This window comes from Medicago sativa, chromosome 4 (assembly GCF_051527215.1).
Source record: "Medicago sativa cultivar Bolivia chromosome 4, Bolivia_mono, whole genome shotgun sequence".
Lineage (NCBI taxonomy): Eukaryota > Viridiplantae > Streptophyta > Magnoliopsida > Fabales > Fabaceae > Medicago > Medicago sativa.
The window spans coordinates 24,563,560-24,635,648 of record NC_140752.1 but is presented as its reverse complement, the minus strand read 5'-3'; the positions used below and the strand labels follow the sequence as shown (position 1 = coordinate 24,635,648).

General features: G+C 32.7%; 3 protein-coding genes across 3 annotated transcripts; 1 reads left to right on the top strand and 2 right to left on the bottom strand.

The window, feature by feature from the left end:
* Positions 1-26,221: 26,221 nt before the first annotated feature.
* On the bottom strand, positions 26,222-29,870 carry LOC146927195 (pectinesterase 2-like). Its single transcript, XM_085700544.1, has 2 exons — positions 28,943-29,870; positions 26,222-27,265 (listed from the first exon to the last, which is right to left on the bottom strand). Exons 1-2 carry the CDS (start codon positions 29,790-29,792, stop codon positions 26,583-26,585), a joined length of 1,533 nt encoding a protein of 510 aa, XP_085556670.1. The 5' UTR covers positions 29,793-29,870; the 3' UTR covers positions 26,222-26,582.
* A 22,820-nt stretch (positions 29,871-52,690) lies between these two features.
* On the top strand, positions 52,691-55,285 carry LOC146927194 (uncharacterized). The gene has a single exon (XM_085707030.1). It carries the CDS (start codon positions 52,691-52,693, stop codon positions 55,283-55,285), a length of 2,595 nt encoding a protein of 864 aa, XP_085563156.1.
* Positions 55,286-67,376: 12,091 nt separating this feature from the next.
* Positions 67,377-70,104, bottom strand: LOC146927193 (pectinesterase 2-like). Its single transcript, XM_085700534.1, has 2 exons — positions 69,110-70,104; positions 67,377-68,290 (listed from the first exon to the last, which is right to left on the bottom strand). The coding sequence occupies exons 1-2, from the start codon at positions 69,960-69,962 to the stop codon at positions 67,602-67,604; spliced, it is 1,542 nt and encodes a 513-aa protein (XP_085556660.1). The 5' UTR covers positions 69,963-70,104; the 3' UTR covers positions 67,377-67,601.
* Positions 70,105-72,089: the final 1,985 nt, after the last annotated feature.

Below are 72,089 nucleotides of genomic sequence, written 5' to 3'. Positions count from 1 at the left end.
GGACAAATAAAATAGACATTAACATCATAATCAATAATATGGACAAATAAAATAGACATTAACAAAAAGATGTGTACCATTTCTCTAAAAATAAAATAAAAGATGTGTACCATATTTCAAAATAAAATAAAAATTGTACAATAGTCCGTACATAGGAAAACTTTATATGACCAATATTTGTTTGACAGTAATATGGTCATATTTTTTTATAAATTAAGAAAACCACCATTTTAGTTTCGTGTAATTCGTTCGCAGTGGACAAAGGTTTTGGCCTAGTTTCCCTTTTCTTTCTTGTACTTTCTTTTTTATTTCAATGAACTTAATGATGCTCTTTGCATCATTCTCTTTTGCCTAAAAAAAAAAAAACAAAGCGCATGGTGTTAGCAGTGAACGTGGTCGTTCACGTGTTTGTCCAGGCAATATTGAATCACAAAAGTTGGAAAGATATGAGGGGGCTCATGACATGCTCCCATGAAAGTTTCTCTGCATTATTTTATCAGATTTTTATGTGTCCCGAAATATAAGTGCTTTAGGTCAAGTGTGTTTGGATTCGTGTGTTACTTTACCACATTAACTCAAAGGTGGTGCTTCCTAATAACGATCAACAATGTATTGGAGGTTGCGCCATACTTGAAGATGTGGATCACTTATTCGTCAGATGTGATTATTTCTGCAAAATTAGGTACTTGATTACTGATTGTCTCGACTTTCTTATGTTAAATTCGGGTAATATAGTGGATCATCAGGATCGGATATCGAATTTTAAAAAATAAAATATAGTGGATCATCATATGTTTTTTGAGTGTCTATGTGGTTTTTCAAAACACGTTTGTATCCTTTTGAACATTATCTGACACTCTTGTGTGTGGGTCATTTGAAAAGAAAGAAACATGCACATTTTTCAATACAAGGAGGAAAATTTGAAATCATTATGTGACAAAATTAAGATTCAATCTTACTGGTGGTTGAAAGCGAGAAACACAACTTTTATTTTCGGCTATCATTATTCGAGACTTAATCCTCTTTAGTGTTTGACTATAGTTACTTCGCTTGTTCTCTTTTCTTGTTTTCTTTTAGTTTGTTCATTTTAGCACTTTGGTCTTGTAGACTGTATTGAATGTATTTTGGAAAATCTTGTGTTGAATGGACTTTTTGGTTTGATTGATATATTCACTTTGACCTCTTAAAGAAATAAATTTTTGTAGTGATTCAGTTGTTGAAAACAGTTTTTGGAGTATTGATATAACGTTATAATTATTTCATTAGAACATTTTTTTTTTTTACAATAGCTAAGAAGAAAGGAAAAAAAAAAGGAGAAATTAAGCTCTAGGATGGAGCACCCTTAAAACATTAAACAAGAGATTGATTTCCAATTCTTCAAGAGGAGATTCTCAAAATGATAGTTCAACATCATTTGGGTGAGTCATGTTTAGCATGAAAATTTGCACTAAAGCTGTCTTCCCTTATGGAGTGGAAAAGGTAACATCCCAAATCCAACTTCAACATATTCTGGATACTTACTATGACAGCTATGAAAATATGGTATTGGTAGGAGTTGTAGCTCTTAGAAATGAGATCTAAAACAGTTTGAGAATCTGAGTAACACAAAATTTGTAACAAAATTTGTAACCAAACCCAAACATTCCACCCACACATGAATCCAATCGATATAATCTTTGTTTCATTATATCGATGAGTTACTTTTGCTCTTAATGTTTTTCGGACGTTAAACTTCGAAATTGAACTTTTAATTTAGAAAGTGCTAGACATAGGCTTTTTAGTTAAGGGATCTAGACGAATTTTATATGTAGATTCTAGTTGCTATATACATAGCTGGATTTTTACTCACAAACAACTTTCGGAACTTAATTCTATTGTATTGATTAATTGAGCGAGACATCTGAAGTTAATAGGCACGATATATCTCTCGTCATTTGTCGGACACATAAATGTTTGATGAACAACATGTGAAGGTATAATTGAAACACTGAAAGTATATAATCCATCAATATGATACATTATCGAAATAGCTAATTAAATCTAATTCCAGCACAACTTTTTAATCTGTTAAGTTTTGTTACACTCATTGCTTTCCATTTATATTACAAACACCCCCCTTTTAAAACACTACACCTAGAATAGTAAAAATAGTGCTGAACATGTTAAATATTAGCAAGTCTCTATGATACAATAATCTTAAATACTTTGATACCGTCCATTGTGGCTATCAAATGGCGTTGTTTCTAGAGACTTGCGTCAATATTTGAACATTCCAGTGAAATTTACTATTTTAAGTCAAACATTCTGTACATACAAATTTCAATTTTATTAACAAATCGCTTATTGAAACCTACCCCTCCTAGCAAAGTTGACAAACTTTATAGAAATTATATTTGTAAAGTTTACTCATTTATAGTGAATACTAACCTTTACTATATAATTTTAAGTTTATTTCGTGTAGATAGGAATCCATGAAGATATCAGTAATTCAACATGATGTACCAGCCCCAAACGATTGAAGCAAATTATAAGTCCTTCTAGGAATACCTATCAACCCAGATGATGTTGGGACTTCTTCAGATTTTATATGCTAACCCTTTTGCAGGATTAGATCATGAAGATCCTTATGCATATATGACCAAATTCTATGAGTTTGCTGGTACACTTGAAGCACCAAAGTTAAAGTAAGAAATTGTGTTAATGAGTTATAAAGCACATACACTCTTTGGATTAAGCGTGTTCCGGTGTCAAACACGCGTCAGTGTCAGACATCGACACCGACAAGACACACATGGCTCCATTGAATTGTGATTTTATTAAATTATTATTGGTGTCAGCGTGTCAGTGTCCATGTCCATATCCAAGTTTCATAGTTAACGAGGCCATTACCTCGTTAATTGATTGACAAGGCTAAGGAGTGGTATCTTAATCAACAAACACCAGTAAAGATAAATTGGCCCAAATTTGAAGAAAGGTTCCTCAATAGATTCTTCTCTCCAAACATATTCATGGAGGCAAATAGAACTATTGCTATGTTTTCCTAATGCATCCATTAAACACTATGTGGACCATGGGAGCGATACAAGTCAATGCTAAGAAAATTTCCAAATCACGACTTCGATGAAAAGACTCAGATTCAAATTTTTAGAAATGGTCCTCAACAACAATCCTAACTCATCCTTGATGCAACAACTTGTGGTTCCTTATGTCCAAGAGCACCATTGTAGCCATAACAAGAATTGAAAGAATGGCACTCAGTTACCATAGTCTGATTAATAGAGGGATCCAACACGGAGGAGAAAACAATGAAACTCATAGAGAATAACAAAGTGTTGACTCAAATTGTTGAAGAATTTACAAGGCAGATAACAAAAATTATACAAAAGTTAAAAGGAATACAAGTTTAGACAAATCAAAATATGTCATACTTTGTACTAAAGATCATCCTACATAACAATGATCTTTGACCAAGAAAAGTAAACACATATCTGATTTATGTCTATAGTATATATGTTGTTGATAAAGATTAGAGTTGATGGATACCGTGATTGGTGATTGGAAACATTTTTTAGGTATTTTTTACATATAGATTTTATTATTAATTTTAAAGTAGCATTAAGAAATTCTTGAAATAGTTTTGGTCTTAGCTATTTGAATATTTGTCGAAGATATGGTGTAATTAAATTGAATTATGAGTCAAATAAGCACACCATACATGATTTGCACATTTCACATATGAGATACTCACATTCACAAACTTACAATGCAAAATTAATTTTCAAGAAACATCATGAACACATAACACTTCTATCTCACTTGGTACTTTATAACTTTGAACACATGTCAAAGAACGTGATAACATTCACTCAAGTAACACGTCAAGTAGAAGTCCACTGGTATGTGTTCCCCACTATTAGACAAGGGAAAACTCTTACTTCTGTGTATCCCATTGGTGCAATAGAAAAGTTAAACCAAATGCATTTCTTGTAGAAAATGCTTGTGGGTTAGTAAGTTTTATTATTACCCAATTTTATTTGTTTATATTATTAGAGAATGAAGGAAAGAAAGAAGAGTCAACTTGTGAGATTACTTATATCCAAGTAACTGTGTTTAGCTTAGTATATAATTGAGATTAGCATGTTATTAGGAGTTGTGTATGCTTATAAATACTTCATGTACTTGTCAATTCATTTATGAAAAATGAGAGTTTGTTCATTCTACACATTCCATAACATGGTATCTAGAGTCTCTCTCTCTCTCTCTCTCTCTCTCTCTCTCTCTCTCTCTCTCATCTTCATGAATTTTTTTTGTTATAAAAGTTATTTACAACAACTTTTTTCATCTTCTTCATCTTTTCGCCATTGATTCTTCGTGAATCTTCTTGCTTCTTCGTTAATTTTCTGCATAATTCGTGGTTTATGCTCAAATCGTCTTTGATGTTCTTGCACTGAGTTGCATTTTCTCGTCTTGTTCATCTTCCACCTTCATCTTTTTGCTTTGTTTTTCGCTATGCCTCGTCAAACACAACCTGATACTGAATCAGTGTTCTACGTTCATCCAAGTGAAGGTCCAAACTCAGTTCTTGTTACTCCTCTCTTCGATGGATCAAATTATCTCGCATGGAGTGGTTCAATGATTCGTACTTTTGGCACGAAAAACAAATTGAAATTTGTTGATGGTTCAATGGAGATTCCTGATGAAGATGATATGAATCGTATGGGAACGATGCAATCATCTCATTCAGTCATGGATTATCAATTCAGTTTTGTTATACCCTAATTTTGGACCTAAAAATACTAGCTCAACTCTTCTTTTCTTGCATTTCAAGTCATTTGAATTTGTCTCTGATTAATTGCATTTTTCTCTGCATTTTATTTCAATGTTATTTGCAAAATTCATGAAAAAGGGCATTTTAGTCATTTCCTATGTTAAAATTTCTTTCAATCTTTGAAAAATTGTTTGAGTCTTTCCGACTGGTTTGAATAAGTCCTTATTTCAATTCTATGTCAAAATCTATTTCAAAAATTGCATTCGAAGTCATTTTGAGTCAGTTTAGCCCCTAGGGGCATTTTAGTCTTTTCATGTGTTAAAGCCCTGCTTAATCTCTTAAAAATTGTCTCTGAGTCTTTTAATTTGCTTGTATAAGCTTTTGCTTTAAGTCTCTGTTAAAAGTCATTTTAAAAATTGCATCTGAGTCATTTTGAGTCGTTTTAGTCCCTAGGGGTATTTTGGTCATTTCACACGAAATTTCGGCAGAGAGAGGTTACTTTAAAGTACCTCATTTAAGTAGCTTGTTCATTTTAGTCCGTTTTGTCATTTTTAATCGTTTCACTTTACGTTTATTTCAAATTACATTTTTTTAAATTCAATTTTATTAATTTTTGCATTTTTAGTCCTTTTGTGTCATTTTGCATTTTGGTCCTTATCTTTTACTATTTTGCAGATTAGTCCTTTTGGTCCAAATGTACAGTCCAGTCCACATGTCAATTTTTCATTTGTCCACAAGAGTTTGTTACAAGGTCCAGTGCCACGTGTCATTATTCCATTGGTCCAGTCATCATACACATCATCTATAAATTCCAGTCATCACAGTCAATGGTCAATTTTCATCAATCATTTTCACACTTCCCAAAAATTTCAAAAAAAAGAATCAGAAAAAAAAAAGAGAAAATTTCTTTCTCTCTCTTCTAACCAACTCCACCACCGTAACCAATTCACTCCACCACCACTCCACCACCGTAACCAACTCACTCCACCACCACTCCACCACCCTAACCAATCTAAACCACCACTCAAATCACTCAATCACCACCAATGACCTTCACCATCACCGTAAACAACCTAGCAGCAATTTGAATCGACTTCATCAATCACCCTAACACAACACTGCTCTTCGATCTCAAACAACAATCACCAAAAATCAGTAAACTAAGTGCATGAAACAAGAAGGAATCAGAACTGAAACACGCACGTAAAAAGAATAACGAAGCTGAAGCAGATCAGAAAGGAGCAAGAAGAAGAAGATTCGGAATCGAAATCAAGTCAAAGGAACAAACCAGAGCTGGATCAAGTGAGGACGTGAGGGAGAAGAGAGTGAAGCAAACCGAACAATAAGTTCGAATCCAGTACTCTCAAATCACAATTCGGTAACTTTTCTCCCTTCTTAGATCTAGGCCTGTGTTTAAGCTTGTTCGAATTTTTGGTATTGGATCTGTTAATAGCATGAGAAACGGCGTTTAAAGGTGTAAAAATTTCTGGAAACGGAGAAGTTTTACTCTCCGACACGGTGGCGCCGCCACCTTTGGCCGGCAGCGACCGCGCCGGAATCTGGAAATGTTTTTGTTTACTTGAAGAAGATGAAGGTTGTGTTTAGAGAAGGGAGAGACCGATTCGGTGGAAAGGGAAAAGATGCAAGAATGACAAAGTGTGAGAACATTCCCTTTTATACCATTACAACCGGTTCGGTTTTACCCTGAACCGATCCAGGTAAACCGAACCAGTTCACCCCCTGCAGCCCAAACGAATTGCTCTTAAGTCCAATTGCGTGTGTGCTCCATTCTTTCTGTGATTTGCTGCTATTTACACCCCTTTGTTCAGTGGTTTCTTGATGAAAGTTGCTAATTACACCTCCTGCGTGTCCCTGTTTTGTGATTAAATTTCAAGAAAATTACTATTGGTTTTTGATGTTTTTTTATGTTTCTTGATAATTTTTGCTTGTTGAAAATTGATTAGAGGCGTAGAAAAATATTTTGTGTCCTTGTTAATTCAATGTCTTGATTCATGTTAAAATTTCGTTATAAAAACTTTCAAGTTTTATGAATTCTTTTGTGGTGATTTCGGCATTTGAAAACTACCTTTGGGGATGTGGTTTCGTGCCAAAATTCGCTTCAAGGTTATGTGTACTTTTGTCTTGCCTTTAGTTCACTTTTTATAAAGAATTTCATGAAATTTTAATGTGATTTTGACCTTGAAATTTTGACATATGATTGTGGTATTGGCCATATTGATTTTGGTAGTGATTTTGCCTTATGGATCCTGCGTTTGTTTGCTGTGTTGGATTTGGTTTTCTTGTGAACCTCTTGCTTCGTGAATAATACAAAAAAAACTTACATGAAATAAAGTGTAAAAAGACTCGAAAGCTCTATAATTTTGGCATTTTTGTTTCCTTGGGATTCTCATATCGTGGTTGGAATAAACCACCTGAAAATTGTCTTTAATATGAGAATTTTGGATCCAAAATTTATCTTAGTGTTATATTGAACATTTCAAGTCTTTTTACCACCTTTTTTTGGTTAAGTTTTTTTTTGGTTTACTTCTTTGCCAAGTTTCATTACTTTCCTATGCTATTTTACTTGCATCTACTTCAATCCTTATTATACCTTGTGCTACTAACCCATTTTGTTTCATGTTTCATTCATCCATAAGCACAACTCATCTCACTTCATATTCTAGTTTTATTTCCTTGCCATTTAAATTTCACGCAAAGACTTAGAATGTAAAAACTTAGGATTCTTTTGTATTTTACTTCCATGCAATTTAATTCCTTGCAAGGCCATATAATGTAAACTAGGGCATGATGTAAAAGACAATGGACTCTAATGATGTACACCGACACAAGCACCGTCACATGCACACACATCACGTAGATATTTTAGATGTATGCTTAGGCTATGCATATTTAGATGTATGTTTAGGATTGAATGTTTAGATGAATGCTTAGGATTTACACTTAGAAAAATCAATTTTTCAAAAAATATGAACAATATCACTCAAATATTTTTTCTTAATAAACCTTGGGATCAAAATCCCATTGATTTTCCTTTTATTTTCTTAATCAAACTTTAATGAATTTTAATCATACTTTGACTTCCTTTTTGCAAAATGACTAATTCAACCTCACAATTTCACAATCTTATGCCCTTGAGGCCTCTCTCTCATTCTTCAAAATCCAATTTTCAAACTTAAAATCAACCAACAAAAACAAAAACATTTTTGGAAGAGAACTACGGTGGATTTGATCCCTTAAACGGGTACGTAGGCAAGGATCAAAATTCCTTCAATTCAAATAAAATAAAAATCCAAAAACATTCTTCTCCCTCCAATTCTTCACTTAGTATACTCTTAGGCTTAATATCATCTTTCAAAATAGCATTAAAAAATAAAGCGCGCGCGTAGAAAGTAAAGACGGTTCCTATAGGATACTATAGTCGTTATGGGTGCCTAACACCTTCCTGTAGCGAAAACAACTCCCGGACCTCGATTCTCAAGGGTTTTGCTTACTTTTTCCCTTCCCAAGAAAAAATAAGATATCACCGGTTAAAAGGTTCAAACGTAATCAATGTTTGACACCCGAAAAACCAAGATAAAACAAGTTTCACCACAAATTGCTCGAACATTGGTTATTGATGAATCTGCCATTGATGCTTGGTTAGATCTCAAAGAGCGTTTTTCGAAAGCTAATAGAATACGCATTGCTACAATTCGATCCACAATCAATAACTTGAAACAAGGTTCAAAATATGTTTTAGACTACTTCACTGAGATGCATACTCTATGGGAGGAGTTGAATTCTCATAGACTTATGCGTCACTGTACTTGTCCCCATCCTTGCCGTTGTGCCGCCATGAGAAAAGATCACAATTTTAGACTTGAGGATCAGGTCATTCCATTCCTTACTGGATTGAATGATTAATTTACAGTTATTAAAAGTCAAGTTCTGATGATGGATCCTCTTCCATCAATCAACAAAGTTTACTCCTTAGTGATTCAGGAAGAAAGCAATAATCACTATGTAGCTTCTTCCATTGATGAGCATGTCTCTTTGGTGAATTCTTCTGATTCACGCAATAAGCCTTAAAGGAGAGGAAGATGATATTCTACTGGACCAAAACCTCCCAGGCATTGCAGTTTTTGTAGAAGAAATAATCACACAGTTGATTATTGTTATGCTAAGCATGGCTACCTCAATTTTCAGAAGCAAGTTCCCTCAATTAATGCTTCAAGTAGTAATGAAACAAATGAAGCTACACTAGACAGTTGCACTGATGCATCTTCACCTAGTTCCAGTATTTCACAAGAAAAGTATGATCAACTTGTTAGTTTGCTTCAACAAATGAATTTTCTTCCTTCATCGTGAACACCTCCTACCAGTGCCAATCACATCATTTCACCATCTATGTCAGGTATATCATCTATTTTCTCTTGTTCTATTTCATCTAAATCTGATATTTGGCTTTTAGACTCGGGAGCTAATGAGCACATAGTTTCCTCCACACATTGGTTCACTTCTTATCATAAAATCATACCTAAGCATATGAATTTACCTAACGGTACTTCTGTTCTTGTTCAATATGCTGGTACCATTCGGTTTTCACCTCAATTTTACCTTGATAATGTCATGTTTTCTCCATTATTCAATTTGAACTTGATTTCAATTTCTAAACTTTGTCAGTCTTTACATCTTCACTCTTAGAAGATGATTGGTTTGGTTGATCAGATTGAAGATCTTCATAGATTAGCTTTAGATTCCTTTAATCTTCCTTTATACAATAATTTTTCTGCCAATCATGTTTCCACCAATACAAATTTAACCATTCCATCTTATGCATTATGACACTTCAGGTTAGGTCATGTATCTCATAGGAGATTATCTCATATGTTCCAACTTTATCCTAGACTTACTTTTGATCATAATGCTACTTGTGACATATGTCTTTTTGCAAAACAAAAGAAATTACCTTTTGCATCTATTTTGTTAGTTGCTTTTAGCAAATTTGAACTCTTACATTTTGATAGTTGGGGTCCTTTGTCCACTACTTTTGTACATAATCATAGACACTTTCTTACCATACTTGATGATTACAGTAGATTTGTTTGGATTGTCTCTTAAAATCTAAGTCTGAAGTCTCTCAACATGCCAAAAACTTCATTTCCCTCATTGAAACTCAGTTCCATATCACTCCCAAAGCCATTAGAACTGATAATGACCCTGAATTTTTACTTCACTCATTTTATCTCTCTAAGTGTATTTTACACCATAGATCATGTGTTGAGACCCCCCCAATAGAATGGTAGAGTAGAGAGAAAATATCAACACATTCTCAATGTAGGTAAAGCTCTTTTATATCAATCCAAACTTCCTGCTTGTTATTGGTCATATGATCTCCTGCATGCAACTTTCATTATCAATAGGGTCAGTTCTCCTAATCTCCACAACAAATCACCTTATCAGTTACTACATAACAAAATTCCTGACATTGATTCTTTCAATGTTTTTGGTTCTTTATGCTATTCTACTACCCTCCAAGCACACATGTCAAAACTTTCCCCTAGAGCCAGAAAATATGTGTTTTTAGGTTACTCTATTGGTATTAAATGATCATTTCTCTTAGACATTCACTCTAGAGAGATTCATATATCTAGACATGTCAATTTTCATGAACACATTTTACCCTATCCATCTAATTTTTCATCCATAACCACTACTTGGAACTATTTTTCTTCTGATTCTTTCACTGCAAGTAATCCTTTGCATGATAACTCAACTACTCCCTCCACACCTATTATAGATCCTGACCCACCATATATTGAACCTACATCACCTACACCACCTATTATCAGAAAATTATCAAGAACAATAAATCCCCCCATCACACTTACAAGACTATGTCTGTAATCATGCATCTTCATCATTTCCTGCTTTGTTTGTCAATTTTAAATATCCCATTTCAGATTCCCTGTCATATACTAACTTGTCTCCATCTTATTGTGGTTATTCTCTGTCCATTGATTCACATATTGATCCAACAACCTATGATGAAGCAAGCATGCACACTTGTTGGCAACAGACAATGCAAGCTGAGCTTACAGCTCTTGAAAATACTGGAACTTAGAAACCGATGGATTTACCACCTAATACCAAACCTATAGGTTGCAGGTGGATATACAAAATCAAACATCATGCAGATGGAACCATAGAGAGATATAAAGCAAGACTAGTTGCTAAGGGTTACAATCAAATTGAGGGATTGAACTATTTTGACACTTACTCACCAGTTGCTAAGCTTACCACAATGAGAACTATCATTGCCTTAACTTCCATAAACAACTGGCATATTCATCAACTAGATGTGAATAATTCATTTCTTCATGGTGACTTAGAAGAAGATGTGTACAAGATTGTCCCTCAAGGTGTCACTACTTCCAAACCTAATCAAGTTTGCATGTTCATGAAATCTCTTTATGGACTCAAGCAAGCTAGCAGAAAGTGGTATGAAAAACTCACTTCCCTCTTTCTTCACCATCAATATACACAATCCATATCATGTCATTCTTTGTTTATCAAGCACACTGCTATTTCTTTCGCTGTGCTCTTAGTATATGTTGATGATGTGATTATTACTGGCGATTCACTGCTTGAATTTCAACACATCAAAACCATCCTGCATTACTCATTCAAGAATAAATATCTTGGTCAGTTGAAACACTTCCTTGGTTAGAGGTTGCACATTCTTCTCAAGGTATTTCCTTATGCCCAAGAAAATACTGCATTGATCTTCTTACTGATTCAAGCACTTACCCTTTAAACCAGTCTCTACACCTTCTGAACCATCATGTAAAATTCACCAAGATTCTAGTGCACCTTACAATGATGTCCCTTCATACAGAAGATTGATTGGTAGGTTGATTTATCTCACTAACACTAGGCCAGATATCACTTTTGCCACTCAGCAACTTAGTCAGTTTTTATCTTCCCCCCACTGAGAAGCACTTCACTGCAGCTACTAGAATCTTAAGATACTTAAAAGAAATGTCTTGGTCAAGGTCTCTTCTTTTCCAGAGATTCATCTTTGCGTATTTCAGGCTTCTCAGATGCTGATTGGGCAAAGTGCCTAAATTCTAAAAGCTCCATCTCTGGCCAATGTATCTTTCTTGGGAAATCCTTAATCTCTTGGAGAACTAAGAAAAAATTGACTATTTCAAGATCATCATCAGAAGCTGAGAATAGAGCATTGGGTGCAGCTACTTGTGAACTTTAATGGCTTCTATATTTGCTTAAGGACCTACATGTTTCACCTATCAAGCTTCATGTGCTTTATTGTGACAATCAAAGTGCCTTACACATAGATGTTAATCCTGTTTTTCATAAAAGGACTAAGCATCTTGAGATTGACTGCCATTAGGTTAGGGAAAAATTGCAAGCAGGGATCATGAAGCTTCTTCCAGTCTTATCTAAAGATCAACTGGCAGATTTCCTTACTAAGCCTCTTATTCATCAACTATTTCATCTACTCTTATCCAAGCTCGAAATTCTTGATATCTACCATGTCCCAGCTTGTGGGGGACTATTAGAGAATGAAGGAAGGAAAGAAGAGTCAACTAGTGAGATTACTTGATATACAAGTAACTGTGTTTAGCTTAGTGTATAATTGAGATTAGCATGTTATTAGGAGTTGTGTATGCTTATAAACATTTTAATTTTATAAGAGAGTTTGTTCATTTTACACACTCCATGTACTTGTTCATCTATGAGAAATGAGAGTTTGTTCATTTTACACATTCCATAACATATATTTTAATTTTATTTTAGAAACATTTAAATAGTGGAGGATAAAAATTCAAAATTAAATGAGACGGATTCATTATTTTATATCATCCATGTGTTATACTTTATTTTTCACGGGCTGGAAACTTTGTTGGCGCCAATATCTGTTTTTCTTTGATTAAAAAAATGGGCTGATAAGTGACTGGGGGGTTGGTGGGGTTAGAGATATTATGGAAGACCTAAAAAGAAACATTCAATGAATTATCTTCTACCGGAATTGCGCCAAAAATAGAAAAGTGAACTAGTGTAACGTTGAAGGTAGGAACGGAAAATAAGTAATAAAAATAACTTAGGAATAAAGTCACATTATTATTTTTTTGCCCCCCTAGAAAACTTTATTATTTTTTACCTTAATGTTACTTTCCTTGAAGAAAAAAATATTATTACTTTTATTTTAAAAACATATTTGAATGTATGCTAAAATTTGAGGGACAAAATTAGGTGTTAAAAAATCGCCAATAAACTTAATTCAAAAAAAAAAAAACCAATATTCTTTTTACTCGAATAGAAAGTTGTTGAATGAATGTATCAAAAGAAGAAGAAAAAAGTAGTAGCTCATGTAGTAACACAAGTGCTAAAGCTTCTATTCCAGTCAATTCTTTGATGAATAAAGTTTGCATTTTTTACCAAATATTCGTTTTGATGAGTAGAGATTGAACTCAATATCCCAAGCTTTAGGAAATTGTTGTATACACTGCAAACAAGGCTGAAACACATCAGAAAAAAGATGTAAATGTCCATCGACAGTCGGCAGTTAACTATCGATGAGGTTATATTAATAAATTACTAGTGTTTTCTAGCATTGGGTGAAGTGTGAACAATATTCTTTCGAGCTTTATGCACATTGAACTCTAACTACTTGCGCATGGATGGTAAAGTGGGTCGTTCCGTCCCGTTTAGATCCGTCCCGTTTAAATCCGTTTAAAATGGGACCAGACCGAGTCAAATTAGGTGATTGAGTTGAAAATATCACCCCCTTCTGTTTAGTGGCAGACTAACGAGTTGACGAACCGGTCCGCCAAACAAAAAACTTATTTTATTAGAGAGAGAAAAAAACAACTTTTTTAATGCATTTTTTTCCAACTTAATTGATACAAAAATTTATGTTGCATTTATCATCATAAAATTATGAAAGAATAGGTAGCACATAATTTTTTGGTAAAAACAAGATAATTAACAAATTGTCGAATCCAACATCATACTTAATAGTAAAATAAGAAAAATCCGCCAACATAAATCAAATCCACAACATAAAACAAATCATAAAATAAATCGTGCAGCCAAAATAAATGTAAAAGGATAAAACAAGTGTCAAAATAAACTCATCAACCAAGATAAATTCAAAAACATAAAATAAGTCTCAAAATAAACCCAACAACAAAATAAATCCAAAATCATAAAAATAGTGGGTTAAACGGGTCGCTCCAACGGATTTGGCCCGTTTTGCCACCCCTATTTGCGTAGTTGCGCTAGACTTCAATGATATTGGCAGAATATCCTAACACCAATTCAAAAATATGAATTTTGCAAATTTGTTAATCCTTAAAATGAGCCTATTTGTTTCTTAAAAACATGTACAAGCAAAACCATTCCAATTAATAATTATTTAAACTACGTTTTCACAGCAAAATTCAACTATCATTTTCAGCACATAAATAAATAAATAAATGAAAATGAGAATGAAAAAGAGTACAAAAACATTTTAAAATAAACCAGGGATCATGAAAGTTTACTAAATCGAAAACTGAAAAGATTAAACCTATTGCAGCAAAAATACATACATTAATAAATACAAATTAAGATCCTTCCAAGAATAACAATGTGAAGAAACTCCATCGTTAGCTAGCTTAGCAGCAAAAGTGTCATCTTTCCCACTAGATATGAGTGATTTTTTTAAAATTTTTTTAGTTAATTTCATAGTCGTGGTTAAATGAGGCATTTTTTCTAACTTCGAGCCGCAAATATCAACAATGGATTGGAATGAAGAGAATGTAAGGACCATTAAATTCATTATCCAAATCATAATTCAACCATAAAGTAAACCAACCATTTGCATGAGCCAAAAGTTAGTGCCAAAAATTGCTCAAGTAGGTCAATCAAGATATGCCATAGTATGTAGCAAAACAATCAAGAGCTACAAAACTACTATCTCAAAAATGACAATCAGATTGTTTATTGAAGTAGCTTTGTGGATTTTTCAAATTATCTGCAAAACAACCTTTAATAGGGAATATAAGAGGTACTCCAACCAGTATCAATACTTTTTAGCAGCCTGAAAATTTGAATTTGAATTTTGCGTTGTGATTTCTAGCGGGTTTCGTTTTCCATTTTTTTATTATCATCTGTCAGGGTTCAGCGCCTAACTTTAAAACATTTAGCTGATTTTGTTTGCAAGTGAATCTCCATAATTTACTGGGTTTGCTTGGTCCCGAGAAAAAGCATTGCCATGTTAGTACTTCTTTGAAGTACAAAGAATTATAAAAATATTTTTGTTGTCGTATACGTGCAGAGGCTTTGTATCCAACCTCTATATAAACGAGGTTTGCATTGTTCAAGTTCTTCACCATTGCATTGCTGGTTTTGATATAGTTTGTTTGGCTGGTGTTGTACCTAGGAAGGATTCGTGGAGGATAACAATTTGTATTGTTAGAATTTGGCAAGTTCCAACCTTCTTGAAGCATGATTAGACCAATTCAACCGAGATGGTGCTTAATGATTTTTTTTTGAAGGAAAGATGGTGCTTGATGATGAAAAGGTTAGTTGTTTTTATTATATTGGGTTTTCTATGGTTGTTTGATACATTCCTTAAATATTATCGTTTGTATGATTTGATTGATTTTTCAATCAAGGGACTAAGATTCACGCTACATTTAGGAATCAACTTTTGTATCTCTTTTAAGATAAACTGATTGAAGGTAGTATATATAGAATATCTTATTTCTTCTAGCTCCTAGCTTTAGATTTTATCGCACAACTATGAATCCATATAAATTGGTTTTCCGGATGAAGAATAAAGTTCAAGGATGTGAAAGTCCACTCATTCCTTTCTATGGATTGTCATTGAGTAACATAGTTGATGTTTGTAGTCATATGATTGATTATGAGCATTTAGTTGGTGATAATTTTATTTATTTGCTTTTGTTTGTTCATATGCAATAATGAAAGTTTATCTCAATTTATTGTTAGGGATGTCTAAGGAGAAGGAATATGTTAGGGATGGCAAAATTGTTAAGATATTTGTTCTTGAATTGACATATCACACATATGTGTCATGGTCAAGGTATTTTTTTAAGGTTATGATATGTGTGTTCATGGTGAGTGTGATATTTTTTTTTAATTAACACCAGTGGGAAGGTTGAATGTGTTTTGTTAGAGAAAATGTTGATTTACTAAGGCAGTTGACGGGTAGAGCAATTGATGGAATGCATGTGATCATTGCTCGGTTTATAAAGATTAAGATATTTAGAGGTTTGTATATGTAACATCGAGGTTTATATCTTTAATAATTTATGATTTATATCTCAATCATTATGCATTATGATATGTGTTATACCTTGTAATTGCTTTGTAAAATTCCGTTATATTATCGCACATAAAGCTTTGATTCAAAATGTGATGAACACCAGTAGAATCTTGGTCAGTCCAAATATTCGTAAGGTTGTTGAGTTTAAGAATGGGTTTGTGGAGTAATCGTTGTGTAGTCTATCTTTATATGTTGTGTATGTTTTGTGTTTATAATTGTTTATGTAATGTAGAGAGAATTTGTTCCCCATGGTATTGAGCCAACTGCTTTTGTTCATGTCTTTGGACCATGTTTAAAGTCTTCCTTTGAAGAAGATTTTCTACATATATATCCCAAAAAAAACTTTTTCATAGTTGAATGACATGGTTGATGATGAAAAATTTATGGTGAATGTTGTTGTGAGCGGATTTGTTAAAGGTGAGGAGTGGTGGTACCTGCTTGCAAATGTCAAAGGAGTGTGACACATGATTCAGGTGCTTATTATTGAAAGGGGTGTGTTAAACATGTTTTTATCATGGTTCCAAGGTATGTTCATAGCCCCTTCAAGTTGATATGTATTTGGTTCCAAGGATCCTTGATTATATGTTGATATATAATGATGTTTAATTGTTATCTAAAGTTCTTTGTTGTATTTGAAATTTAGATATAAGATGAAATGCATGTTGTTAATGGTACTGATGATCTGGTTTTAGTCCTATTTGATAATGATGTATATCTTAAGTTCTTTTGGATTGCACATGTGATGAGTTCTTGTTTTGTTAGAATTGATTAGGACTGTTCTAACTCCAGTTAGGTTGTAGCGGTGACATGTCTAATGCACCTTAGGTACAGATAAATAGTTTAAAGAAAAATAACATTTTATATATTTCACATGATGCTACATATTACTCAATTTTTTGTCACTTTTATACTGATTTTTGTTCGAAGTTTTAACAATAAATAATTTATTTCTAATTTTTTAAAATTACGTGAAAGACAACAATTTTAATTCTATTAATTTTGTAATATCTTAAATATAAATTTAAGAATACCTATAAAATAATATTTAGTATATAAATAAAAGTTAATAAATTACACTTTTCTAAATTAAAATTATGATGATCTATTTACAATTCCATCATCTGTTGCCAAAGATTACATTATGCAATTTCTTTTGAACTTGTAATAATTTGCATGTAATTTTGACAAACTTAAGCTATCTAAATCATCATTCCTTTATATTATAGAAAAGTTTATCCATGTTTGAAATTGTAATTACCCAAACATTATTTTACATTGTAGCAAGAGTAATATGACATTTAAAGGTTCTCGTCTGAAAGAAAAAAAACTAACAATTAAAGGTTTAAAAAAATTATCAACAAAGTTTCAACAAAAATTATAGGAAAAAACTATCTTCAGAATTTACCTATACATTATAGTCCGAATAAAGACTCATAATTTTTTTTTTTATGTTTTATTCCTACTCCTTAACATAATATTGATATATTAACCACCAAATTTATTTACTACAAAAGAAATTTGAAACCATTTTTTGGTTGAAAAGATTGATGACCTATTAGATTATAAAATTAGTTAAATGTGTTTTTTTTTATTCCTCATAGTTTTATTTATTTCCAATAAAACAACAACATTTTGAGTTGAATCCCTGTTTTGAAATTATTTTACAAACAACAATACTTTCGGACTCTGTAAAGATTATATAAGTATAGACTAAAATTCAATAAATCGTAATTGGGGGAAAACATGAAATGTAGATCCTTAATTAATTTTTTTGGCAAAGTAGAAAATATATAAAATAAAAAAGAAAGAGATACAAAGATTGTGGGGAAGATTAGACCTGACCCAAGAATAACCCAAACGGGAGTACAACGTGATAAGTCAGTCCAAGTGGATTATAATCTATCCTAACCAAAATACACTAATCACAGGCGCAACCCAGCGAAACCATGTACGGGCGCGAAACCTGATTACAAAAAAATATGAAAAGTGAAGATTGCATATAACATTTAGAGTTTAATTATGGCGAATGGATCGACCATCAACACGTTGTCAAAATCCAAGTGCCAACAACTCCCTGAAAACAACAAGCATAGAAAGCTCATTCAAGAAATATCAGAGTGAAGGTAGACAAGATCCCTCGAAACCTGCAAATCTCAACAACTCTGAAAATTTCAGAGAATTGAATAAATCATATTTTTGAACACAACGATTTCACACAAAACATCATGATAAAATATATATATATATATATATATATATATATATATATATATATATAAGTTGCAATTTTTAATATTGTGACATTTATAACCAGCATAATAAAATAAATTTTCATTTAAGATTTAAGATTGAAAGAGTGTATGAAAGAGTTCTTTTAGAGGCATTTGATTCTGTTATTTCTTTAGTTGAAATAGGAGGGTTTATATATCAAGCAAAAAGGATGCAGTAGCGCAAACTTAATTTTGATCGACAGTACAACTTATTTGCAAAAACTTGGTAATGAGTTTGTGTACTTTTTTTAGGGATAATGGGTTGGTATACTTATACTCTATTAATTTTATTACTTTTTTTTACTAAACTATTATCTTTATTAATAAATTTTATGTTAACTTTAGGTATAAAGGGCATATACCATTCATTTACGTTACTTGTTATTTATTCTACTTTCATGCTTTGACTTTTAAGTATGTAACATTTTTGTTTAAAAAAATTGTAAAATTAGCACCTAGCTAGCACATCAATATGTAACATTGTTTTCAATTAAGCCCTATTATAGTTTTCATGAGAGGTGGAAGTGCTTCCTCATCAATAAAATGCACTAATATATAATGGTCATTTCATAACACTATATATTAAATTTGAGATCATTTAACATCCAAACTCTTGTAACCTATGGACCACTCAAAAGTAGGTTTTTGTGAATAATTAAGTTATGTATCAAAAAATAAATATTTAAATTATATTTATTGTTCAATATTTTGATATTTATAACACTATATATTTTTGTAATATATAATAAGTTAGTTCAATATTTATTGTTGTCAGGGCTGATCCTTTGAATTTAGATGCCTTGGTGTATTATGAGATGATGTCCCTATAAAGATTTTGATTCCTATGACCATATTTGGCGAGACAAAGAGAATGATATCTATTCCTTAGCTTAATTATACAAATCTTAACTTTAGCTCAAAAGCTTATATTTGTCTCTTGCATTGTTTATTGTTTTGATAAAGATGCCTTGTAATCTTTGTGAGGTCAGAATGTTCTTAGGAACGTTCTCAATGAAACAAACTCACAAAATTCATTAGTAGATAACAAGATAAATAATTATAAAGGTGTTTGTTATCTTTAAAACGTATGATGAGGTTTTTGCTTTCAACACATATATCATTCATATGAAACAAAATAAAATAAAAAATCAAATTGAATAAAAATTCATCGGAATGCCCTTTTCCTATGTACATCTTGATATTGAGTGGCAGACTTTGTTCATTGGTAATCTATTGTAGAGTACCATTTAGATTGTCATGTGTGGTACCATTTTTCATCCCATCAAAGCAAATTGTCTTAACCTTCCTTATCAACTGCAACTTATCCATAATATCCATTACATGCTCCTCCTCCATCAGAACCTCCACGTTTTCTAGCCTAGGTGGTTCTTTCTCGATTAGAGCCTCTAGTTTGGATTGATATACCATATAGAAGCAGGAAATGTAACCATGTACGCTCTTCTAGTGTGTCTCTAGAAATAGACCTTGCTCATCCTCAAGTATAATATGCAGCAAAAAAATCTTGGAATGTCTAGTCTATCTAAAAGACGATGATCAATGTTGTGGAGGAAGGATGCCTCAATATGGTCTAAATATGTCCATACTTCCCATCATCTGCTCTAGCAAGTGGTGATATATCATCACAGAGACTGAAGGTCACATCGTCTACCTCTAGGTGATCAAAGAAGGTCATGTAGTTGTCTGGTGATTTCTGGTCATTTTTAGAAATGGATCGCGATGCGCGTGGCATGTCTAGAATATAGTTGGGGTCAATATCATACATATATATCAATAAAATGCTTGATAGACTAAACCTAAAAACCAAAAACAAACATAAACATATATTACAAACATATACACCTATTAAATTGAAAATACATATTGAAGTACAATTTTCTTAAATATTACAAAACAAATAATTTCGTACAACAGGTGAAGTATCAAGCCATCAATGATCTATGGGGAATAGCCGCCTCAGCTAAGTAAAAGTAACGAAATGCTAGAGCCATAGCACCCCATGACCACTAATTAATTCTAGCGAGGTCCTGAAAGGGTAACAGAAACACTATATCAACAAACTTGTTGCTATTTTATGATAAAATGGTGCATGCTAACAAGTAAATAAGGTAAGAACAAATGTAATAAGTTTCGTGGTGATCTCTTAGACTCCCTCCTTGGAACACTTTTCAAATTTAAGGCTATGGTGTGATGATTCTCAAATATTTCTTACGAACATCCAAATGAGATGATTGCACTCTTCATATTCACGCACTCACAAGTAGCAGCATCAATGTCCACACCAAACAATTTTAATAGCAAAACAACACCATATTCTTGTTATATTTTTCTCTCGATGGTTCATCAACCTACCATGTATAGGAAAATGAAGAAGACATGACACATCATTAATTGTGATGGTCAAATTACCAACTGGTAAGTAAAAGATGCTAGTCCTTTTATGACATTCTTCTGTCAAAGTTGTACATTGGATTTGATTAATCTAACTAAATGGTGTAACAAGAATAATCCTATATATTCCAAAACCAATTTAGATGAGGCAATAAGTGTTGCATGTCAGCTATCTTCTTGCCACACATCAAAGTAATTTATCGCGTCCTTGAAGAACAAAAAAAACAATCAAATAAATATAATAACATTTGAATTTTAAAAAATATAAATCATCAATACAAGTAAAGACCATCATGGCTAAAACAATAAGATAATTCAAAAACAAATGACTTATTTGTCCATACCATAACCTACGAGCAACATTGTGCTCGTATTGCGTAATAAGAGACAAGTCATAGGGTCCTCTTATATATCTATCTACAGGCTCCTCGACCTCCTGATCTATTGGCTCCCCCTGCCTCTTGTTGTACGAGATACTCTACCTTCTGATCAATGGGCTACTCCACCGCCTGATGTGTTGGCTGTTCCACATCCTGAACCACCTCATGATATAGATATGGTGCTTACGTACATTCTTGCCATCTAGCCCTCTGCATCGTGCCATTGAAATAAAAAATAAAATTATCCTTGAATTGAAAACAAAATCACTACCAGAACAGTTTCAACAAGTGTTCCAAATGATCATAAAGGTCAGACCTGTTCTCATGAGTGTTCGAGTAACACGACCAACATCAACCTTCAATGAATCTATGTCTGAACACCCCCAAAAAACTATTCTAGAAGCAACGTTTGAATCAAAACAAGTTTGAAAACAATTCTCGAATCAAGTTTCAGATGAGAACACGAAGAAAGACAATTATGATTATGAAGAACCAAACCGGAACAACCAAAAAACTGTCCTGGAAGCAAATTTTGAACCGAATCACGTTTCAAAACATATCCAGAATCAAGTTTCAAATCAGACCACCCAAGAAAACAATTCCAGATAGAAGAAAAAAAAATCAATACCAGAACACTCATAAATAGTGCTTCGGTTAAGGATGACAAACTCACTATCTTTATTTTTCTTAACATTTACAGAATGGATAGTGAAACAAATGACATATAATGAAGTATTTTACTATATATATATGAGGGAAAAATAGGTAGTTTATCTAAAATTGTTTATGAGGTGATGATTGCTCGAACTAATTAACCCCACCCCAAACACAGTGGTGGAGACACAAAATTTTTTAGGGGTGGGCCATAAAAACAAACTCTTGATGATAAACACTAAGCACAACAATTATTTATAAAAAAAATTAAACTACGTAACTTAAAAATATTTTATATTTGTTGATTCAATTAACCTAATGTTTTATCAATATGCATACATCATGGTTCCAATGTTATATCATTTATTTATGCATCTAAACTAATCCTTTGAATTCCTTGCTCCTGAACAAATTTAGATTATGCAACGGAAATGGCATATGCAAGAATTGAGATATGCATCTTCTATGGTCATTCAAGCTTTTGTTACCAACAATTGAGGCATAAATTGAGGAACAAACAATAACAAAAAACAATCAATCCTAAGCCAATTTAATCAATAATATTGCAGTTGCAAAATTTAACAGTCAATTAAGCCAACCTCATTAATAGTAGTAGCAATCAACAATAACAACAAACACCTTTCAATTCTAAGATCAACAAAAGGCAAGAAACTACCTCTCAATTTGAATTGAAAAACAAAGACAGAGAGAGGGATATACATACATATATACAGAGAAAGACACACACATAGAGTGAGTGAGTGAGAAATAGGGAATGATGCAAGTGGAGTTAAGAACAAAACCATGTAGCAACTCAATATTTGCATCAACAAAGAGAGAGAGGGGGAGAGAGAGAGAGAGAGAGAGAGAGAGAGAGAGAGAGAGAGAGAGTGTGTTAAATGGTATATGGGTTGAGATAATAAGAGTGAAAAGAGAATTGTGTTTGGTTAACAGGGGAAGGAAGGTGAAGGGGCTGGATTGCTGGGTGGGCCACTTGGGAAAATTCTTTAAGATTTGGGTATTTTTGTAATTTTCTTAGTAGAAAAAAAATTATTTTTTCTTGGGGGTGGGCCATGGCCCACCTTAGCCTAAACCATGCTCCGCCACTGCTCACTCACACAAATCCAACACTCTTAGGCATGATGCATGGATACGAACGACGAGTGATTAGATAGCGGAAGTACGATAGTAGGTGACCCAATGTATAAATCTGGGAAAGGCATTAATACCATCTTAAAATTTGTGGTTAAGATTAAGACCACCTCCCGAAAGTTCCTTGTAAGGTGAGTACAGCCGCCACTTATAAGTACTTGTTCATGTTGTCTCTCAACCAATGTTAGACTTTTTAACACGCGGCAAGGTAAGTTACTTATAAATCATAAGACCCATATATACGAATTATATTTTGCACTTATATTTTGAATATGGGTTCCTATCTCCTACATCTCAATTGTCAGCTTATATACGAATTATTATGATAATGTGCAGCTAAGTGCAATGGATTTTACTTGGGTAACTTTGAAGTGATTTTACTTGGGTAGCTTTGGAGTTTGATGACATTTATGACATTAATGTATTTAGGAGGTGAATGAATGATTAAAATAATTATTTAGATGAGAGAGATACGAACCAAATCATCAAAATCACAAAACTCCAAAGTCATCCAAGTGAAACATAAGTACAACGGATGCAAAACATAAATACAATAAAATATATAATATTAATGTAAACTAATTCAGAGAACTAATCCCTTTGTTTATTAGTGGTTAACCCAACACAGAAATTGTTGGCACCTAAGAGATTTAAAGTTAAAATTTAGAAATGAGCACACTTCAATATCACAAGCCTTCACCACCAAGCAAACCCCTAATGGTTAGTTTGTATTGCATGGAAGGGTTAAATATGTTTTTGGTCCCTTCAAAATTGAAACATTCTATGTTTAGTCTTTATTTAATTTTAATAGCTCTTTTAGTTGTTCCATTCTTTTTTTTTTTTTTTTTTTCTGCATACAGTTTAGTCCCTGATAAAATCAAGTTTGTTTAATTATCCTTAAACTCGTGAATTTTTGAACAGTTTTTTACAGACAAATTTAAAACATTATAACAAATTTATGTACTGTTTTTTTTTTTAACATAAGTATAATTAAATATGAATTTTTAAACACCAAAAATATATGGTAAAATTAAAAACAATTTGGATCTAGAATACAAATTTTAAGTTTTTCTCTACAAAAGATTTTTTTTAATGTTTTAAACATGTGTTTAAAAAATCAGTTAAAGACCTAAGAGTTTAAAGATAATCAAATATATTTAATAGAAGTGACTAAAATCGTGTGCAGAAAAACTTTCTAGGGAGTAAAAAATACTATTAAAATTAAATAATAGTTAAATTTAGAAGATCACGATTTTATTAAGAGTGTTAAAAATATATCTAATCCTAAATAATATGTTGCCAGTATTTTCTCAAAAAGAAAAAAAAGTATGTTGCCAGTATTATCCATCATGTATATATATGTTTTTTTTTTAAAGGATCATGTGTATATATGTTGTTTTTTTTTTTGTTTGAAAGGATGTATATTTATATACCGTTGTTGGCCACCCATCATTGGATCATGCGTAGATATTTGTCCTGCAAATGTTTGAGAACTGGTAGGTAGTAGTTCATTCTCAACCTAAATAGTTTTTTTATATATATTTTTTTAATCTTTTTATCATTAATTTACTACTACTACAACTATTATTATTATTATTATTATTATTATTATTATTATTATTATTATTATTATAACACTCAAATTAATATTATAATTTACTTTATCTTTCTAATTAGGTAGCGGTTATAACTTAAATATCTAATATTTAAGTGTTATATTAGATAAAACTAGGACACTATGTTTCATCAATCCAATCGTAGAATTAAAATTCAATAGTATGACTGATTAGTTAATATTTACATGTAATTTTTTTTTAAACTACGACAAATATAATTTCCCTTTCTCATATAAAATAAAAAAAATATAATTAATAGTTTTTTTTAAGAAACCAAAATGAAATTAATAATCACCAAGAACGATTCATCTTGCACAAGGTGTGCTAAGAGAAACGCTCCTCAAAAGAAATATATATCCAGTATCTGTTGCCAAATAAAACACAGCTACATAGATGAATAGAAACTACTCCATAACACCCATACAAGTTAAAGGGTGCCGCCACCAGTCATTATAACTGAAAGCTGAAAGTTAAAGGGTGCTATTTTCCCTTTAGAAAATAGCAACAATAATTTTTGCACGTTTTCTTCCTATTATACCCTCAATTTAATCTACCAATATATCTCTATTTTTTGGCACACACTTTATCTTTCCAATAAATTTAATATGTTATATTTTTCTCGTAACAAACATTTTTTTTTAAGATCGTAACAAACATTTGTTACTCACTATCTTTTTCTCCAACAATTTTTTTTTCACACTCTTTCTCATAACAAACAATTGTCAATTTTCTAAATATTGTGCACATCTCTTTAATTCATTTAAGTCAATATAAAAATTACTCCAACTTTTGTTTTAAAAAGAAAAACTTTGTTTAAAAAAACAAACTTTAGTTTTCCAAATATATAGCATTAATTAGTTTTATTAAAAAAAGATAAGAGCAACCAGACAAAGAAAAAGATTTGAGTAATTGACAAAGGGTATAATTGACAAATCATACCCTTAAATACCAAAACGACAGTTAATTAGGAACAAAAAAATCACCCTAAAACGACACTTAAAAAGGAACGGAGGGAGTAATTAATAGTTAATTTTGTATGACAAGAGAGATTATCTAGGATCATCTCTTAGAAGAAGAAAAATGCAGAACCCAAAATAATTCAATGTCCACCCTTTTTTTAATTAAAAGTTTTATGTCTATCCTTTATATATAGATAGCATCATATATTATTCGGTCATTGCTTACAAGGCAAAAGTTGACCTGTCGATTTTCATGAGATAATATTGTGCCAATTATTCAAAAAGAAAGAGAGAGATGTTCGTTTTGCCTTGTTAATGAGTCAATGATGTTGATACATGGACTACCACAAACTAGCAGATAGTATTTAATTATATATACTATAAATAAAATATAAATGCAAAGTCTAAGTTCAAATAAATTTCTTATTGACAAAAATAAAGTTCAAAGCAGCAAGAATTTTTGTTTTTCTCAATTCTTATCTCATCATGATATTTTTTTTCCTCATCTCATACATCATCATCGAGAAAATGAAACAAATTTCACAAAATTAAAATAATAACTAATAATTATACATTTAAATAATACACATTTCTATAAGCAGCAAGACTTTTGCATGAGCATGCGATTCTTACGTAACATAGACAAATAGGAAATGACAAGAAGTTCAATGATATTTTCATCTTTATTAATTTCTTTACTCAAATACAATTAAACAAAGACCAACAACAATTCTTTTATATAAGCAAATACAAGTAACAATACAATTAATTTTTTGGCCGTACTAAATTATTTTTCTTTCCTAAATACAATAGAACAGCCAATAAACTAACTAGTAATACATTTGAATGGAACAAATAATAATGTAACACAAATTTTTTATGATTAATTGAGAACTAATCACAAGGTTTACCAATTGATCTTATGAACAATTCAGTATGGAGTTAGCGTCGAGTTTAACAGAATCACAGTAAGCCACTGTGATTCTGATAAATTCACGCGATTCCAAAGGAACGCTTAAAGTCCAGAGGTGAATGGCACGCCTGTGTTTCCTATCCATGAATTACCGGCAATGAAATTCCCAACGGTGAAAGGTGAAGCTTGTGAAGCACTAGTAAGAACATGGTAACCTTTCCATGTAACCCTGTTTGAAGTGGATGAACCTGAACCTGTATTAGCATATTCAGCATAATATAAAGTATCCAAAGCAAAATTACCATCCCATGGTAACCAACCAGCAGGGTTAATAAAACCATCAAGAACAGTTTTCATGAAAACTGTTCTTGAATATTTTTGCCACGGTCTACCAAGGTACGATTTAACAGAGCTAGGGTTTAAATCCGATTGAGCGGAAACCCTAGAATTATGAATTATAATTCCAGTGTTTTGATTTGGATCGGTTCTTCCTTGCGCGGTAACTGTGATGGTTTTTGCAGGCGGGTTTCTTGCAAAAATGTTACAATTTTGCAAAACTACCGCGGCGTTACCAAAGATGAAATCAACTGTGCCATAGATGTTACATTCTCTGTAAAATTGTCTCTCTGAGTGAACATAAAGTGTGTCTTGATAACCTTCGAAGCTACATTTGTAAAATACCGATAGATCGGAGCCGGAACGAAATGCAACAGCTTGGTGATTTGCAGCTCCAGCTGTATTTCTAAATGTGATGTCTTGAGCAATAAATCCATCACCAGTAGCAGCTGCAAAAAAAAAAAAAAGAGTATTAAAAAACCTAGCGTGGAGCACAAGCAATTGAAATGAAAAATAAGTAATAAAAAACAGTTGCATTGACTATTAGTTTATGTGTACATTTTTCAAATCTCAAAGTGACATTCTAACCAATTGTAGATTCCAATCCAAAATGCATGACGTGTGTACTATGATTAATTTATATAGTTCAACTGATTATTAACTTATGGTATACATGCTTCTAAAGCCCCACATTCTTCTTTTAATTAAAGGATCTTCAATTGAATAAGACTATATTAAAGTGGGTCCTACATTGGATGTGGAATTGTGAAAACAAGTTTGAGCTACCAATTAAGAAATTAGTTAAAGTGTTACCACATAGGAAACTATATATGCGGTCCATTAAGGAAAAATATTAATCTAGGATGATTTATTCTAGAGGGGAAAGATGTGGCTTTCTATATGTTATAGTCGGCACATCTTCCTCTAAAGATTTGACTACTAAAAATCTTATTTTGATCCTTGTCCTAGCCAAACGTAAGACAATACATGTGCTCCTTCATTTTTGAAAGCTACATAATAATAATTCAATCATCCATGTAAATGATTCAAATCATAGTCTAAAACTTTATTGGATTGTAAATTTCAATCCACGATATTCAATTCATTATGTTTTTGGGCTCAATTATGTGGTTCAATTAAATCAATTATTGTGGTCTAATAAATTTCTTAATCATTAAATTAAGGGACATAATTCAACTTTGCTGCTTGCTTTTATATAATTAGGATTAAGATAATATATCATAGAAGGACCGTAAAGAGATTTTAAAGTAATCACAATGGCATAATGTATCATTTTGAATAATTATTTATATCCTTTGGTCTATTATCTACTTTCTTACTCAAGGACTCATTTGTCTGTGAGTAATTGATAATTTGCCATATACCACACAAATCTAAAGTCAATACGAATATTATTCAAGTTCCATAAGATATGCAACCTTAACACCGGCCGAGAAGGACCGTTGTTATACATAGCTTCTCATTCTAGAGGTTATTTTCTATACCCCTACTGATATAATTATTTATTTATTTTTCATAAAACGAAAATAAAGATATGTAGATTATAATAGTAACAAGTATGTATATTCATTTTTATTGATTATGAAATTATAATAAAATTATAATAGTATAAATATAACAAATAACTTAAAGGTTAGATCAGATAATCACCAACACTTTTTTTTTGTAAATATTAAAAATTAATTTAACCCTAGATGGAAATAAAATAAGTATACCCCGTTTACCTATCATTCATAAGTAATTTTCATGTATATAAATAAATAAATAAATATTTAAATTAATGGTTGAAACATATCGCATATTTATTCATGAGTAGAAAAAAGCATATGTATTCTTTTTATAGCTTTGAATTATTCCGACTAGTTAACTTTCTAAGCAAGAAATTTGCATAAGATTTTTCAATAAAGGAAAGTGACTAGTTTATGATTTAGTTATTGGTTGATAAAATGAATGAACTTTTTTTTTCTTGGTCAAGACAGGTAAGAACTTTTTAATAAGGTAATAATTCATAATGATAGTTTATTTGCGAACTTTTCTTTAAGGGATAAACTTTAAGGGATAAAAAAAGCTGTACGGTAAAATAAATTGTTACTAGAAGTACTTACCAACGGTTGCTGAACGGAAAGTAGTGGTGCCACCTCCAACACTTTTGCTACCAGTGATTATGGTTTTACCAATACCATCTCCAACCAACATGACATTCTTTGCTTTAATCTCAACTTGTTCATTATACACACCAGCCTTCACATATATCACATACCTTCCACTACCACTTGGTGCAGCATCCGTCGCGGCCTTCACCGTCGTGTACTTGCCCGAACCATCCTTAGCAACGATGACATTAGCCTTCGAAGCCGCGGAAGAAGTTTGAAGAAGTTTCCTATCACCAGGTTTAACCCATGTTGGAAATCCATCTTTGTAACTTGGTTGTTGGTAAGGAACCTTGTTGAGTGACAAGGTGTTACTTAACAACTTTGTTACATTATTAGACAACAAAGGTAAGACATAGTTTGTGACACCAAGGTCATAAAATCCATTTTTGCATGTTTCAAGGTTTGTTAAAGCTGTACTAAGCCATGTTTGGGATTCATATTGTGTGCACTTTGTGTATTTTGTTTGGCTAAGCTTTTGGACTGTGAAATCATAGAGTTCAAGACAATCTGCCCAAGCAGCTTTTTCTTGTGGGCTACGGCACTTAGGGCCAAGTGCATGTGTATTTTCTTCACCTTTTTTTGCTCTCTCCATAGCAAGTTCAAGTGAAACTTTGAAAAAATCGGATTTATTTTTTATGGTTTGATTGAAAGCATTATTGGTTAAATAATACTCACATGGTTGAGGATAAGGGGTTTGGCTACACCATGATTTAATGGAACTTAATGAGTAACCATAAACAATAGTGGAGAAAAGAAATGGAAATATTATAAGAGTTGTTACCAAAGGAAAAAATGAAGCCATTGAAAAATTATTTTAGGGTATGATGGTATGATGAGAAACTTAGAGAAGGGTTTATGAGGTTTTGGTTTGATTATGAGTGAGGTTTATGTCCTTGATTTTAGTGCCTTTATATAGAGAAAAAAAGTGGTGGTTAACATGTAAACTATATGGGACTGCTCACCATGTCATACTTTTCCAACTTAGCCTATGGATTTGCTTGAAATTTCCATGCACGTCTTGATTCATTTGTGTAGGGCAACAACTTTTGAAAATTTTTATTCATAATATTTAGGTTGGTAGCAATATATTTGAAGTATTGAAGAAAACAATTTGTAAAGGATAATGCTTGTCTTATTTGACCTTTCCATTATGCTGACTAGGCCTAATAACGACAATAATTATCCAATGATGGAACGCGTTGTAATATGTATATTATATAGTTTCTTTCAATTAAAAAATGTACTATATAGTTATTTTTTTTTTTAAGGAATATACTATATAGTTATGTTAGGCGTGCTAATATACTAATCAGAATTCTATATTCCTTTTGATATAGTTATACAATAATATTATTTTTTCTTTCCAAGAAAAAAATAGATTTATCACTATTGTTTCATTGAAAATGGTATTCGATATTCCGTCTACACTCTTATCTTTTTGGTCAAGCTTTAATTTTTAGCAAGATTGTGTGTACACAAGTTTTGAATGCAAAATATCGAGTTCTATACCGTTAAGTTCATACCAACCTTTCCCTCAAAAACAAAAAGTTTTTTTTTTTAAGAGGCCAAAGAAATAATATATTGAAACGAACAATCAAAACACATAAAATGATATGACTTAAAAGTTATAAAGTTTCTCTTCAAAAAACAAAAATACAAAGTTAATAAGAATAAATTAGACATCAAAACAACGGCAACACCAAACCAAAACAGTTGACAATCAAACTATAAGTAAAGTCGCCCATAAACATTTAAGATGATGAATGTTTAAAGGACAAAAATAAAAAGTTTATTGCAGCGTGTTCTTCAATTGTAAATCTTAAAAGCTATACGATAATTAAGAAGATAGCTTAGAGGGTTTGGTAGACCAAAAAAAGTTGACAATCAAACTATAAGTAAAGTCACTCATAAACGTCTAAGACGATGAATGCTCAAAGGACAAAAATAAAAGTTTATTGTAACGTGTTCTCCAATTGTAAATTTTAAAAGCTATACGATAATTAAGTAGTTAGCTTAGAGGGTTTGATAGACCAATGGAAATATTATTAGGGTTCAAATCCTGACAATTAAAAAAAAAACTAATATAACAATCAACATATTAACATTTGTCATTTAACGTAAAGCTGATAACACCACTAATAGTTTATAGGCTGGGGTTCCTGGGTTCTTTTTGGCTCTCCTTCCCTGCAGGTGCTTCGCCAGTGGCTGGTTTTTGGCCGTTGTGACCTTTATATGGTGTTTTGTTTTTATCTTTTCTTTTTCTTTTTCTTTTTTTGGTGGTGCCTTGGGCCTTTCCTTTCGGCTCGTTTGTTGGGCGAGGGATTGTCCTGGGGTTTTTTGTTGGTTCATCTTTCGATGTTCTATTGGTGTATCTTGTACAATTTTTTCATCTTTATTATATATATATATTTCCATTCAAAAATAAAAGTTTATAGCGAATAAAAAAAACTTATTACATTTGTAATGATTATTAAAATTAATGATTAAATTAGTTTATTATAAATATTATTAATTAATATTTATTTTAATTGAGGCAACCGAGGTAAAGTTAAGAAAAAAAATTATAAAATATATAAGCTACTTGATATAGTTTATCAAAATACACTATATGTTGGTAAAAACAAACGATAAACTTATGAGAAAACGACCGTAAATATTTTGTAGTCTTATATATATATATATATTTTTTTTTGACAAGTGTGGTCTTATAAATTTATAAGCCGTAGTATATTTATACGTAATATATTTATAGTTTTCATGATTTTGAAAAAAAGTTATAGTTTTCGAAAACCATTTCTATTATTGTCAAAAAAAACAAAACCATTTCTATTTTTAGATGGGATGAATATGGTCAATCACGAAGATGAATAATCAAGTGGGATTGTATTACCGGTCGAATTGGTTGAAATTAGTCCTAGCTAGTTTCTAGCTTGGGATTTTGTTTTTACAAATAAACATTTAATTTAATTGTCAATATTATGCTAATTATTCTAGTCACAGATAGAGCCAAAGAATTTTTTTATTTGTAATTTGTCCATGAAAATTGGTCTGCGACTTGCAGCCTGACTCTTGCCGCCATTCAGCATGCTGCATAGTGAATAAATATTATTCTCTCTTAATTTGTGAGATTCCTACGTATATTTGAAACTCAAATTGTTCCCTAATAATTTGGATAAGAGTTTTTTTTTTTTTTTTTAAGTTAGGGTTCTGAATCTTCTGATAAAAGACACAAGTTATTTGGACACAAGTTATTTTAGTCTCTAAGAAAAGACAATACACAAATAAATCCCTCACAATCACATAAAAACGAGACATTAGTCACTTTGTTTACACTTGAACAATTTTTACAGCGTGATGTAGGTAATTAACATGTTATCACTACAACTTGAGACCTCAACAACTAACCAGTTAATTTTGGATCAAAATTTAACGAAGAGATTAATGTGTCCCTTTAACGTATATCATAGACTAATTTTAGTATGATATTTTTTTTCATACTTAAAATTGTCGAATCAAAATTTTCATTAATTAATTTGGTTGTTTAGCCTAATATGTACTCGTGGCGTTTTCAGATAAAGCTTGTGACGCCCTATATGGGAGAACAAGTTGTTGTGCGTAATTAGTAGACTATAAAAAAGTCTTGGAGTTGTTTGAAGTATTAATATTAACAACTAATTTTTAAAATGTTTACTTCAATAATTATAATAATTATAAAATAGAAGGAAAGTGACACATTAATCAGTTTTAGCAGTTCCTTAAAAAAAATCAGTTTTCGCAATTTCAATTTGTATTTCTCTTTATTAGTTAGGCATTAGGCATCGCATAAATTCAAATTGGTAGAAAAATAAAGTATCCATAGGGAGACTTTTCATTGGGGTTGGGTTCCTAGAAAAATAAAGTACACATAGGGAGACTTTTCATTAGGGTTGGGTTGCTGGTTTGAGTTAAGGGATAAAGAGTTTGAGGTTATGAGTTCAAATTTGGGACATTGTCATTAATAAAATATGCGGAGACTTTTCTTCCTTTTATGTATTACTAAACGATGAAGTTTTTTGCAAGTCTCTAACAAGTCTTAAATGTAAATTTTAGTCAAGTAGTCTAATAAAATGCAAAGTTCATATCAACTGAAATATGCTTACGGGAACCTAATTCATTTTCTTAATACATTGACTTTTGATAATTATATGTTCTCCAAAACAAATCAATCATTGAACCCATGCTATCTATATATATATATATATATATATATATATATATATATATATATATATATATATATATATATATATATATATATAAGGTATAATAGAATTTTAAATTAAGATTATATATCAAAAAGACAAATTACACTCGTGATCTTTTATGTTCATGCTAAATTTTGTATAGGAAATTCATGTTTTTTTTCTTCTCAATTTGGTTTTTAAGTCTTAAAATGTGCATGTTATGGTTCTATTTTTAAACTTTAGATGCTATATGTGACAACAATATACTATTAAATTGATAAATTCTATAGATTTAACTTTGAACGGTACCGATCATCTCAAATATAGATTTAACTCTAAGGAAAAGAAAGATGAATTAATATGTGATTATCTTCAGAATGACCAATATGCTCAAGTAGAACATGAAATCCATAATTACCATCACATTTAACTTCCACAATTTTTTTCTTCAATGAATCAAGATATTAAAGGAAGACATCAAGATGACACCCTTAAACAACCCCCAATCAAGATGACACCCTTAAACAACCCCCATCCTATACCGTTAGGTATTTTCTTCGGTGTCTCTTGCATAATTTCCATGACAGGTTCCCCCATGGGTATCAGCGTAACAATTGATTTCTTACTTTGCAAGCAATCACAGTTTTAGAGGTTAATGGAGGAAGAAGATAATGAAGTTGGTTAGAGGTTGTTAGAGAGAGAGAGAGAGAGAGAGAGAGAGAGAGAGAGAGAGAGAGGGAGAGAGAGAGAGAGAGGGGGAGAGAGAGAGAGAGAGAGAGAGAGAGAGAGTAGTGTATTGAAAAGTTGTTATTTTCATTTATTGATGAGTAGAGAAGTTACAAGAGTATATATACAGATAACTTAGAGTGCAAGTCACTTGTAACTAACTAACAAACTTATCCAAATGGTAAAGCTAAACAAACTTAACTCTACTAAACATGATTATGGATTAATCACAAACTAATACACCCCTCTTAATCCATAATCCTAGCACTCAATGAGACCTAACTTGTCTCTCAAGTAAGCAAATATGTCAATCTTCAAAGTTTTTATGAATCCATTCTGCAAGTTGAACTTTGGTAGGGCAATACACCACCTCAATCATGCATTTTATCACTTGTTCCCTGATGAAGTGGAACTTGGTTTCAATGTGTTTGCTCCTGCCACGTGCTATCGGATTCTTGGCTAGATTTATAGCTTATCTATTGTCAATTTTCAGCTTTAGTGGCTTCTCCACTTCACAGTTGGGTTCCTTAATCACATTGTCTAGCCAAATTGCTTGGCAAGCTGCAAAAGTGCATATTATATACTCAGCTTCACAAGATGACAAAGTAGTTACTTTTGCCTCCTTTGTTCACCATGAGATTGCAGCATCATTGAACTTGAATAGGTAACCAGAGGTGCTTCTCCTATCACTTCTATCCCCACACCAATCTGAATCTGAGTACATCATCTCAACCTTTCCTTCTTTGCTAGCAGCTGGAAACAACAAACTAAGCTTTAGAGTTCCTTTCACATACCTCAGTATTCTTTTAGCTGTAGTGAGATGAGATTTCCTAGGATCATTTGTAACAGCCCGATTTTTCGCTGGATTTATTTTTTATTTAATTGCTTTTATGTGTGCTTATATGTGCTCGTATGTGATTATTTGCCTCTGTGTATCTTTTTGGTTGGGATTTATAGAATTCGGTGTTAGAAGGGTATTTTAGTCATTTTGGACTCAGGGATATTTTGGTCATTTTTATGAGTAGGGGTAATTTAGTAATTTTGATGAGGATTATTTTTAGTGCTTAGTGAGAGTGGTATTTTACTAAGTGCTAGGGAGTTGTAGTGAATTGTTTTGTTACCGGTAAGTGACCGTTAGTATTACATTTTACCGTTAAGTGAGTAGTAACATTTTTGGGTTAGAATAGAAATGGGTTAGGCCCATTAAGGTGTTGTGAGTTGAGCCCAATTAGATTGAACCTATATAAACTCTTGTTTGTAGAGAAAATAGGGTTTTTACCAACATTTTCACAATTGAGAAGAGATAGAGATAGAGAGAAGATAAGGGTTTGAAGAGCAAGATCTAGAGAGAGCTAGAGGAAGCTAGAGATTGAAGCTTTGGGAGCTAAAGTGAAGCCTTAGCTTGAGTTTGTGAAGAATTAAGGTAAGGGGGTTAATCTTTGATCATAATTACTTAGTTGTAGCTTCTACCCTAATTCTTTACTTAAGTGCTTATTTGAATAATTGATTATTGTGGAATTAATTGTGAAATTCGTGCTTATGTTGTGATGCAATGTTTGGGTATGTAAATTGAATGTTAATTGAGTTATTGATGATGAAATTGCATGCTTAAATTATGTACATATGTATGCTTTGTGTTTTTGCCCAAAAATTGGTGATATGAGATGTTGTTGTTGATGAATTGTGATGAATTCATGAGTGGTTGTTGTTGTTGATGTTGTGAGGTTTTGTTGTTGATGATTGAAACCTTGGGTAATCATAATCTTTGATGTTTGCTATGAATTGTGTTGTTCTTGAGGTTTTCATAAAACTGGGTCAAATGATGATTTTTGTTAAGAGGATGTTTTGGTGCAAGTTTTATATGATTTTGTGTATCTTTTCATGTTTAGAATTGTTTAAACAAACTTTGAGATCAAATTTGAGCTTGGGAAAGTCAAAATTGGGGTTTGGGGGTGAAAATGGTGTTTTTCCCGTAACTGAACTGTCACAACTCGCCACAGCGAGCTGGAGGCGAGCAGCAGGGGCTCCCTGCAGCTTGCTCGCCTCGCGAGTAAAGCTACTCGCAGCGGCGAGTTGCACAGGGAAGTACCCCCTGTTACGCGTTCTTGTGTCTTTTTCCCTCGTTTCTGTTTTGATTTGGTTTTTGATGTGAACATGAAAGTTTTAGATAATTTTATTAGCTTTCCAAAGGCTTTGGTTTGGCGTGGAAATGATTTTTGGTTTTTGAGTTATGAGGAAAATACTCTTAGTAAATTTTACAAAACTTCCGCATAACTATTCCTAAGTCGACCCAAACCTTATGGATTGTTTCCTAATTTCAAACTTATGTTTTACGAGTTCATTTAAGGTTTTAATGGTTTCTAAACTATGATGTGATGGACCTAGCTTGTTTTGACTTGAAAATGGAAATTTCTTAAAAGGTGATAAAGGGAGACGAACGTTGTGATTCTCATAAATTCATCATATTTTGCTGGTGAAACGTAAATGTATCCTCTACTGCACTTACACGTGGCCTAGAGGTATACTTAGTTGAGGCATTGGATCTTGTTTACTTGATTTTAGTTCAATTACCCAATTATTTTATATTGTGATTTTGAAAGACGAACTTGGTTGAAAATGGCTTTAAGAGTCGATTGCCTTATGAATCCTTGGTGAATAGTGATATAATTATGTGAAGTCAATTGATGTATATATGTGACAACTATATGTTGATGGAATTATAAATGTTGTTGGTGATTGTATATATGTCAAGTTGAGGTGATTTGTTGTCTAATGCATATATACTAAATGTTGGTGATGGTGTGGTGATTTGTTTGTGTGAACATATGCATTTGTAGTCGAGTCATATGTTCATACATTCATGACTGATGGTGGCGGATATTATATCCAATTGAGGTGATTATGATGTTTTTGTTGCATCATGGTTGACGACCTGGAGGTGACTTGGTACCACATGCATATATGTGTCGAGTATAGGCGCATATCATATTTACATGAGTCGAATGTTGCATTGAATGATGAATGTTGGTGATAACTATATATGATGAATAAATATATATACTTGTGATTATTGGAATTGTTATGTGAATACGTAAGTGGAAATTAATGTTCATGATGATTTAGTAAAGGAAAGGAATTGTACATTTATGTCAACTGCTTATGTATTGATTATGATTAATGTAATACTAACCTCCAGTGGTTTTGGCCGTCTACCTATCTGTATGGATGGGTAGACGCTGTGCAGGAGTAGTCCGCTTTGATGAGTGCTTGGATAGTGAGAGCTAGCATCCGTTATCATTTTGGCGTCGTAGTCTAGGGCTCTGATTAGGTTGTGTCGGTGTCCTTAGTTTTGTTGGATTATTTTATTTTGAGGTGTACTCATTGTTGAGATTTGGAGAATTTCATGTTGATGTTATTTGACCATGGCATATGTATTGATGGAGATGTATGATTTATATCCGCTGCGACTGTTGAGATATTATATATATATATATATATATGCATGCTAGTTGTCGTTTTGTTGAGACGTGGCGTCTATTTCTTGAATATTTGCTATATTCGCGTGTTTTATCGCTTTAATAGAATTAGATCGTTACATCATTCATGAATCTTTTGATTATACTAACTGCAAAGCATATATCAGATCTACCATTGCATAGGTATCTCAGAGATTCAACAATTTGCTTGAATTCAGTAGCTTCCACTTTCTCTTCATTGTTGCATTCATCCAGCTTAGCATTTGTTTCAGATGGATTTGTCGCAATATTACAATCTACCATATTAAATCTTTCAAGCAATTCACTGATGTACTTTTGTTGATGCATTATAACTCCTAACTTGCTACCTTTGAACTCTAATCCTAGGAAGTAAGATAATTTTCCCAAGTCAGTCATTTCAAACTCACACTGCATAGTGTGTTTGAACATACATTCCATAAGCAGATCTTAGTAATTTTCTTTTCATCTTTATTTCTGAACATACATTCCATATTCAGCCTTGCATTTCTTAAATCAAACATGAATCGGGAACTGATCAATTATCTTGTTCCATGGCCTAGGCACTTGCTTCAAGCCATAGAGAGCCTTGTGCAATTTATACACCATATGCTTCTTTCTCTTCACTTCAAATCCAGGAGGTTGTGTAATGTACACATCTTCTTCCAAAGGTCCATTTAAGAATGTAGACTTCACATCTAGGTGAAATAGTGACCACTTCTTGCTACTAGCTAGGGCCACCACCAATCTTACAATCTTTAATCTTACTACTGGAGAAAATACCTCAATATAATCAACATCATATCTCTGTACGAAACCTCCAGCTACAAATCTTGCTTTGTGCTTAGAAACTAATCCATCTGGATTCGGTTTTACCTTGAAAATCCATTTCACATCTATGGTTTTCTTCTTATCAGGTAGTTCAGCTAGTTCCCAGAGATTTGATTTCTTCAATCATAGATTTCTTCCATACTTTAATTTGCATATCTTCTTTATAATTTAGTGGTTCAACATCAGCTAGAAATGCAAAATGAATGACTTCACCTTCATCATTCTTTGCACTATCAGGTAGCAAATCACAATCTGCAAGTCTACTTGGAGCTTGCCTTTTTCTCTGAGGCCTTATGATAGGTTGTACTAGTTGAGCTTCTTCATTTTCAGTTTAATTCTCAGTCTCTTTAATTTCTTCATCTGATGTTTTACTTTGAAGATATGTCAGTTCACATTGCTTATTTCAGTGGTGTTCTCCTAGGTACATGCTTCAATTTCATTCACTATTACATCCCTGATATTTTTAACCTTTTGAGCTTTTGGATCATACAATTTGTATGCTCCAGTTGAGTTGTAACCTATTGGAACCATCTTCTCACTCTTATCATCTAGCTTGCTTCTATTTGCATCTGGGATGTGTTTATAGCAAATTGAGCCAAAAACCTTTAGATAGTTATGATTTGGTTTTCTTCCACTTTAAGCTTCTTCTGGAACTTTGTTCGTCAGCTTCTTAGTTGGGTACTTGTTCAGAATATAAGTAGTTGAATTGACTGCTCTTCCCAAAACAGATGAGGCATATTCTTCTGCTTTAGCATGCTTCTAGCCATATCAAGTATGGTTCTATTCCTTATTTCTACTAAACCATTGTGTTGGGGAGTGTATGGAGATGTAACTTCATGAGATATACCTTCTTTAGTGCAGAATTCTTCAAAAAATTTTGAGGTATACTCTCCACCACCATCAGTTCTTAAGATCTTAATTGATTTTTCACTTTCTTTCTTAACTAAGACCTTAAATCTCTTGAATACTTCTCAAGCTTCATTCTTCAGCTTAATTGTGTATATCCACAACATGATGGTATGCTCATCTACAAAAGTGATGAAGTACTTGCTTCCTCCTATTCTAGGTGTCTCAAATGGCCCACAAATATCAGAATATATGATTTCTATAGGAGCTTTTGATCTCTTAGGCTTCTCAGATACAAAAGGGAAACTATTTTGCTTGCCTCTTAAGAAAACTTCACATGTTTTCTTGTGTGCATCCAAAACTGGTAACCTTGACACTAAATTTTTAAAGCTCAAATAAGTCAAGCATCTAAAATTTAGATGACCATACCTCATATGCCATAACCAGTTTTAGTCTTCATGAGTTACAGTTGACATGCAAACTTCTTTTGCTTTTTGAATGCTACACAAGAAGGTTCTGCTCTTTGTTAACTTGGATTTCACCAACAGTTTACCTTGCATATCACAGAGATGCAAGATATTACCTTGCATTATGACTGAAAACTCTTTCTCAATCAATTGTCCAATTCTCAATAGATTGCATTTCATTCCTAGAACTTATAACACCTCAATTAGTGCATTCTTCCCTTCTTTGATTTTGATAGCAATATCTCGAATTCCTTCGGATGCAAGGTTTCTGCTAATTGCATGCCTGACAATTTTTTTCTTGCAATCAACCATTCTTTATGTCCATTTATGTGATTTGAGCACTCTGAATCAAGATATCAATCTTCACAAAATGGATTTCCTTCACATGTAGTAGCCATTAACAAAACTACTTCAAATTTTGAGTTATCATGAGCCATATTTAGTTTCTCTTCATCTTTATGAATCTTTTTTCCATCTTTCTTATGCCAGCACTCATCAGCATAATGGCCAAACTTCTCACAATTATAACACTGAATCTTTCTTTTATCGAACTCTTTCTTCTTGTTCTGATTATTACCAGAACTTCCTCCACCTTTAGAGGATTCACCTTTCTCATTTGACTTTCTCTAATTTCTCTTCATGAACTTGCCATTTCCTTTCTTCTTTGAATATTTGTCATATCCATCTTTCTTGGTGAATTATGCTTGCAAGGCTTGTTGAGCAGTTATTTCTGATCCTCTTTCAATCGCCAACATCTCACGAGCTTCAAGGGATGATTGAAGTTTTTCAATCTCTAATGTCTTCACATCCTTAGATTCTTGTATGGCCACAACTACGAAATCAAAGTTAGAAGTAAGAGATATCATCATCTTACCCACCACTTGTTGATCTGACACAACTTCTCCACAAACCTTCATCTGATACACTACAGATAGCAATTTGGAGAAGTAATCACTGATTCTTTTGTCATCTTCCATCAGCATCAACTCATACTTCCTTCTTAATGACTGAGCTTCACTTGATTCACATTATCGCTACCTTCATAGTATTTTGCTAAGATTTTCCAAGCTTCCTTGGATCTTGTTATTTTTGAAATCTTTTCAAAGTGTTTGGAATCCACAATCTGCGGAATGTATAACAAAGCCTTGCAATCTTTCTTTTTCAATTCTTTGAAGGTTACTATTTGCACATCTATGAGATTTTCACCAAGATCTTCGTACACATTCTTCACCAATTCAAGAACATCTTGTGCTCCGAATAATGACTTCATCAATGCACTCCACCTTTCCCAGTTGTTTCCATGCAGAGTCAACAAATTATATGGAACAAAATCTCCATTTGTACCCATGATTGCTATGCAAGAAACTTCTAAAATTTCACACTTCACTTGTGTATCCAAGAAAATTCACCCCTTAGAAGTTCACTCATGTTTCCCTGAATCTGAACCCAAGGTTCTAGATGCCAATTATTAGCGCACCAATTTATTTCTTACTTTGCAAGCAATCACAATTTTAGAGGTTAATGGAGGAAGAAGAAGATGAAGTTGGTTAGAGGTTGTTAGATAGAGAATAGAGTATCGAAAAGTTGTTATTTTCATTGATTGATGAATAGTGAAGTTACAAGAGTATATATACACATGACTTAGAGTGCAAGTCACTTGTAACTACCTAACAAACCTATCCAAATGGTAAAGCTAAACAAACTTAACTCTACTAAACATGATTATGGATTAATCACAAACTAATAACGGGAACTACTATATGTTTTTCATTAATATCAAGTATTTGCTTCAGAGTTTCTAAAAGCATTTCAACCACAGGTTCCACTGTTGAAACAAGTTTCGATTCCTTGTCAACATCAATAAAATTTGCAACACTAGAGGTGCCAATGTGCTCCTTTCTCCCTTGTTAACTCATTTTTTAGCAACATGTTTAGGTGCAACATGTTCCCTCACCATTAGTTCTTTTTCTCGTGATATACTTTCTCTTATTCTTTCATAGGATACAACCATTTGCAAATTGAAACATTATGGTCAATAATAATATGACAATGAGATAAAAACAACGGCAACCGTTCATACACCATTTTCACATCGAATGTATATCCCTCCCTCTCGACTTTTGAATTACAATGTTATTGGTTGCTTTGTCAATTTGCATGGTTTCTTCGTGAATTACATCAAAACACTCTAGAATTGCTATGCTTCTGAGAAGTACACTTACATGATTCAAATATAGAAAACATCATAAATGTCCCGAAATCATAAGAAATTGTTCTAATACTCCTCTAGTCTTGATGAAAAACCTAACGAAAATGACTTAAAAACATGCTAGGAATAACGTAAGTTGACTTGTCATCAGTCAGTAAAAGTTTTTTTTTTTATTGTTTTGAAGGCTTTTTGGGTTTTGCTTGAGTAGAGGTAGAAGGTTTTGGTGGTATTGATGATTTTGGTTCGCCAAAAGTGATGAGAGTAGGGTTCAGAATCATTGTAGGTCTAGCAAAAGCCATTTGTGGTAATGGTTCTGGCTACGAGTCAAGTTGAGAATTAATTTGTTCTGACATGGGAGAACATCTGGTTGAGCATTAATATGTGTAATGTGTTATGGTGATTTTAATGAGGGGTGAAAACTAGCTTAAGAGATGAATCATAGTCTACAAGTGGTGTAGGTTTGTTGAGCATCTAATTCTTATTATTTTTTTGAGGTTTTGGATGGGTTTTAGAAAAATTAAAGCGTGAGTAGAGAAATAAGGGGAAATGAGAGAATGATATGAACTTTTAAGATTTGAGCGAGTTTTGAAATGGTTTCTTATGAGTGGAGGGAACGTTTTTAGCCTAAAAGAGGAGAGAATTTAAAGAAGCTAGTTCGCCATAACTAGTAATCTCATTAGTGGCTCTTATACTGAGAGAGAAACTAGGTTTTACTAGCCGTTCCTATTTCATTATCACAATCAATCTTAGGTTTACTTTTCATTTAATTTTAAATGAAAAATGAAGGAAATTGATCCATGATAAATCAGTAACTTATAATTAATTACATACATTTTTATGTGTTTTGTTAACTTATTAATTATTATACTGTTCACAGTCTTGTCAAAGTTTCTTTGAAAACTCGTTTCTAGGAATAAAAGCGCACACAAAGAATGGTCGCAGTCTAACAATAAAGGTATTCCAAACATCTAAAACTCGAATAGTTCAAAAGGTCTTTCAATCTTTTATGGGTACTTTTATTCTTAAAAGGTCTGGTATCCAGAAGCATATTGAAATTAAAATCATAACTGGTAGCTGAGTCTAGTCGCTGCTGGGTTCCTTAGTTTGATTTTCAGGACATATTTGTGGTGGCCCATGCTATAGTTTGTTCTCGTGAATGTATTCAAAATGATAAGTATCTATAGATAATAATTCAATTTGAAATTTAAACCATACATTTATATATGTATCAACAGTGGCAGATTTTGTCTAAATAAACGGGTTTCCAAGGTTTAAACTCCAATTCTTACATACATTATTAAATATCCTTACCAACTAAATTATACTGACGTAAATTGTATCATTTGTTTTATTTTATATTATTTTTTTTAAGGAATATGTTTTACATTATTAATTTTTAGTGTATTGTATATTATATTTTACATTGAACTTCAATTGTAATTCAGTTCAACCAAAAATAATTGACTCAAACTAAATTGCGATAAATTAAGTGTGTTTGATGTTTGATTTTGCGGTGGTGAGAATTAAGTTTGAGAAAATTGATTTTGACTAAAAATGAGTTGAATGTAATTGATTTTATGTTTGAATACAATCACCTAAAATTGATTCTTTCAATTTATGTTGTTTAGGTGGTTTGAATCAAAATTGCTTTTAAAAGTATAATTACCAAAATGGGTTTTAATTATATTTTAAACTATATATTGATATTTTATTTTGGATAATTATTTAAATTCATGTTATGCTATCAATTTAAATTTTGTTAAGATTATACGAACTTGTAAAATAATAACTTTTCAATTCAATGTAATATTAATTACTTTTGTTAATTATAACTTTTAGATAATACTAATTCCGTTCCTTTTTAATTGTCGTTTTTTGACATTTTACACAAATCAAGACAATCAATAAATGTTACTATTTTTAATACAATAATTTATATTTTCACTATAATAAACTTATTCATTTAATATCTTATCTTATATATTTCTCTTTCCGCAATAAAAAATTAAGGGTAAAATTGATAAAAAATTTAATGTTGTATTGAAATTTGAAAATGACAGTTAAATAGGAATAAAATGTTTCTCCAAAAGAGACACTTAAAAAAGAACTTAATGAGTACTTTCATCGTCAGGGCCGGCCCAATGCATATGTAGGCCTAAAACGAATTTGAATTGAGGCCTTTTAAATAAGTTGACAAACATAAAAATTAAGAATCTTAAAGGTGTAATTTTATTTGTGGCATGTCGAACACTAAATACTGGTATCGCTCACGGTTGGCGTTTAAACATTGAACTAGAAGGTTAAAAAAAAATTTGTTACCTTTGAGACTAAACTTACAACATGAACTACAAGTCTACAACTCTTCATTTAACCAAGCTAGACGCAAAAATGTTTAAAGAATTTAACTCATAAAAATATATTTAAATCGAAAAAGATTCAGGGGCCTAATGTTAGGCCAGAAAAATTTGGGGGCGTAAAGCTCTTACTTTAGTGGCAGCCCCTTTGGGCCGGTCCTATTCATCACTTTCAATTCAATATATTTCATTTTACATTTATGATAATATAAATATATCAATACTTGAAAATAACACTTAAAACTATTTGAATCTCTCATTCGTTTATACATTTTGCTTAATAAGTGTGAAATGAGCAAATCACTCACTTAATTTAGAACAGAAGAGTAATTGTTAGCAAAAGAGTAGAATTGGATTGGTTCAACACATAAGCTTTAAATCTGAGATTCAGACTAACTCACGTTTGAGCTCCAGAATCAATTTACCTTTTTAAAAGCCAAACATACACCCTCCGGTCATTATTATAAGCAAAAAACTACATTTTAGATTCGTTCATTAAATGATGTATGTGGTTCATAATAAAGGCCACATACATCATTTAATGAATGAATCTAAAATGTACTTTTTTGTTTATAATAGTGACCTGAGGGTGTATATTTTATCATGAAATAACGTTTCATTGCTTCAAACGTAACTTTGGTGCACCCACCGTGCAACCAAACAGGTTCTAAATCATATCATATCATACTTTTCAGAGTCCTCCCAATTATTTTCCACACATTTCAAAAGTCCTTCTAATTAATGAATAATGACCACCAATTAAATGTGCGCATGTTTGTACGTAACGAAACATATAGTAACTTTTTATAGTTGAGAAACATAAATTCGGCTGGTCATACATCTACAGTTTATGGCTATGATATTTAAATTTCATAAGAAATCGTAACTTAGTATTTTTTTTTGTAAATACGTAGTTTAGTAATTTTTTTTTAAAGAAAGTAACTTATTATGTTATTGTTGTGAATTCAGACTCAAAACTCACACCAATAAAACTATGATGTGTGGAGCAAAGGAAAGTATGAACCAATTTCAAAAGTAAACACAAGCAACAATAACAATAACAACACCTTAGATCTAATCTATGAATCAAAGTGAAAAGCTCAAAACCACAAGCAAAAAGATAAAGGGAGAAGAGAAACAAACACACCAAGAAATGTTTACCCAGTTCATTACAACTTGACCTAATTGTTGAGGCAAAATCCCTAAATAATTTTAAAGATAACAAACCTTGATGATTAAGGAATTAATGGACTTTGATTAATTTGCTGGTATTTAACTTGTGCTCTTGAGTGGTTAATTAAGACAGGAACAAGTTTCAATTCATACCAAGAAACAAAGAATCAAAGGACATAAAGACTTAAGAACTCAGTCAAAGTTCAGAAAGTTAAAATGAGTTCAGAAGGTTGGACAGAGTTCAGAAGGTTGTTCATGATGAACATCAAGAACCAAGCCCAGATATTCATGAACAAAATGAAGAACATGCAAGGTCTACGTGACTTAAATAAAAGCCCAGTAAAGTACAATGACTAATATCAATCAAGGAATAAAGGCATTTAATTGATTAAAGTCAAAGAGGGCATCTTCAATGTTCATTCAAGACTATGAACATTTGAAGTACAAAACATCAGGAATATTCCATCAAGAATATCATCCTAGATGTTTTCTAAGCTGCACTTCATAAATGTTTCACTATTAGGATTTGATTACATCAAATGAAAGTCTTACAAATCATCCTAAGTGAAACAAAAAGGAACATTCTGAAGTCCCCTGAGTTCAGAAAGTTCGATCCTGCTCCATGCTTTTTCTGACATGAACAGTATAGTTGTTGGAAAGAAAAAGGCAAAGACAAAAGCAAGATCAAATCTTTTTCAACAAGATTTCGACACATAAGGGAGTTGGTACTGTACAAAGCAAACCAAATCCCCTAAAGCATGGAATGAAAGTGACAGCTCCACTTTATGAGATCCTGCACTTGTTCCTAGGCAGATTGCAAAGAAAATCTGACCAAGGAACATTCTGAAGTCGTACAAAGCAAATCTTCAAGTACAACCCAGAAATTCATGTGACATTCATCTGCAAAAAGCCCAGATGCACATCTGACCGTCAATTCACATGAACCCAGATGAAGATCATCAAGAACACAACAATATTCTGGAAAATTCTCAAGAACACAACAACATTCTGAAGTATTCTCAAGAACACAACAACATTCTGAAGTATATCAGTTTTGCCCAGAATTCAAGTGTAAGTTGGTGGGTCCTATGACACGTGGCACAAGACCAGTGGACACTCTCCAACGGCTACAAAGGTTCAAGAAACTCTATAAAAAGAGATCAAGGCCTCAGCATAACACACACCTTTGCAAAGCATACAAGAAAACAACATAAGAGTGTTTGAAGCTTTAGCAAAAACATTGATCATCACAAAGATTCCAAGAAGTCTTCAAAGTGTACATCAATATTTCTCTTATCTTTTTAAAGATAAATCTCTTCCTCCATTTATCCTTTGTCTGATCTATATCATTCAAACTCCATACAAACTCCATACAAATTGTAAACAAAGTCTCATCTAGCTTTAAGGGTACTGAAGTATTAGGTTGAGCAGAAAGGTGTAAAGTCTAAGTAGGTAACTTAGCAAGAAAGGTGCAAGCCTGCTGAGGCTTAGAGAATACAGGTTGTGTAATTGTTCAGGTGAACAGAGTTGTACGGTGCAGGATTTGAGAAGTTATCTCAAGCATCATAGTGGAAAATCTCACAAAAACTGTGAGGAGTAGACTAGCCCACATTGGGTGAACTACTATAAATTTCTGTGTGCCCTTCTTCTCTTCTCTTTACTCTTTAATTTCAGTAAACACAACACACACAAACACATTTAATTAACTTAACTGTTTAAACTGTTTTTCAGACTAACACTTCAGAACGTTCTGAAGTCTGTCAGTTAACTTAACCATTCCAAGTTTTCAACTTGAGAATAAAATTTTAAGTGACAGGTTTAATTTTTAAAAGGGTCACAATTCAAACCCCCCCTTTCTTGTGACTATATTATCTACTTCAATTGGTATCAAGAGCCCGGTTCTAAGGGTTTGAACACTTAAACAAGTGTTAGAGAAAAGATTCAGGAAGGAAGTATGTCTAAAGTCAAATACATAGCTGAAGGAGGATCATCAAACAGACCACCACTTTTTGATGGATCAAACTACTACTTCTGGAAAGGCAAGATGGAACTCTTTCTCAGATCTCAAGACAATGACATGTGGTCAGTAATCACAGATGGAGACTTTGTTCCAAAGACCAAAGAAGACACCATCAAAGATAAGAGTGCATGGTCAACTGATGAAAAAGCTCAGGTATTACTAAACTCTAAAGCTAGACTCTTTTTATCATGTGCACTAACCATGGAAGAAAGTGAAAGAGTTGATGAATGCAAGAATGCCAAAGAGGTATGGGATACTTTGAGAATACATCATGAAGGTACATCTCATGTCAAAGAAACTAGAATTGACATTGGAGTCAGAAAGTTTGAAGTCTTTGAAATGAGTGAAAATGAAACCATTGATGAGATGTATGCCAGATTTACTACAATAGTAAATGAAATGAGATCTCTTGGAAAAGCATATTCCACTCATGAGAGAATCAGAAAAATTTTGAGATGCCTTCCAAGTATGTGGAGACCTATGGTCACTGCAATTACTCAGGCTAAAGATTTAAAATCTATGAACCTGGAAGATCTCATTGGCTCACTAAGAGCTCATGAAGTTGTACTTCAAGGAGACAAACCAGTGAAGAAGGTCAAGTCACTTGCCTTGAAAGCCTCTCAACAAACCTCATCAGTATCTGAAGATGATGTGCAAGAAACACAAGAAATTGAGGAAATTCATGAAGAAGAAGCTGAAGATGAACTGGCACTAATCTCCAAAATAATACAAAGAATGATGATGAGAAGAAATCAACTCAGGAAGAAATTTCCCAACACAAACAACACCAGATCAGAAGCTGACAAGAGTCAGGTCACCTGTTTTGGATGCAACAAAACTGGACACTACAAAAGTGAATGCCCTGACATTAAAAAGGTGCAAAGAAAGCCACTTTTCAAGAAGAAAGCTATGATCACTTGGGATGACATGGAAGAAACAGAACTACAAGAAGATGAGGAAGCCAACTTAAGTTTGATGGCTCAAACAGATGATGAAGAAGAGGTAATTGTCTATAAAACTCATCCTCTATATAAAGATGTTGAAAGCAAACTTGATAGTCTTTTATATGATTCTAACTTCTTAACTAATAGATGTCAATCATTAATCAAGGAACTTTCTGAACTAAAAATAGAAAAGGAAGAACTTCAAAACAAATATGATGAATCTAGAAAAATTATACAAACTTTACAGGACTCTCATTTTAAAATGTCTGAACAACAAAGAGAGTTAAACAAGAAACAGAAGAACATTCATTCCAAACCTTCTGAGGTACAAAAGGAAAACATTCTTTTGAAAAAGGAAGTTGAGGAATTAAAAAATGATCTTACATGTTTCATAAAGTCTACAGAAACATTTCAAAACATTTTGGGATCACAAAGCAAAAGTGATGAAAAATCTGGTTTAGGATTCAAGGATCCAAACAAGAATCTTATTAAAAGTTTTGTACCTCAAAAGGCTGAAATGAAACTGAAATGTTCTTACTATAATAAATTAGGACATGATATGTCTGTATGCTTTCATAAGAAGAATTTTATTAGAAAAAATAAAATTAATCTTAGTTCAGAACGTTCTCATCTCAATAGATCAGAAAGTTCACAAAAGGCTGAGAAAGCTAAGAAGATGTGTTCCTGCTGTAACAAATCTGATTATACAAGACAGAAAGTTACAATCAGAAAAGATCTCTTAGAAGAACTAACCCTCAAGGACCCAACATTACATGGGTACCTAAAGTTTTTGTCTTGTCAAATGTAGGTCCTGCCTCAAGGTGCAAGAACAAAGCCATGGTACTTGGATAGTGGCTGTTCTAGACACATGACAGGTGACAGGAACTGTTTTCTAACCTTTGAAAAGAAGGATGGAGGACTGGTGACATTTGGAAATAATGACAAGGGTAAGATCAGAGGTAAAGGCACTATAGGTAAGCCTAACTCTGCCAAAATAGAAAATGTTCAGTATGTAGAAGGTTTAAAACACAATCTACTTAGCATAAGTCAATTGTGTGATAGTGGATTTGAAGTGATCTTTAAACCTAACATATGTGAAATAAGACAAACCTCCTCTAATAAGTTGTTTTTCACTGGATCAAGGAGAAAAAACTTATATGTTTTAGAACTAAATGATATGCCTGCAGAATCCTGTTTTATGTCTCTTGAAAAAGACAAATGGATTTGGCACAAAAGGGCTGGTCATATAAGTATGAAAACCATTGCTAAACTTTCTCAACTAGATCTAGTTAGAGGTTTGCCAAAGATCAGTTTTGAAAAGGACAAGATCTGTGAAGCTTGTGTTAAAGGAAAACAAGTCAAAAGTAGTTTCAAAACCATTGAGTTTGTTTCAACTCAGAAACCTTTAGAGCTTCTTCACATTGATCTTTTTGGTCCAGTTCAAACTGCAAGTCTAAATGGCAAAAGATATGGTTTTGTTATTGTTGATGATTTTTCCAGATTTACATGGGTTCTATTTTTAAAACACAAAGATGAATCTTTTGAAGCATTTCAAAACTTTTGCAAAAGAGTTCAAAATGAAAAAGGTTCTAATATCATCACAGTTAGGAGTGATCATGGAGGAGAATTTGAAAATGCATCCTTCAAAACATTCTTTGATGAAAATGGTATTAAACACAATTTTTCTTGTGCAAGAACTCCACAACAAAATGGAGTTGTTGAAAGAAAAAATAGAACTTTGCAAGAAATGGCTAGAACAATGTTAAATGAGTCAAATGTTGAAAATTATTTTTGGGCAGAAGCCATTAACACATCTTGCTACATTTTGAATAGAGTTTCAATAAGAAAAGTTCTTAATATAACCCCATATGAACTCTGGAAAAACATTAAACCTAGCATATCTTACTTTCACATATTTGGCTGCTATTGCTACAATAAAGAAAAATTGGGTAAGTTTGATCCTAAATCAGATAAAGCTATCTTTTTAGGATACTCTACAACTTCTAAAGGTTATAGAGTGTACAATCTAAAAACCCAGACAGTTGAAATTAGTATGCATGTCATATTTGATGAATATGATGAGCATTCTCAATCAAAAGAAAGTGAAGACACAGAAGTGCCTGAACTTCAGAACGTTCCTGAACTTCAGAATGTTCCCAGTAAGAACACTGACAGTCAAGTAGAGATAGAAGATGATCAAAATATTCAGGGTCAGACTCTCCAAAGTCCACCTAGAAGTTGGAGAATGGTAGGAGATCATCCTGTAGATCAAATCATTGGAAGCACAACTGATGGTGTAAGAACCAGATTGTCATTCCAAGATACCAACATGGCAATGATCTCTCAAATGGAACCTAAGTCAATAAATGAAGCTATTATTGATGACTCTTGGATTGAGGCCATGAAGGAAGAACTTTCTCAGTTTGAAAGGAACAAAGTCTGGAACCTGGTCCCAAATAATCAAGAGAAAACCATCATTGGAACAAGATGGGTTTTCAGAAACAAGCTTGATGAAAATGGTAAGGTTGTCAGAAACAAGGCAAGGTTAGTTGCTCAAGGCTACAATCAACAAGAAGGTATTGACTATGATGAGACCTTTGCACCAGTAGCAAGGTTAGAAGCTATCAGAATACTTCTTGCATATGCTGCTCATAAAAGCATTAAACTTTTTCAAATGGATGTGAAAAGTGCATTTTTAAATGGTTTTCTAAATGAAGAGGTTTATGTAAGTCAACCTCCTGGCTTCATAGATAAAGAAAAACCAAATCATGTTTTTAAGCTAACCAAAGCACTTTATGGTCTTAAACAAGCTCCTAGAGCTTGGTATGATAGACTTAGCACATTCTTAATTGAAAATGGATTTTCAAGAGGAAAAATTGATACCACACTTTTTAGAAAAACTCATAACTCAGACTTACTCATTGTCCAAGTTTATGTTGATGATATCATTTTTGGTGCCACAAAAATAAAAATGTGTGAAGACTTTTCCAATCTCATGCAAAGTGAATTTGAGATGAGCATGATGGGTGAACTTGGTTTTTTCCTTGGCTTACAAATCAAACAACATCCAAATGGAATTTTCATAAGTCAAGAAAAGTATGTCAAAGACATTCTTAAAAAATATAAAATGAATGAGGCAAAAATCATGGTCACTCCTATGCATCCATCCTCAAGTTTAGATAAAGATGAGAATGGAAAATCTGTTTCTGAAAAAGAATATAGAGGCATGATAGGCTCATTATTATATTTGACTGCTAGCAGACCTGACATAGTGTTTGCAGTAGGTTTATGTGCTAGATTTCAAACATGTGCAAAAGAATCTCATTTAACTGCAGTTAAAAGGATTTTTAGATATCTAGTAGGTACTACTGATCTTGGCCTTTGGTATAGAAAAGGATCTAGTTTTGATCTTGTAGCCTATTGTGATGCTGATTATGCTGGAGACAAAGTTGAAAGGAAGAGTACAAGTGGAACCTGTCAATTCTTGGGACAAGCTTTGATTGGATGGTCTTGCAGAAAGCAAAACACCATTGCACTCTCCACAACTGAAGCTGAGTATGTCTCTGCAGCAAGTTGTTGCTCTCAAGTTTTGTGGATCAGAAATCAGCTGGAAGATTATTCACTAAGGTACACAAATGTTCCTATTATGTGTGACAATACAAGTGCTATTAATCTTTCTAAAAATCCAATTCAACATTCTAGGTCTAAGCATATTGAAATTAAGCATCATTTCATTAGAGACCATGTTCAGAAAAAGGATATTGCATTAAGCTTTGTTGATACTGAAAATCAACTAGCTGACATTTTTACAAAACCATTAGTTGAGGATAGATTCAATTTTATTAAAGAAAAATTGTTAATCATGAAAAACCCCAACAAAGGTTGATCACTGTAAACACTAAGGGCCATAGATCAACCCCCTTGATGCTCTCTGATCCAAAATCAGAAGGTTCAACTAAGATCAGAATGTTTGCAAAGTTCAGAATGTTCAACCAAGTTCAGAATGTTCGCATCTGATAAAAAGGTTCAGAACTGACATTCATGATAAATTAAATAATTCATTTATAAAATGATTATTTACTTCTTTTAGGATCCTTCCATATCTCTAGCATTTAATGCTAACCTAAAAGAAGCCTCATTTGGTTTTTAACCATTAGGCAATGGTAAAAAGGTCAACTACACCTTTTCTACTTCCCTCCTTTAACGGCTACTTTTTCTCTCTCCTCTCTGTACCGTTTTCTTTTCCTCTTTCCCCATAAAAACTGCCATCATCAAACCTCTTTCACTTCTCCCTTCTCACACGTTCACTTCTATATATCTAACTACTCCTTTCACTAACTCCTCACTTCAAAAATTTCTCATTTCTTTCTTTCCCTCTCTCTTCAAAACCTAAAATTTTTTGTCTTTGTCTTCATGGCTCGAACCAAAACAACATCTCCATTGTCTGAAGATGACTCAACCCCTGTTGCTCGTTCTCAACCACCATCTCAAACCGCTGCTGAATCAAACTCATCACCTCTGAACGAAACCCCTGTCCACACCATTCTTCCAGACGAAATTATCCCAATCACTGAACCCTCCAAAAACACCAAATCATCCAAACTTAAGACCAAGAAGAAGGTTATTAAACCTAAGGCAACTAGAAAATCCTCAAGGATTATGTCTGGATCCTCATCCTCCAAAACCAAAACGGTTTCTCACGTAGATCTCACAGACTCCGTAGAAAAGGATGATAGTGACGAAACTCTCTCTGAGTTCATGAAGGCTTCAAAAGCTGAGTCTAAGAAGAAGAAAGGAAAGACTCAAGTGATTGAGACTCCTCCAGCATCTGAACCTTCAGAAAAGAATTCCACTTCATCTGAAGAAGAAGAAGAGAAGGAAGCTGACCCTCCCAAGCATGGAAAAGGAAAGGATGTTAAACTGATTGCATCCTTGATGAAGGCTGAGAAGGAAGCAAAACAATCTCAAAGACCAGTAAGCAAATCAAAATATTTTGACTTTGCTGATCTTAAGAAGAAAAACTGGAACCTACGAGAATACACTGATTCTCAAGAATGGACCCACTTTGTGTCCCTCCAAGACCTCACCTTTGAAGATTTAGTAAGAGAATTCTATAGCTCAATGAGAATCAAGGATAAGAAGAAAGAAAAGATGCTCATCACCACTGTCAAGGGAGTAGAAATCAAGATTACCAAGGAATTCCTCTCAAAAGCTTTGAGAATCCCTAATGAAGGTAATGAACTCTTCTTTCCTTCCTGGTTTGATAAGATGAAAGTCAGTCGTAGCAAACTCATAGTTGAGTACACCAAACCTGACCACCCTTTCAACTCCACCAATCTAAGAGATGTCCCAAAGATTTTACACAACATGATTAGGCACACCCTGCTTCCAAGGAGTGGTACTTTTGAATCAGTCACAGACACAGATCTCTGCATCATGTATCACCTAATCACAAAGAAGAAGTTGAATCTCTGCTATATCATTCTTCAACACATGATAGACTCATGTATGAATCCTAAACAATCAAATGCTGCCCTTGCTTATGGTATGCATATCACCCCCATTCTTAGAGCTGCTAAAGTTGATCTTGAAGGAGAAGAAGGTGACTACACCTTCATGAGATTCACCTCAAAGACTCTAGCTCAACTTCACATAACCACCTCAAACATGCCAACTCCTACAGCCTCAGAAACTACTGGATCTGTGAAAAGGCACTCAGATCAGAAGGTTAAGGTAACAAAGAAGAGAAAACTTGAAAAAGTCAGGAACTTGTCAAGTATTCATAGGAAAGAAGAAAATGAAGCCTCTGATGATGACATGGCTGATTCTCCTCCAAAGGAAGATGAACCCCCAGTTGTTAGTCTCTTCCAAGGAGTTGCAGAATGTGCAAAGAACATTCTCAGACAGCATGCAGAAGATCAGAATGTTAAGGAATCTCTGAAGGAAGATGAAGTTGCTGGTCAAAGGGAGATCCAAGATGGAATTGTCTCTCATGAGAAAGGAGAAGAGTCGACTCAAGAAGCATCCAAGATTGCTACAAACCCTGGAGAAGAACCTCAGAAAAATGATTCAACCATTGTTGCTGCAGTTCAGAATGTTACTGCTTCACATGCTGATCAACTTCAGAAAGTTGATAGAGTTGAAGAAAATACTGAGAAAACAGCTCAGAAAGTTGCTGATGATCTTGAAGAAGCACCTCAGGAAGATGACCAAGACATGCATGATGTGGCTGAAATTCTTGTCTCTCAAAGGATGAGTGAGGGACATGATAACATGGACTCTCAAGAGATTGAGCAAGAAGAAAATCAAGCTGGTTTTGATCTGAATGTGGAAGATCCCAGCTCTGATTTGAATGTGTACCAAGATGCACAGCCTGATAACAATGAAGAAGTGCTTCAGGAGACTCAGGAAATGATTCAGGAACTTCAAGAAAATCCTGCAATCATAGTTCAGAATGTTCAGACAAATGCAACTGCTGAACCAAATCTGCCTCAAGATAATGAAATGTCTGTTGACCCCATTCCTCAAGCATCAGGATCACTACCTTCTGCTGAAGTCCAGCTCATGGCTCAACAAACTCCTCAAAATCAGAATCTTAATTTCTCCACTTCCACCATGGAATCAGAAGTTGGAAAGTTTTTTGTTTCTCCTCTGCCCACTCCAAATGTGGCACTTTCTCCACCACCAGTCACAAACAAAAACACTAGCAAACTGCCAAACATTCCTGACCTCTTTGAATCTTTGGATACTTTTGTCACCAAAGATGGTCCTTCTAAGGAAAAGGTTGAAGCATCTGCTCCTGCTCCCTCTGCTAAACCATCCAGAGCTGAGAAAATGGCTGCCAGGGCTCTTAGGGTCTCCACTAAGACTCATAAGATTGCTTGTGTGATAGCTAAATGGACAGTTGATGTTCAAGCTCCTGGTCTTGCCATGGACCCTCCTATTTTTGAAGATCCTAGTGTATTTGACTCTGAGCCCTCTTCTGACTCTGGGGATTCCACCCCTTAGTTCTCTGGTCTTGTCTTGTACCTCCTTAACTTTTTGTAGATGACAAAAAGGGGAGACGCTTTAGGATAATTATAATTATGTCTTTAAGTTTCTAGGTTAAGGCCCTAAGTAGGTCAGTGATCAAAACTTGTTGGTTGAAGTTCTTAAAACTTCACCTTTTTGCCTTTTGTTTGATCACATATGCATTTATAATTTCTTTTTTGTTTTTGAACCATAGGAATCATAAAATTGTACTGAATGCATAATATCAATGAGAATGAATATGATTTTGGTTCAAATATGAATGTTTTTATTTATGCCATAAATTATAAAAGTGAGGGGGAGCTTTATAAAGCTTTTAAAAACTCACTGCATGAATTATAAAAAAGAGGGGGAGCATCAAAATAAATTTTTCAGCTCTGAAACTCCTCATATATATAATCAAAATCCATTATCCTAAATCATAGGTTGTCATCATCAAAAAGGGGGAGATTGTTGAGGCAAAATCCCTAAATAATTTTAAAGATAACAAACCTTGATGATTAAGGAATTATGGACTTTGATTAATTTGTTGGTATTTAACTTGTGCTCTTGAGTGGTTAATTAAGACAGGAACAAGTTTCAATTCATACCAAGAAACAAAGAATCAAAGGACATAAAGACTTAAGAACTCAGTCAAAGTTCAGAAAGTTAAAATGAGTTCAGAAGGTTGGACAGAGTTCAGAAGGTTGTTCATGATGAACATCAAGAACCAAGCCCAGATATTCATGAACAAAATGAAGAACATGCAAGGTCTACGTGACTTAAATAAAAGCCCAGTAAAGTACAATGACTAATATCAATCAAGGAATAAAGGCATTTAATTGATTAAAGTCAAAGAGGGCATCTTCAATGTTCATTCAAGACTATGAACATTTGAAGTACAAAACATCAGGAATATTCCATCAAGAATATCATCCTAGATGTTTTCTAAGCTGCACTTCATAAATGTTTCACTATTAGGATTTGATTACATCAAATGAAAGTCTTACAAATCATCCTAAGTGAAACAAAAAGGAACATTCTGAAGTCCCCTGAGTTCAGAAAGTTCGATCCTGCTCCATGCTTTTTCTGACATGAACAGTATAGTTGTTGGAAAGAAAAAGGCAAAGACAAAAGCAAGATCAAATCTTTTTCAACAAGATTTCGACACATAAGGGAGTTGGTACTGTACAAAGCAAACCAAATCCCCTAAAGCATGGAATGAAAGTGACAGCTCCACTTTATGAGATCCTGCACTTGTTCCTAGGCAGATTGCAAAGAAAATCTGACCAAGGAACATTCTGAAGTCGTACAAAGCAAATCTTCAAGTACAACCCAGAAATTCATGTGACATTCATCTGCAAAAAGCCCAGATGCACATCTGACCGTCAATCCACATGAACCCAGATGAAGATCATCAAGAACACAACAATATTCTGGAAAATTCTCAAGAACACAACAACATTCTGAAGTATTCTCAAGAACACAACAACATTCTGAAGTATATCAGTTTTGCCCAGAATTCAAGTGTAAGTTGGTGGGTCCTATGACACGTGGCACAAGACCAGTGGACACTCTCCAACGGCTACAAAGGTTCAAGAAACTCTATAAAAAGAGATCAAGGCCTCAGCATAACACACACCTTTGCAAAGCATACAAGAAAACAACATAAGAGTGTTTGAAGCTTTAGCAAAAACATTGATCATCACAAAGATTCCAAGAAGTCTTCAAAGTGTACATCAATATTTCTCTTATCTTTTTAAAGATAAATCTCTTCCTCCATTTATCCTTTGTCTGATCTATATCATTCAAACTCCATACAAACTCCATACAAATTGTAAACAAAGTCTCATCTAGCTTTAAGGGTACTAAAGTATTAGGTTGAGTAGAAAGGTGTAAAGTCTAAGTAGGTAACTTAGCAAGAAAGGTGCAAGCCTGCTGAGGCTTAGAGAATACAGGTTGTGTAATTGTTCAGGTGAACAGAGTTGTACGGTGCAGGATTTGAGAAGTTATCTCAAGCATCATAGTGGAAAATCTCACAAAAACTGTGAGGAGTAGACTAGCCCACATTGGGTGAACTACTATAAATTTCTGTGTGCCCTTCTTCTCTTCTCTTTACTCTTTAATTTCAGTAAACACAACACACACAAACACATTTAATTAACTTAACTGTTTAAACTGTTTTTCAGACTAACACTTCAGAACGTTCTGAAGTCTGTCAGTTAACTTAACCATTCCAAGTTTTCAACTTGAGAATAAAATTTTAAGTGACAGGTTTAATTTTTAAAAGGGTCACAATTCAAACCCCCCTTCCTTGTGACTATATTATCTACTTCACTAATCTGGAAGAGAGAATGATCTCTCGAATCCACTATCAATGAGTTCTTACAAAGAGATACAAATAGGTTACAAGAAATTAGCTTCAACAAGCTCACAAAGAACAAACCTAATTTTTACTTATTTTCCCAATCTCACCAAAGAACAAGACACTCAATGATTTTCACTCACTCAAGGTATTTACAATGTTTCCCAACCCAAGATAACTCTAATCAAAGACCCTCAACCCTAAAGTTATCTCCTTTGATTTCCCAACTTTTCCTCTCTTCAAGCTCTCTCTCAAAAAATGAGCTAAAATGCTTATATAGTACACAGTGACAAACAAAAATCGTGCCGCGCTTGAGAAAATTGCGCCACGATTATAGAGTACGACCGAAGGTACGATAACCTTATCCAGAAATTGCGTCACGCCTGCACAAAGTCGCACCACGATGTTGCCTTCAGCAAAAAACCATCCATTCTGCTAAGAAAATCGCGCCACGCCTCTAAAAATTGTGATATGATTTCCAGCTTTCACAGCATCACAATTTGAAGTCAAATTCAACATTTCTCCCCCTAGACGTTAAATTGGTCGTGATGTTAATTTAACCATCAACCACCATTCCCCTTTTTCTTTTCCCTTGCATCAAACTACACCAAGTAGCTCCACAAGCTTCAACCCTTTGCTTCTTCAACCCTCGGAATGTCTTCCGCCCTCTTGAAGATCCTTGCATCCAACTACACTAGGATTTTAGGTAGTTCTACAAGTCTACACCAAACCCTCTTCAACCACGGAACGTCTCCCGCTTCCTTGAAGATCACCTTGCATTCAATCACCCTTGGTCTTTTAGGTAATTACGCAAGTCACACCATACATTCTTCAAACCCCGGAATGTCTTCCGTCCACATGAAGAATTCTCATGCTCACCACTAAAGCCTAGGACCCAAGGTCTCCATAGTTGTACCATTCCGGTGTCAATAACTCCACCTCAAGCTGAGCTTTCTCCACCTCAACTTTCAAATGAGTACTTCCATTATGCCTTTAACCTTGCAACTCCACCTCAAAGATTAATCACTAGTATTTTTCCCACCGCCTCTCCAGGCTAATGTTGAGTGTTTAACGTCTCTTCAAACGAGCACCGCTCTACAAGGCATTGTTACCAAGGTGAGAAACCTCACCTTCTTCATCCTCTCAAAAACACACAACTAAAGCACCTGCATCCTCATACTCCTCGGAGACAACTTGCACGGAGTTGTCATTGTCCTCCGGACAATCCCTCTTGAACTGTCCAAACTTATGACACTTAAAGCACTTATACTTTGTCTTGTTACCGCTCTTTGAGCTTCCTCGCTTACCTCTACCTCTACCATTCCCTCTTGAAACACTTAGGCCTTCACTGTTTTCATCCGCTCTCAAGTCCTTGGACTTGGTCAACTTCTTCGTTCTAAAAGTCACTTGAACTTCTTCCAAGATGGCAGTGCCTTCTTTGCCATAGAGCATGGAATCCTTGAAGGATTCAGATGATCTCGGTAGAGCACACAACAAGAGTATAGTTTTATCTTCGTCCTCAAGTTGCACCTCAATGTTCTCCAAATCATCAAGGATTTTGTTGAACTTTGTTAATTGCTCGGTTACGGTCTTTGACTCTACCATCTTGAATGAGTAGAGTTGTTGCTTAAGGAATTGCCTATGAGCCAAAGATTTGGTCATATACAATGACTCCAACTTTGACCACATCGAAGTCGCGGTAGGTTCCTTCGCGACATCCCTCAGTCTTCTCCGCTTGTGTCATGGGGGCCGGCAACCATCCTTCACCCTTCAAAGCTTTCTCACACTTTTGTTTTATCAACACCGCTTGCATCTTCACCTTCCATAACCCAAAATCGTTACTTCCGGTGAACTTCTCAATATCCCACTTTGAACACATGGTACTCACTAAACCAATTCACTCTTTTGCCCGACGGTGAGCGCCAATTGTTGTGAATTCGGACTCAAAACTCACACCAATAAAACTATGACGTGTGGAGCAAAAGAAAGTAGTAACCAATTTCAAAAGTAAACACAAGCAACAACAACAATAACAACACCTAGATCTAATCTAGGAATCAAAGTGAAAAGCTTAAAACCACAAGCAAAAAGATAAAGAGAGAAGAGAAACAAACACACCAAGAAATGTTTACCTAGTTTGGTCCAACTTTACCTACTCTGGGTAGAGATTGATCTCTCGAATCCACTATCAATGAGTTCTCAAAGAGATACAAATAGGTTACAAGAAATTAGCTTCAACAAGCTCACAAAGAACAAACCTAATTTCTACCCATTTTCCCAATCTCACCAAAGAACAAGACACTCAATGATTTTCACTCACCCAAGGTGTTTACAATGTTTCCCAACACAAGAGAACTCTAGTCAAAGACCCTCAACCCTAAAGTTATCTCCTTTGATTTCCCAAGTTTTCCTCTTTTCAAGCTCTCTCTCAAAAAATGAGTTGAAATGCTTATATAGTACACAGTGACAGACAAAAATCGCGTCGCGCCTGAGAAAATCACGCCACGATTATAGCGTACCACCGAAGGTACGAAAACCTTATCCAAAAATCGCGTCACACCTACACAAAATTGCACCACGATTTTGCCTTCAATAAAAACCATCCATTCTGCCAAGAAAATCGCGCCACGCCTCCGAAAATTGCGATATGATTTTCAGCTTTCACAGCATCACAATTTGAAGTCAAATTCAACGGTTATTTATTATTTTATTTGTTTTGCTAATAATACATTCATGTTATTCGTAAAAAAAATTACATGTATCTTATTATGTTAGTCAACCAAATCCAAAAATGTTATTTATAATTTTTTTTTGTTACAAAAATAATATTTATAATTTGTACGATCAATATTTTAAAATTATAAAAAAATCATATAAATTTTTATTTTTAAATGAAATAGCATGGGTATGAGCACATGTTTAACAACATCATTTAATAATTGAGGTATGTTATTTGAATAACTTTTTTTAATGACAAATTATTTGAATAATTATTTTTGAAACAACTATGAGACAACCAAAAATTTAAGTTCTTTGGTACGTCTCGTGTTAGGGAGAATGTTTTTCCGGTGTTAATATATGAGAAATGTTAGTGCATTTATGACATTTGTTAAGAAGTTTGAAAATTTTATTTTAGGAATTGTGCATTTAACACATTGGAACAACAAAATGTTATTTTTTTCTACATAATTTTTTTCAATTATTTCTACATAAAGTTTCTTGTTACCATGATCCTATATGCATTTCGTTTTGGTTTGTTCAAAAATAAATATATCAAAGATATACAAAGAAGTATAGACATTGACATGAAAATCAAAACAATAGAATTGTTCAAAAAATTATCAGAAACCGTCATAAATATCATTTGTTTTAGGAAAATATTAACTAGTGTCACTACGACACTAGTTAAGAAAATAAATATAATAAAAAAATTTGAAACTTATGCAATCAAGTATTAAAAAGTGTAAAAAAAATTATTTTCAAAACAAAATTTGTTTCATGTGTTTCCTTAACTAAAACCTCAAAATACTAATTAACATGACCCTTTGTTTTAATAGTTAGAGGGAGTTTCGTTGTTTAACGATCTAGACTTATAGTAGTACTTTGACTAGCGATAACGATAATGGTATTTCCGTATCTTAAACCGACAGAAGTTGTTAGCAAGTGAAATCAAAATTTTTTTACTCACTTAATCTTTTTTTTTTTATTTATCAAAACTCATGGTTGAATTGAATCTAAGTTATTAGTGTAAAATACACGTAAAGTTGTTCTTTTTTTAATTATAAATCAAGCTGATAGGTACTATCTTGGGTATTTTGGACAATTATTGACGCTTTGATTTTGATATGATATTTATGAATTGACATTACTACCCCATCTAGAGCATGCGTAAGTAAATGTTATCGCTTTTAGTTTGACATTTGACATGATTGACACTTTTATATTTGTTACAAGGTTAAAAGAAATGAAATGAAAAACGAAAAGGAAAGGAAAAGGGGAAAAGAAGAAGCTACAATTTCCAGAACCAAGTTTTCACAAAGTCTACAACGAGGTGGTCTCGTAAGCATGATGGAAGAGAGGAGTAGGACATCTTAAGAAATTTACTATATACCAAACGAACACCGATAAGTGGTAAATTACTATAATTTTATATAATAATTATCGAGATTTAATCCCCCCTCCCCTCCAATTTGATATAAATATCATTTTATTATGAATATATCTATTAGTGAATGTCCATCCATTAACCTTCCACATCCTTGTAACTTTCACTACTAAGTGGATTGTAAGTGGTTATTTATCAACCTATTTGTGTCCTATAAATAGGACTTACAATGTAAAGACACACTTGAGATGCAATACAATATACTCTCTTGTTCTCCCTTTATCATTTTCTCTCTTACAATATCTTGCAATATTTTAGGCTAATTTCATAACACGTTATCAGCATGATGCTCTAACAATATGAGATTGAGTATGATATAATCATAAACAAGAGCAGAAGATTAATCACAATTGTTATAATGAAAAGTGTTGAAGAATCTAAAGAAGCAATTTGAACAATTGATGGTTCTAGACAATGATTCAGGTTTGCTAATGGTTCATTACATCTCTATGTTTTTAATTTCTCATTTTGTCTCGAATTTGTTTGATTGAATTATCTACTACTTTTAAATTTCTCAGTGTATAGACTATGATAATTAGGCAAGGGATAGTTTTAATTTCGCACCCATGAAGCTTAAAAATATTGAACATGCTTCATATCAATTATTAATTTTATTTTATATTGCACATAATTTTTGTCGAAAAAGTTCTTTAACTTATAATTATCATTTTTTTTCTTTATTTTTGTTAAATTCTAGAAGAATTCAACAACGAATCATCCATGAAGGATAGTTCGAACAATATTGAAGATATTTTATGATATAGTTCTCGAAGTACTAATTTTTCTTTTAATATTAAGGCATCCCTGAAGGATTGCTCAAAGAATGAATGTATATTTTTTTTTATTGATTTGAGATATAGTTCTAAAAGAGAATAATTTAATATCAAGCATTTGTAAAAAATTGCAAAAAAAATATATATTAGATTTTCCTTTGTTATTCTCGATAAAGGTTTGTGGTGAGTTCTTGAAGAACTAGATCTTTGTTAACATTATAATTCCTGAAGAAGTTCTTGAAGAACTAGATCTTTGTTAACATCTACTAAATTTATATTTTTAATAACTTTTCTTATTGAATTTTATTCAGTTAACACATTAGCATTTTTTTATATTTTTTGATAAAATTTTGAATAATTTAACATCGAGTATCCCGAAATGATTGCGCAAAAGAATTGTTCTTGATCATTATGAAGATCAGGTGTAATATAATTTCTGAAGTACTAAATATATATACTGATAAAAAAACTGTCCCTGAAGGATTGTAAACAATCAAATTTTTATCATTGTTTATGAAGGTTTGAGATATATATAGTTCTTGAATAACTAAATATTTAACATCAAGCATCCTTGAAGGATGACAAAAATCATGATCTTCGTTGTCGTTGATAGATTTATGGTTAAAAATAAGATCTATTTTATCTTTTTAATATTTAAAATAAAAAAAAGGATTGAAAAGTTATACGTTGAGAATGTAATGTATGTTCTCGAAGAATTAATTTTTTATTTTAAGGATCGCTCAAATAAAGAAGTTTCTTGATCATTGTTTACGAAGATTTGGAATATAGCTCTTGAAGAACTAAAATTTAATATTATATCATCCTTGAAGGATTGCAAAATTGTGATTTTACTTGCTTATTGTTCATAGAGGTTTGTGGAGTTCTTGACCACAATTCAAATATATAAGATCTATTTGATCTTAGTATAAATTCTATCAAAAGAATTAAAGAAAAAAAAAATTATTTATACCTCTTGAATGTGCTCATGAAGTAGAAAAATTGAGAAAATAATATCAAGAAAATTTTGAAAGATAAATCGCATTTGTTATTGAACATAAGAGTAGCCATTGATTGAAGATATGAAGTCTCACATGATAAATTAAACTTTGTTTCTAGATTGAATCATCCATACTATTTGTTTCGTATAATTTGTGCACCGTATATATATATATATATATATATATATATATATATATATATATATTTTCTTTGGGTAGAATGCTCCACATAATTGTTTTCTAATGAAATAGTAAGTATTGTGTTTATGAATTTGATATTATTGCTACTTTTGAAACGATTAAGATTTACGAACTATATTGTTTTTAAATGGGAATCTAGTTAGTTTACAGAATAACTATAAATCAGATTTGTATTATTGATTCTTTCTAAAAAGTATATCTATACTATTTCGAGGTTTCATGTAAGTATTGCCCCATGAACTTGGACTCACTAAGAAGTACAATAATTTTTGTATATTTTGTTGGATATTGTTTGTAGATGAAAGATTTCTTATGCAAAAGACTAAAAATGTTTAGATGAGTGATACAAAGAAACTAATTTTATTATTATATTTAATGGTATAAAAATAAATAAAAATATTGAAGGCTCCAGAAGAGCAAATATATTGTTATATGGAGTAATAGAATTACGCACTGAGAATGCATTATATGACCAGAAGAGCATTATATGAAACTAATTTCATTGAAATTTATTACATTTTAAGGATATCATTCTAAATTGATATCATATCAAAAAAAATGTTAAATATCTCTATATTAAGAGATATACTCTGGAGAAAATAAGTGTAGTGAAAAAAAAATATTTTTATCTCTGATTTATACTACACTTATATTAGTGCAATGGAAGAACATATTATTGTAAACCTGAAGTTTACATATTATTAGTGTAATTAAAGCACATATTATTGTAAATCAGAAGTTTACAAATCGTTGGCAAGACCGATTTGGTTATCCCGGATCTAGTATGATGCAGAAACTAGTTGAAAAAAATAGATTTATATTCAAGATCCAGAAGATTCTTCAATCTAGTAACTATTGTGTGTTATTAGTTCCAAAGGAAACTTGACAATTTATAAAAGAATGAGTCTCTCACTTATATAAGGTGATTTAAATTAATACATTGATCATGTGAATCACTTGGATATTATATGATTTAAATCGATGCATCAACTAAATGATCACATGTATATCTACAACCAGAAGTTTGTGAGATTATTATGTCAACAAATTTGACTAAGAGTGTATTTTCTGAACTTTTCAGAAACCATTTGATAAGTATCATTTGTCAATTGATATTGAATAACTAGTAGCATATGCTCATAAAAAATGGACTTGAAGATCCATTCTTTAGACGTCTAAAGTTAATTGTATGATTGATACTTACGAGACCATACCTTATAAACTCTAGTTTGGTTATGAGACCATGTCTTATAAACTATATTTTGGGAATCAGTAATCTTGTATGTTGAGATTGATTTGCATCAAGCCAACACATTACTATACACAAGTCCTCCCTTTAATCTATCATTGGTTTTAGGTTAACAACCTAATATTTTTCATCCAAGTGAATTTTGGATGTGTTGTGTATATCACAGTTGCACCAATATAATGCACTAGGATAAATCTTGAAAGAATATTGGAAAAATATATTTGATATGAATCTCCATCTATCATTAATTGTGCTGAGCCAACTTATTTACAGCCCAGTAGGCTGATTATCAATTGATGGATTAGTTTTCCCAATATTAGGGGGAGATGATAAGCAGTTGAAAATGTGAACACAGAGTTCAAATAAATTATTTGAAAGGAAATATTATTGTCTCATCTTGATTTTCAAGATATAACTCATTTGCAAAGTTAAACAAATCAAATATCAGCTGCTAATGCTCCAAATGAAATAGATGTCCTTGTTGGATAATCTAATATGCAAATGAGTCTCAACCGTGCATGAAGCATGGTAGATCAATCAATTCCAAATATAAAAAGTATCGAACAAGAAAAGGAACTTAAAGGAATGATAACAAAAACAATGATATAGAAACTCTAAAAGATCTTTATGAAATAAATGATTTTTTTTCAGTTCCAGAAGAACTAATTAGGTACCTGAAACTTATGAAATATTGATAAATTATGTCATGAATGAAAGATTTAAATGGAATGAGATGGAACCGAAATCAAGTTAACGTTGGCGTGTTTATGCATATAATATAGCGCCATATGTGATAAGTAATAATAAGGATCATGAGTTTTAGTCTATTAAAGATTATATCTACAAATAGAAAGAGACAATTTCAATGAAATCAAACTCGCTTCATAAAGCAGAATTTTTTTGAACTTGTCCGCACATTTGAAGGTGTAAAGTTAAATGGATATATATGACTTTTCACGCGAAAAAGGAATTAGAATGGTAAAATACATTCATACATATATATATATATATATATATATATATATATATATATATATATATATATATATATATAGTTTATTTTTAAGAGACATATATTCTTTAAAGATATATTCACCTGAAGTGAATTCAAGAACTTTTTCATACTTGATTAAGTTCAGTAGCACATGAAAGGCTCAAATTATATGAAAGATGTGTTACAATATATTTATATGACTCACTTGATATTTTTATAAATTCCTCGAAGGATTTAATTTTATTGAGGCATACAATTCAGATTCTCGAAGAGATTACTTAATCAAATAACAATATTGAAACATGTTAATATTCTTAATGAATAAGAGATTACTTAGTAGAATTTGAAATGCCCCATCATTAATCAATTTATTCCCTACCCTTCATAAGAGATTTTTGTGTAAAAAAATGCCACCAAATCTAAAAAAAAAAAAAAAAAAAGACTAGTGGTTTTCACGAACAAGTTAATTTTCTAACAGGATGTGTAAACCAATCATTTGAAGTGTGCTTCTCTAAAGTTCTTGAATTTGGTTTTCGTTATGAGATAATCTTGACTTAAGATTTAGGAATGTGCTCCTCACAAAATCTCGGTTTCGAATCCAATAACTTTACAATGCATTTGACAATAACAAAATGAGTACTGATAACGGAAAGAAACACACAAATGTGTGAAACAATCCTCTTCTTACACACGTGTATTATTTTTTAAGTCAACCATAAATACTATGGTTAATTATGTTTTTGGTCCCTACAAAATTGTGACCTTGTAAGTTTAGTCCTTACTTAATTTTAATAGCTTTTTTAATCCCTACAAAAAATTTCAGCACTCAATATTAGTCCTTACTCAATCCAAATTTGTTTAATTTATGCTTAAACTCTTAAGTTTTTCAACAATTTTTTACAGGCGTGTTAAGAACGTTATTAAAAGGTCATCCGAAAAAAATATCGCAAAAATTTGATTTCTACGTCCATATTTTTGTTACTTATATCTTAAACTTTTGTCGTTTTAAAAAATTCATATTTAATTTATTTCATGTTAAAAAATTATAGTTTTTAGTAAATGAACCTTACATAGTGTTCTAAACTTGTATAAAAATAATCGTTAAAAAATTTAAGAGTTTAAGGATAATTAAACAAAATTTATTTTAGCAGGGACTAAAATTATAAGTAAATTTTTTTTTGTAGGGATTAAAAAAGCTATTAAAATTAAGTAAGGACTAAACTTAGAAGGTCGCAATTTTATAGGGACCAAAAACATATTTAACCCTAAATACTATAACTTGCATAATTGGAATTAAATTAGACGAGTAGTTGTGTTAATATAGAAAATTAAAATACAAAAAATTATTACAATGAGGCAAAGCAACATCTTTATGATCATTATTACAATCTAACAACAAAACAATCAAATACAAAAAATTAAGCTACCGACAAATTATACACAATAAATTTCAAGTTGTAATGGTACATTACTTAAACAATTATCAAAGAATAAAATGAATATTGAAACAAATCAAACAATCAACAATTAAATCAATAAATTATAAGTGTGTAAGTAGGACTACTACTCAATTAAAGAGTAGATGTAAATGGCACTTTGGTTGCAGGTAACCAAGCATTTCCAGCAATGAAATTTGATACAGTGAACTTTGATGCTTCAGAAGCACTTGTTATCACATGATAACCTTGCCATTTGACACGGTTTCTTGTGGAAGAACCAAGACCAGTGTTCATATACTCTCCATAATATAAAGTACTTAATGCAAAATTACCACTCCATTCTAACCAACCAGCTGGATGAATCAAACTATCAAGAGAAGTCTTCATAAAAACTGCCCTAGAATATTGCTTCCATGGTCTTCCAAGATAAGTCTTAACAGAATTTTGGACCGGTTTCAAATCCGAAGCAGCCGTAACCCTAGAATTGTGAATAGAAATGCCAGTGTTTTGGTTAGGATCTGTTCTACCTTGTGCAGTGATTGTGTTGACTTTGTTTGGAGGGTTTCTTGCAAATATGTTACAATTTTGGAAAACTGCAGCAGCATTACCAAATATGAAATCAACCGTACCATAAATGTTACATTGTTTGTAGAATTGTCTATCTGAATGCACATATAATGTGTCTTGAAAACCTTCAAAACTACATCTATAAAATACAGACAAGTCTGATCCGGAACGCAATGCAACAGCTTGATGGTTCTTTGCACCGGCAGTGTTCCTAAATGTGATATCTTGAGCCATAAATCCATCTCCAACAACAGCTGCAAAAAGACAATATATATTCGTTAGATTTCTAGTCATTGAGTGTATTCTATTAATGTTAAAAACTAAGAGGAAAATGTTTTAATCTAGATACACACACATATATAACAATTAAAGACATAATAAGCATTGTTGTCAAATCCCGACTTAAATCCAAAAATTCAGGATTTTGCAACTTTATTCACCTTCAACAATTTAAATAAATTGCAGAATTCCAAAACAGGCAAGATCCTAGTAAAACCGCATTAAAAAAATGGAACAAAATCATGAAATCCATGCAAAATCACAGGATTTTACAAGATTTTGAATGATTCTTGCAATTTTTTTGATATAGGTCAATATTGAATGATTCTTGCAATTTTTTTTTATATAGGTCAATCGACCCGGATTATACCCGTGATCCGGTTCTATAAATACATAAAAGACCAAGTTCTGTCTAGGTTGTTTAGTATTATTATGACTACTAAAGAATATTTAACATCTAAGCTTCGAGTCATTTATGTATAAGTATTTTGTAGACTTTAAACTTTGAGTCATTTATGACGCTAGAAAATTCATAGCATATATTTAACATTATTTTTGTTTTGGTAAAATCTATCGATTTTGATTACGATTTTCGATTTTGCTATATATCGATTATACAAAAGTAGTTGAATAAAATCTTTCGATTTTGATTGCAATTTTATGATTTTTGATTTTGCTAGTCCCATTCGACCTGAAGCTAATTCCCGATTTTGGCAACCTTAATAATAAGCAACATTTCATATTGTATCTCAAACTTGTATCAATAAATAATTTTTTTAGCAGTAACTACTTACCAACAGTGGCAGAACGGAATGTTGTGGTTCCTCCTCCAACGCTTTTGCTACCGGTGATTACAGTTTTACCAATACCATCTCCAACCAACATAATATTCTTTGCCTTTATCTCAACTTGTTCATTGTAGACACCAGCCTTCACATGTATAACATACCTACCTTTGTTATTCTTTGGTATAGCATTCACGGCTGCACTAACAGTTGTGTACGTCCCGGACCCGTCTTTTGCTACTACTACGTTAGGTCGAGAAGACGAAGTTTGTAGTAGCTTTCTATCACCTGGCCTAACCCATGTTGGGAACCCATCTTTGTAGCTAGGTTCTTGATATTGAACTTTGTTAAGAGCCAAAGTGTTACTTAGCAATTTAGTAACATTGTTGGACATGAGAGGAAGAATATAATCTTGAACACCAAGATCATAGAATCCAGCTTTACATGTCTCAAGGTTGGTGAGAGCTGTGCTTAGCCATGTTTGAGCATCAACTTGAGAACACTTTGTTTTAGTATCTAGGGTTTTGTTGAGCTTAAGGATGGTTTGTTCATATAGCTCAACACAATCATCCCAAGCTGATTTTTCACGTGAGTTACTACATTTGGAGCCTAATGAAAGAGTGTTTGCATGGCCTTTGAGTGCTCTTTCTTGAACAAGTTCCAATGAAAGTTTGAAGAAATCAACTTTTTGTTTGATGAGTTTGTGTTGGTAAGAAGGGTTACTGCTCAAGAAATACACACAAGGTTGAGGATTTGGTGTTTGGTTACACCAAAGTTTAACTTCATTCATGGAATAAGAAGAAACAAAAGAGGCAAGTAGAAAGGGAACCAAAAGTGTTACAAACAAACGAAAAGATATCATGGTTAATAAAAATGGTTATGCTTCAATTTGGCCTTATGAATTGGTTTGCACAATGTTTGATTCTAGGATGATCAAAAGTGTAAAATAAAAATGATGTATAAGAGAGAATAATGTTTTTGATATATTGAAATGGAATTGGATTGTGTTTCATGGGTTAATTTTATGGCTTTATATAGAGAAAAGAAAGGGATATTGTTGGAATTATAGGAATATATTGTAGCTATCGAGTGGCAAAATTCAACGATTGCTCTTTGGTTTTGATTTTAGTACATAGTCTACTTTAGTATAATTAATTAAATATACGTTTTTTTTTTTGTTTTATTAACTTTCAACATCTTCATCTTGTTAAAAAATAAATCCAACAACTTAATAAGTCAAAAAAAAAACTATCAATGTATAAGTGTTTATCTTAAAAATATCGAAGTTGTTAGCAATATTATGATTGATTGAAAGTGATTTCTTTATGATGGAATTGATAGAAAGTGATTTGTTCAATAATTAACAAATATAAGTGATTTATGCATGGCTTTTGACTTTTAGCCTACGTATGTTATTTGACTTGGCAAGTAGTAGTAGCAATATCGTAGCAGCCAAATAAAACGCGTTAAATATAATAATATTCTTATTTTGGAGGCTTGGGCTAGTTGTATTAGATTTTGTTGTCAACGCACATAGGTTGAAATTCAACAATTGGCGACTGGATAAGTTTCCGAAAGGTTTCCTAAATCCCAATGCTCAATGAGAAAAACTAAATTATTAGTTCATGGTAATTTTTTTTAAGAAATCAAGCGAAATTATATTAAAGAAAAACAACACAGTTACTCAAGCATAAGACATGTCGGAAGCTGAAAAATTATAATTACACAACAGTTAGGCTACAAACAAGCCGATAATATTAAAAAAAAAAAAAAAAAAAAGGAAGAACATTACACAACAACCTGTAAGCAACATAAAGGTTGTAACCTCCAAAACAGGTAGTCGAAATCAAACAAAATATAATGTGCTTTCATTCATCAATATGTTTGAAGCTTAACCTTTTCAGCAAGAGCCATCAGTTGGTCCATCTTATTATGGAAAATAATGTTGTTACGATCTTTTCAGATAACAAATAAAACTGCGATCCAATTAATGGTAAACACCGTCCTAAAGTTTCTAGAGAAACCTCCAAGACCTCTAAAGTGATTTGAATGAGAAATAATATCACCTGCAATACCTAGCTATTCTGAAATCAAGAACCAAAGACGATCGTAGTAATCACATTTAAAGAATAAGTGATCCCTGTCCTCCATTCCACCACAAAGAGTCGAACAAGAAGTTTGGGAGGCCTCAAGCACTCGTCTCCTACACAGATTATCCTTGGTAGCTAGTCTATTCAGAAAGACGCCAAACAAAAATATTCACCTTGAGCGGCACCGCTTTAGCCACAATAAATGATCAAAATCTTCTGTGTAATTAATGTCATCAGTTGATAAATAAATATAAGCATATTTAACCGTATAACTTTGTGATGAATGAAGTTTCCACCCCCACCTATCAGCCACACCAACCTGCGAAACAATAGAAGACAAAAGATCCGCACGCTCACCAACCAACCCTTCCTCCCGCGTAAATAGTCTCCTCCGCCACTTCCACGCCTCTTCATCCCCCTCCCTCCCCAACAAAAACATCTCCTCCACCATGCCTAGCTTATTTTCCGCCAGCTCAAACAACCTACTAAAGGATGTTGCTAACAGAACGTTATCAAGCCACAGATCCACCCAAAACAAAGTGAACCGCCCATCCCCACCCTTCCTACAAATATTATCCTACAACCACCTGACATCCGAAAGACCCGCTCCCTCTCTAATTGGTTCAAACTACGCCACCAAATTGACCCTTCGCCACCACCAAACCGCAACCTTCCCCCCACCTCTCTGTACCGTGCCCGAAGCACCTTATACCACAAACTCTATCTTTCGTCCAACACCCTCCAAACCCACTTCCCAAGTAAACTAGTTAATTAGTATCTTTCAAAAAAAAAAAAAAACCTAGTTGCTTATGTGAACTGTCTCGATTGACATGACTGTGTATAACAATATGGGTTGAAGATCGAAACTCAAATTTTTTACTTATTCATCTTAATAGATG

Coding starts and splice junctions, on each gene's coding strand:
- LOC146927194 (XM_085707030.1), top strand. CDS start 52,691: ATGGCTCGAACCAAAACAACATCTCCATTGTCTGAAGATGACTCAACC.
- LOC146927195 (XM_085700544.1), bottom strand. CDS start 29,792: ATGGCTTCATTTTTTCCTTTGGTAACAACTCTTATAATATTTCCATTT. Junction 27,266..28,942: donor TTTCCGTTCAGCAACCGTTG/GTAAGTACTTCT, acceptor TTTTTTTTGCAG/CTGCTACTGGTGATGGATTT.
- LOC146927193 (XM_085700534.1), bottom strand. CDS start 69,962: ATGATATCTTTTCGTTTGTTTGTAACACTTTTGGTTCCCTTTCTACTT. Junction 68,291..69,109: donor ATTCCGTTCTGCCACTGTTG/GTAAGTAGTTAC, acceptor GTCTTTTTGCAG/CTGTTGTTGGAGATGGATTT.